Below are 72,089 nucleotides of genomic sequence, written 5' to 3'. Positions count from 1 at the left end.
AACAAAACCGCTCCCCGGCAGCGGCGCCAAAAAGTTGATGTGTCAAGACGTAACCTTTAAAATGTAGAAAATATGCTCAATAATTAACACATAATACAGGCAACTAAACCCGATCATGTAGTAACTAGTAAGTAAATTGACCAGTTCGATCCACAGGGAGAAGTTTGTTTTAATGACTTTACCACGATTAATTATTCTAAAAGGGAGGTATGTATTTGAAGTTGTATTTTTGTTTAACGAAACAGTAAATAAATATAATGAATAACAAGAATGATAATACGGTGTTTACTTCTATGCTTGATAAACGACAAGGATTGTTCTTTTATAATTAAAACCATTATGTGATAGTTACAATAGAGGAGTTTATATTAATTTCACAATTTCTATAAACTTAAGAACTATGTTTAATCAACAGGATTCTTTCTTGGTTAAATTCACATAAAACCTAGTTTACTAGGATCACTCTAAGTTGACTACACGATTGTAAAACCTAAATATCATTCAATTATCATCCTATACTCACATATAGGTGACTAGATCACTAGGTGTTGAAGTACAAGTTATAGCCAATGATAAACTCACATAAATCAAGTCACAACTCGTATAATTGAACTAGGATATAAAGATGGTTACAACAATGGATTTCTCGAAAGAACATGGTGATTTAGATTGATTTAACTAACTAGACGCAACCCGGTTAAACTCACGTAAAACCTAAACTACAACAATCACTTGAGGTAATTTCATGACTATGTTGCTTTGAAACTTGTTCAATTACCGGATTAAACACATAACGAAATCACTTAAGCTTATGTATCTAACCGTCTAGATTACTAGGTGTATTGAAGAATAAATTGTTCACCAAGTTAACTTACATTAATTGGTTTACTATTTTTAATTGAAGTGAGAAACTAACAATCATAACTATGGTTCTTTTGGTTGGACTAGGTAATTTAATCAATCGAACATATATGTGACTATCATAACATCGAAATATAGAACAATCCCAAGCCATAAATCTTACATTGAAGTAAACACACAAGGCTTTTAGCCAAACATAATCATAGTAGAACAAATGAAACAGTAAATACAATTTGAATTCATGTATAAAAGATATAAAACGATAATACCGATTGCGATGAATAATCCTAGCTTAATCTTGATGCTGAAAGAATGGAGATTGACCCTATAACCTTCCTTGAGCCTTGAAAATTGTACTAGAACTGAGAGAGAATGTAATAGTGAAGGTGTATCAAGTATGTAACCAAAGCCTTCCTTAAATAGGCTCAAAAGTTAGGTATTTTGGCCAGAAAGTGACCAGATGCGCCGCATTTACTTTGGATGCGCCGCATCCCTTTAAGGCTAGTGTAATCCAGCTCGTTTTGGCACTAAGAACTGTCGGCAGGGGGACAGATGCGCCGCATCTGGGTTGGATGCGCCTCATCTGGCTTGGATGCGCCGCATCCATCTCAGATGCGCCGCATCTGCTGCTGTTTTGGTCCAGAATTCCTAATGCTCCGCATCTGAAACTGTCGGGATTTATTTTGTGTATGCGCCGCATTTGGACCTGTTTCAGTAGTTTCGGGCTGTTTTACGCGTTCAATCTTCGTTTTGATGCCTTTTTCGCTGTTGGTCTTCACTTATTCATTCACAATGGACTTTTACAAATATTCATGAATTAAAATACATAAGTACAACAAATACATACAAATAGATACAGAATTAGATTGAAATAACGACAATAAACATATATGATTTTGGTGTTATCAGTAACTTAGTGATAAAATTCATAGTAATGTTTTTCCACTTCCATTGGGGAATCTCTGGCTGTGTCAGCAATCCTGACGGTTTCTGATGCTCAGCCTTGACTTTAGCACAAGTCAAACACTTACCAACATAGGTAGTAATATCCGCTTTCATGTTAGGCCACCAGTACAGTGCCTTAAGATCTTGATACATCTTGTCGGATCCAGGGTGAATAGAATACATTGTCTTGTATGCCTCTTCAAGCACTAGTTCCCTTAATCCTCCACATTTCGGTACCCAAATTCTGTCGATGAAATATCGGGTTCCATCTTCTCTAATAACAAACTTCTTATCAATTCCTTGAAGTGACTCGGTAGCAACGTTCTCTTCTTTCAATGCCTCTAGCTGTGCATCGCGTATCTGAAAAGTAAGGTTCCTTTGAACAGTCAAGTTCAATGCTCTAACTCGGATGGGCTTAACCTTTTCCTTCCTACTCAGGGCATCTGCAACGACATTAGCCTTTCCAGGATGATAGCAATTCTCACAATCATAGTCATTCAATAGTTCTATCCAACGTCTCTGTCTCATATTAAGCTGTTTTTGATTGAAAATATGCTGTAAGCTCTTGTGATCGGTGAAAACGGTAAACTTAGTACCATACAAGTAGTGTCTCCACATCTTCAGTGCAAAGACCACAGCACCAAGTTCTAAATCTTGTGTAGTGTAATTCTGTTCATGTATCTTCAATTGTCATGATCCATATACAATCACTTTCTTACGTTGCATCAACACGCAACCAAAACCCTGTCTTGAAGTGTAACAGTAAACCACAAAATCCTCGGTTCCTTCGGGTAAAGACAATATCGGTGCAGTCATTAATTCCTCTTTTAACAACTGAAATGCAGCTTCATGCAACTCTGTCCATTCATATTTCTTACCGTTGTGAGTCAATGCTGTTAACGGTCGGGCAATAGTAGAAAATCTCTCAATGAATCTTCTATAATAACGACCTAAGAATTGCCGTATCTGCGTTGGTGACTTAGGAGTCTCCCATCTTTTAACCATTTCTATCTTCGCAGGATCAACTTGAATACCATTGACACCTACAATATGACCCAAAAATAGCACTTCTTGCAGCCAAAAATCACACTTTGAAAATTTCGCCTACAACTGCTCCTTCCTAAGCATCTCTAATAGCAAACGGAGATGTTGCTCATGTTTTTCCTCGTTCTTGGAATATACTAGAATATCGTCGATAAACACAATAACAAACTTGTCTAGATATGGCTTACACACACGGTTCATGAGATCCATGAACACAGTCGGTGCGTTCGCCAATCCAAACGGCATTATTGTAAACTCATGATGTCCATAGCATGTTCTAAACGATGTCTTCGGTATATCTGTCTCCTTTACTCTCATCTGATGGTAACCTAACCTCAGATCAATCTTAGAGTAACATACTGATCCTTACAGTTGATCAAACAAATCATCAATCCTCTGTAATGGGTATCTATTATTGATAGTCAGTTTATTCAGTTCTCTGTAATTAATACAAAGTCTTATAGATCCATCCTTCTTCCTAACAAAGAGCACATGTGCTCTCCATGGTGAAGAACTCAGTCGAATGAATCCCTTGTCTAAAGGCTCTTGTAACTGACAAAACAGCTCTTGCAATTCTGAAGGTGCAAGTATATATGGTACGCGCTACAGGTGCCGCTTCCGGCCTTAAGTCAATCTGATATTCTACGTCTCTATGCGGTGGAAGATAGGTAATTCTCTCAGAAGGACCTTAAAGAAAATTTCTAATGGTTGGGACATCTTCGGGTCTCTTAACTGCTAATTCAACTTTGCTCATATGTGCCAGAATTGCGAGACATCCTTATCTCATGTACTTCTGGACCTTCGAGCAATTAATGTAACGCAACGGTGTACTAATCTTCTCTCCGTACACCATCATTGATTCGTCTTCGGTAAAAGGAATTTGAATGGCCTTTTGGTCGCAACAGCCTCGGTTGTGTTGTCAGATAACCAGTCCATTCCAACCACAAGGTCAAGTAAAGAAATAGGGTAGTCCAAGTAAAATAATTTAACTCAGAACATCACTCGAGTGGATTTCTATTGTAATGGCTCGCCAATCATTGGAAAAAGTATTGTTCGGTCCGGAAGGTTGTTATGAGCTTAATGGTATGGGTCTTAGCTTATAATTTGCAAAGGATTAGGAGCAATCATTGATTAAAGTTTGGGGTGAGTTTTGGGCGAGAGACATTTACGATGAAAGTGTACGATCAAACTTCTAAAAGCAGGACAACCTTAAACTAAAATGACATCAATCATGATGCGTTTTATTCCCAGTTGATAGTTCCATAGGGTTCACATTGTCTAAGGCAGATATTGGATTCCAAATGTTGTGATAGAATTCTCTAGCGATAAAGTTTCTATTGGCACCGGTGTTGATAGTATATAAACATTATGAATGATGAGTAAGAACAAACTCGTGACGAACTTCACTGAAGTTGATGTTGATAGCAGGGTGAGTTATCAGACTTGTCCTACGTCGGTGGGGGGAGAAGAACGGAATACCCTTCATGAGGGAAGGTGTGAATACCTCTTCCGGTAAACTAGTATTGAAAAGCAAATTCGTGAAACTGCGGGTGGCGAAATGATAGGTAGGTCGGAAGTCAAGTAGACAATATCTATTACGGTTTGTGTGAGCTGTTACATGGAATTCATCCTTTAAGGATATATCAGAAATGTGCTGTGATTCATAGTGGCTAGTAGAAAATCGTAGAGGTGCTGGTAGTGATGAGTACTACTCAACAGTCTTAAGTAGCAACGAGTAGCATTAAATAGTAACTAGTAATGACAAGCAGTGAGAAAGTAGCGATCAGTCGTTTCTAGCAGTGAGAGGCAACGTCGAGTAGTAGTTAGTAACGATGTGTAGTAAGGAGTAGTGGTATGAGATGACGAGTATGTACCAGGCAGTGTATTTGTAGTGCCAAGTAATGATCGGTGGTGACGGACAGTGTCGAGTAGTGACGAGTTGCGACGTGATTATACGCTTCTTAGTGGTTATATTAGAAATTAATTCGCACAATGTAAATTTCTACTCCTAGTTGAGATTATACGGTTTATGTTCTAAACGGTGCTTATCCAAGTAACCTACTTGACTCGCTCCCCATTCCTTATTTTTCAATGTCGAAACATCTATATGAGTTACTGTAATGTAATCCCAGTCATTACATTACGCTATCTCACATATCCATTCGACATTACTCCATAAGTTCAAGATAGCGTAGTCAACTTAATGCTCTTAAGTGTCGCGTCGTGTGTACGTATGTGATTCATGATATCATATATCTAGTCCAAGTCCATATCATTATGGGTATAGATGTGTATATGCATGTGATATATAATATGTAGCCCTACGGGTAGCATAGTAGAGCAAACAGTGCAAGCATGGCGTATAACATTCATTCTAAGTACACGGCTATAGACTAGACCCACTAATGCGCCCTACGGTTAGATACACTAATGTATCCTAGTTCCCTATAGCCAAAGCTCTGATACCAAATGTATTACCCCGTCAGAATCCACTAACGGCGTGTTAACTCTGGTCCCAATGCTTAGCTTGACTTCTACGTAACAGCAATGTTTTACAGCGGAAGCAACTAATACCTGAGAACATGGAAAACGGATCAACATAAAGTTGAGTGAATCTACAGGTTTGAGTAAATAGTTCTCGTATGTTTCATAAAACAGTTTCCATAAATCGTTTGTCGAAAATCAGTTCTCAAAATCATTTATCATAATAAACCACTAAGGTTTAATCTCAAAAGTTTGCATATAGCAAATGCTAAGTAATAAACTGTTTGTAAGATGACAAGTTTCAACTGTGAGTAACATCAAAAAGTTCTTTTTGTTCAGATATTACTATGTCTAGTTTCAAGTTTGTAAACATCAAGTTTAAGTAACATTCATCGTAAGTTAGGCCACGAGATTTCTGAAGAGCTTCGTAAAAGTATACATAAGCATGAGCACTTGATTATAAAACTTTAACCCTGCGGATAGCTAAAGCGCTACACGTCTTCCCTTTACCCTTTCTAAGGGATACACCGATTAAGTGTACGAGTAACAACAGAATATATGCCTATTATGTTTAGGCGAGGTTTGTCAAACCTAACGGTACCGTCCCTATAAGTCGAGCTTACATAAAGTAATTAATATAATCAAGCTAAGGGATTTTTGATCTGAACTCATATGTATATTCTGGTAAGTTACTCGTGCCTAATATGTAAAACATTCGTAAAAACAGTTTAAGAAATAGTTTCAAAAGCAGCATGTATCTCATCCCAAAAATGTTGCTGAAAAAGGGACTGTAGACTCACCTTAGCAAAAGCACTTGAAATATCTTAGTAAAATGTACTGTAGTCGAACAATCTCGACCGAACAATGCAACCTAGTCAATTAGATCATCTTAAGTATACATATATATAGGTCATACTATGTCAACCCATAGTGTACACAAAGTCATAGTGCTCAGACTGACTCAACAAGTAAGTAAAAGTCAACTAGTCCAAGCAAGTCAACCAAAGTCAACTCAAAAGTCAACTCGGTCAAAGTGGTCGACTAAAGTCAAACATATTAGTAGGTCATGCAAACATGGTCAACATGTCAAACCTAGGTCAAGTAACACTTTACAGTTCACAGTTAAGCAAATTGAACATTCGCAGTTTAACGCATGCCTTCAAAAAACGTACATCGTAGAAAGATACAACTATAAATCATAGCACATAATTCATAAAATTATTACCAACTCCAGATCACAATTAGACTCAAAATAGATTCCAAAAAGTCTGGCCAGAGCCTCATACGATATTTAAAAGTCAGATATCAGAAGGGGTCTAGTTATGGTTTACTAAATCTGTTTCAGCATGCGCGTCCGTTTTGAAACATTTCTCAGAAAATATAGAAAATAGATTTTGATGAACGGCCAATTGGAATCATCTCAAAACATCCCAAAATTTTAGTGATAAAATAATAAAAGACATCTCTTTAGCCAATTTTTACAGTTTAATCAATCTTTACAGACCTTCCAGTTTTAAATAGCAAACAGACATGTCACTTAGATGAGCATATATCTCATGGAAAATTACGTTTTCGTAAGTTGGCATACAAATGAAATACATCAAGTAACATATAATATAACATATTCCAAAATATCAAAGTCTCAATCAACTTCTAGTTAACTCTAGAAATTTTCTTTCACATTTGAAAACAGATTCAGCTCACTTAACAACACGAATCTTCGTTTTGACATAACGGAAGCATTACAAAAGATTTTGACGCAAATCTTAAGTCTAACATGCATGATTTTTCGTAAAGAATACAATAGTACACTTTTCATTAGCCAAATCACAAAGCATTCAAGTCAGAAAATTCGGATTACGAGCATAACCTAGTCAAAACTTCGATTAAGCATATCTTGAGCATACGATAACGAAATCAAGCAAAATCAAAGTCCAAATTTAATAACTTTTCTATATATATCCATCTAAACATAATACAAGATCAGTCCACATATCAATTTTATCAGATATTTAAAATACAAATTCGTTTTTCATGCAAACAACATCAATTGATCGATTAAACGATAAACTACAACGCAAAACATCATTAATTGAGCACTAGACTTGATTACACTATGTAATTGCATAAAAATCTGAATTAGTAAAATTAGGGTTAGTGTGTATACCTCAAACGATCAATTAAACGACAATACTAGACGTAGAACGATGCGTAGAACAACTTTGATGCACAAGGTTTCTTCCAATTTTTGGTTTTTGATGGAGTTATGGTGGTGGTATGGGGCGATGGTCACAAGAGGGAGGAGACGAGAAAGTGTCGACCAAAATAGGGTTATGGGGAAGTCTCTGGTTTAATTTTTCTATTTAAGGCTAGCAACCTGGGCCTAATTTAATTACTACTAGCGACCCACTAAGCAAAGTTAAGTCCAATTATGGGGTGTGGGGTGGCATTCGGCCGAATGGCCCACCAGGGTGGTTCCTGGGCTCGTTTTTCTTATTTACTTGTATGCGTGTGGTCCGTTTTCGGGTGCCGTTAACCGTACCGGGTCTCCGGAACGTTAACTAGTCGTTGAAACATGATCACCGTGTTTAATTCATTAAATAAATAATAAATTAAATTATTTTTTCTTAAAGTCAATAATTATTGAAAATAATTATTTTGTCGTTTTTCTGAGTTCCGTAAACTGAAAAGCTTCCTAGGCGATTAACTTAATCATAACGTTTTCTAGTTATTTCGCTATCCAAAATAAGTTCACAAATTAATATAACATATTAATTCAAGTAATCCACTAGGATCAATTATGCATTTAATTCAGTCAAAACACGGAATCTAAGTAAACACCGTTAAATACTTAACGGAAAAGTAACGATAGTAAACGGAAAAAGTCGGGTTGTTACATATTATGACGGGCGAACCGAGCAGGCTGTCATTCTGTTAGAATCTGGGGGTGATTTGGACCAGATCAGGATTCTTGATCTAAGGTGGATCAGAAACTTATGCAGGGCTGATATAAAGGTGTTGCGACGACACCCGATCTTTCACGAGTTGCAGAACATGGAACAAGCCATCCAGTTCAACATGGCAGTTCGTACTTGTTATGCATATGATCTCTGCACTTAATGTTTTACTTTACATTTTGAACTTGTGAACTTTGGATTTGAACGGTTGTCGTATTTACAATTTGGTTGTAATAGCTAAAAGTGAATGTGTGAACTGTTTGTTATTTGAATTGTTAGAATAAGTGTTTGATTTAATATTGCCGTTTAACGTTGATTTTATTGTTTAGATAATGAACTGGGTCCTAGGGGGAGTTTGTTGGTGCATAACGTTAGTCCCAAGATCATTATACGAGTCATATCATGGTTAATATGTGGTGTGTAATAGTTTACGACTTAATCTACGTTTAACGTTTAAGTTACACACTGGTTGTGCAACCGCACGGATGCAGAATGCATCCGTATGGGTTCAATGAGCAACTGCACGGCTGCATCCTGCAACCGTACGGTTGCATGTGCTGGTAGTATTTAATGTTAATCACGGTTTCATTGTTAGGGTTACGAACTCTAAACCCTTTCAACTCTTGTATCCGACATCCAGAGGTACTAGCACTTGTGTGATTCGATCTAACACATTCTAAAATCATAATAACGAGTTTAGATCTTTGTTTAAAGTGTTTTTTTATATAAAACTCAATATCGAGTTATTCTGCACTCGATATCGAAGTATTGATCGTTTAATCCTGTTTACACGATCCTACGATTTATCTAGTGTTTTAGAATCTATGACTTAAAGAACCAACATCGTGAACATCTTGGTACGTCTTGACGCCGATAATTTGTAACAAATATTTTTTGCCAAGACGGAATCACCTTGGCTCAATTTTTTTTTGTGTATAATAAATATAGAATAGAATTTTTATAATGACAAGCTTAGGGTTTGTCATTAAAAAAACCGGACATGCAAAAAACACTTGTACACATAAAGAAAAGTCGACCTTTAGGATTGTCATTAGAAAAATCCTATTATTATTGGTAAGAGTGAGGTTCAAAATAATCCAGTTAAGATATCAGATGACAAGATTCAGATGACAGTCCAGTTTACTTGTCAATCGGATGAACGTTATTTTTTTAAATTAAACAAAAAAGTTGGTAATCAAAACTTATCTCTAAGAAATATTTTATTTTGATTGAGTAGCGTCCAATCGAATATAATATTTTTGTTATTATGTATGCATCGTACAACTTGGGAGCGGGTGAGGGTGCCATCTTTTTCAGGTGGTTGTATAATAACAGTCAAAATCAATTTATCTAAAAAGTCAAAGTCAAGTTTTTTCATATTTACGGAAAAAGTCGACACTTTGTTCTTGGTAAAGAATATAAGATTAAGAATAAAGACATTTTGACAGCCAATTTGTCATTCGTATCAACTCACAAAATAGATTACACATTGTAAACTATGATTCATGTTTAGATTGCTATTGATAAATATTTTGGTTAAGTGTAACGTAAGAACGATTAGAGAAATTGGAGAAAGTTGTTTATTGCCAAAAGTGGTTTCAAGTGATAAATATAAAACGAGAATTCGTGTTTATGTTGTAAATCATTGATGAATAGATCAATCATCAATGATTTGGCTATGAATATGTGTATGACTTGATCATGTAATAATGGTTATGTAATGAATATGAACAAAATCAAGATCTAAGAAGTAATAGAACAATAGAAAAATGTCGTGGGAAAAGCAATAAAACGATATCTTGGATCGGGTGTTGAATTTGCAAGCTTTGGAATGGGTGTGTACGTACTTAATTTGGAGGAACCGAAACCTTGAAGTATTCTCAAACAAAAGTTGAAATGGTCCTACCGCTTTAATGGAAATTCAACTCAAGTCGTTTGAATGGATCTCCTCGCGTGTGAAGACCTTGAAGATCGAATGGAATCAATGGCTTTCTGACCCCATTGTCTACGCTGTTTAAGCTCATATTCTGTTTCTTGTTCGTTTGTGTAATAATCGTGTAGTGTCTGTTTATATTAAACTGGAATGCTCGTGTATATCGGCTCTGTAAGTTGCATACTCTGCAACTAGTTGTCTTGTGTTGTGGCCTCCTGGATCGACATGTTGACCCTATCGTGTTGTATTGGGCTGGGCTCAAAGCTTGGCCTTTTCGTGTTTTATGAAATATTCTGACTTTTCTAAAGAAAATCTAAGAAACAATGGTTGAATATATTCAATTAGTCATATGAGTTAGTTACAAGATGTAAGGGAATTTGTTAATAAGGATGAGAGGGATTGGTTCCATGTGTATATCACGGTGTTACTGTGTATATTTGGGATCCAAAGGCTTTTTGAAGCTAAGATTAGATCAGAAGTGGTATTAATACTATCTATACCAGTTCCTCACTATATATGTGTTGTGCACAATTCACACCATATTTTGTACTCCTAACACATAGTCTCTTCCTTCTAATTTAATCGTGTTCAAACAAAAAACACACGGTTTAAGAAAAAAATAACTGTCACATATATATATCTTTTGTTAACTTTTTAGTTTTACACTTTACATTTTACTTACCATTTTGTCTTATATAATAGAAGTAAAGTTTTCACTAGAAAGACCCATAATATATGGCTAAGTGCTTGTTTAGTTGTTTTCCATTAATCAATTGTATAAATATAGAGATGACTGTATGGGTAATGAAAGATTATATGTTGTAAGAAGATAATGTGAATTGTTGTTTACTTTTGTACTTAATGAATTGAGTGAATGACTATAAATAACTATTTTAATCTTAAATATGCATTCAAATGTATGATTTTACATATTCATTAGTAAAATGAAAGAGCTAATACTACAAAGTATCTTTTAATCTTCACATTTTGTTAACTAAAATTAGAAAGTGCATTTCCATTGTCTCAAAATACCGACCAATATACTCCATGAAAGTTAATAAATCACCCATTCTTATAAAACATGATCCATTCTAATAAACATCACATATAAACCATCCATTCTTATAGATAATGACCCCAATATACAGCATTCAATAAAAATACAAGCTTGCAATTCTTTTAGATTCTACCCGCTCAAAATATACTAGTGTTAACAAAATGAAGTCAATCTACTACATGTTCTAATTGATGCGATGCCTTCATTAAACCAACTTTACCCAAAATAGCAATACACCATTATGATATATTTAACTTACAACGATAGTCCTTCAATACGTGCAATATTCTTCACCCAATTCTTGCGTCTTTTCGCTTTTAGCTTCATCCAAATTGTCCTATTTGCTGGGTTATCCTCACTATGGCAAGTGTTGCATCATACAACAAACTATCAGTTTCCCATCCCAGCTCATCCAATGAGCTAAACAACCATCAATGGTAGATTGATCGGGTTTAGCATATTTTGAAGCCACCAAACAGAGAACACTCGAAATTTGTGCTTCAAAAGTAGACACATGTTCATTGTCATTTCTTTTCCTTTTCTTAACTTTTTCCTTTTCTTAACTTGAGTACGAGACGTAGTTGACATTTGTTGTACACCTTCCTCTTCACCTTGTTCAAATGTCACTGGATCAACAACTTGCACTTCTGTCATAAAAATAGGAGTAGTTGAATGTGGTCCATAACTTTAAACACCGATAGATGGTATAATGCTTGAGTAGTCCTATGTGACTTATTTGTTTGCCCGCAGTGTAAATAGATTAAGTATCAAGTAAATAAAGTATATCAGGTAGTACACCACACACTAAAGCACAAGCAGTAAACCACATTCATATTAACTCATAAACCAAGTAAAAGTAATTTTCATAAACCAAGTATGAGTAATGAACTTGCACTCTATCTCCCATTCTTCCTATGTCAGGTTAAATGCGTTAGTGGATGAATCGTGAACATTTCCAGTTTTGTTTTTAAATTTCAACCACGCTTGATATTTTTCCTTCAAGTAGCTTAAATGATTTGTCATTTTTTTATAATCAACATCAAATTTATGGGTTTCTTTTAGGACTTGACCAACATTCTTCCATTAAAGTGCCTTCAAACCACCTCCTTCTCGCCCGCTACGTGCAATTTCTTGAAGACATGCTTCAATAAATGTTTTTTCCATGTTTACATCCTTCTAACTAATTCTAATTCTGTTTGGTTTGTTGCTTACTTCCTTGATCCGTGTGGATTGGGCAGCCCGTGTGCACTGGTCGTGTGATTTGGGTAGCCCGGGTGCACTGGTCGTGTGTCTTGGTATGGCAGCCCGTGTGGCTTGAGTTGGACAGCTCGTGTAAGGGTTCTCGTGTGGCTCTGGAGCTGGGTCGTTTCTTATGTTTTCGGGATCATGACTTGGAGGTCGTAACTTGTCTTTCACCGTTTTCGCTATAGATTCTTAGTTTTTAGTTCGTTTTCTCCAATTCTTCTTGCATTGTCTTCGTAATCACTTGATCTATCTAATAAAGAAAATAAACGCTTAATCTTTCTATAAAGTCAATTACTTTATGATTTTTTGGCTTAATATCGGGGGGTAGAAACGTGACTTTTTGGCCGATATCAACGATCAATAAACTTCGTTTTTGATGTGGAAGATCAAACAAAGGCCCGGTAACGGAGCATACTCTGACTTTCTATAACCAAAACCCCCGCCAAACCTGATGCTCTGATACCAATTGTTCGAAAAAATGGCCTCACTAATACCCAACACAACCAATGAAAAACAGTAAAAAAATAAATACATATAAGAACTTCACTCCTCATTTCTTCCATCCACTAATGTGGGATAAGCAAGCATATATATTTATTGTTCTAATCAAAATATAATCAACAAATAAAGCATATTTGAAATTTGAATACTAAAAGAGAGGTTCAGATTCACGTATATTATGATAAACTTTAATAGGAGTTCATGTTTACTTTGCACTTGAAAACTTATGATGGATGTATCTTGTGTGTTATGTTAGTAAATTTGTGTTTACATTGTTGTATGTAGGAAGAAAAATGCAATTGTTACTGGCTTGCAATTTTTGAGACAGGTGTAAGGATTTGAGTTTGGTTGGGTAGTATCTAGAGCTTCTAAAGATGAGAATAAATATCATATTTAAAGAGGTATTTTTGATCACTCTATCACTTACCATGATTTGTATGTTGTACTTTTGTATAATCAAATGGTGCTTTTCAATTTGATTATTTGGTTTTCAATGTATAACAAATGTTTGTAAGTTGTGATTTGTAACCCATAAAGATCGTGGCTTTTTGTTCCAGGTTTATTGGGAGTACCATGTGTTCGATGAAATGCTTAAATGAAGAATGTGTAAACCATAAATGCTTTACACTAGAGTTGATGTTGTTTTATACACTTTGAAAACATCCTCTCCGTTTTCTCTAAAATTATGAATCTACATGATAATTGCAATTTTGGTTTGCATGTTGATGCATCTCTTATCACATAATTGCCTCATACTATTTTATAATTTGGTTAATTGAACTATTTGGAATGGTACTCATAAATTAAATTTGACCTTCATCAATGGCTTAACTTTTTCATATAGATGCATTTTTGTGCAATGCTTGAAGGAAGTTGCCTCATCCTTACCAATAGCTTTATGTTGACATGCTTAATGATTTTGTAGGCAGCTTAGGTATGTGTGATTGGATAATTGAGTGTGTCTCACAAAGATAGTTATTTGAAATTTAGTAGTGTGTTAATAAGGGATCACGTGCTATTAAATTTATTTGAACAAGAGATCAAGTTTCTTGAACTTGGTGTGTTCGAAAGTGCTATTAGATTTACTATGAACATTATATAAAGTGCTATTAGATTAGTAAAAGCTAAAGGAAATTAGTGTTATTTTTAGGTAAAGGGTTACCCCGATGAATATTATAAAAATAATAAAGAATCGTTACAATGAGCACAAATGTTAAAAGAGATTCTTGCAAACCCCAAACCTAGCCAAACTAAACATATATTTGACAAGCAAAACAAATGACCCTTAAATAAGTCACGTAGTCTTCATTCTTTCCACCTGCCTAGAGTCCCTAAACCGCAACTAGAGCAACTTTAACCGAGCCGTATATAAGATTAAATCTACCAAACATTGATCCGATCTAATCTTCCCTTTAAACAACCGATAATTCCTTTCCCGCCACACAAAATAAACCGTAGCGGCTAACAAGAGCTTGGAGACCATCACTTCCACTTTATTACGAGCTGCAACCGGTCGAAGCATCACCATAATATCCTTATTTGAAATAGGTTATTTGAAATTTAGTGTTAATTGAAATAGATTATGTTTAAATGACATGACACCAATTGTAAAAGTTTGGTAATTAAGTTCCCCGTATCCACAAAACAATCACTCTAACTATATACCAATAAATCGCAGGAGTTCAAAAAAAAATAGCCGTTAAAAAAATCGCAGGAGTTCAATACACGCACGTAGGCCTGTTTTATTTTCAGCAGAACACACTCAACTTAAAATTTCATAACTCAATAACCGTTTTTTTCTAATATTAAAGATAATGCAAGTTTTTTATGATCAGTTTTATTTTATACTTTTTTTATAACAACCTGCGATTTCACGGGTCATTCAACTAGTATTTTTGCGGAAACTAGTATGTAATACAAAGTACAATATGCCTAACTTCATTTTATGTTTAAGGTTAATTGTAAGACCATTTCCAACCCTGCCTGTGATATCACGGGCAGAGGGTGCACTTTTTGACTAAAAAATGGTTATTTGACTGTGACTGTATTTGACCTTGTTAACTCAAAAGGTCAAATTTTGTGTCAAATATTTGTAGGATGACGTGATAAAATCATATTCGAAATTGAGTAGAAAAAATAAAGTAATAACAAAAATATAATTTATATTAAAATTTGATTGGTTGAAATTATTCCAACGCTTCCATCCTTTTCGTCGATATCGTGACAGACGCATGTAACTGACGCTGCGTTACATCCTTCAATCGGCGTCAGCTGCTTTCCAGCTCGTCTCACGAATGAGTTTGAGCTCATCTCACGGATGAGTTTGACGTTGGGATAGAATTGGTCTAATGTGAATCACATTTTAATTTTAATAACTTTAAACCTAAACAACTTTGATGACAACAATGAAAACATGCCAATTTACCGCTAAGCATTATATACACGCATGCCATATTCACAGTGGCGGATCCAGGATTTGATTTTGACGGGGTCAAAAAAATTTGCTAAAAAAAGTAGAATAAAATAACAAAAAGGTTAATATTACCAATATATTCAAAATGTGTTTTTTGTTGTTAGATAAAAACAAATACGGGTTAAATAGTTAATTTTAGATTATTAAAGGTTAAGTTGATTATATTTCTTATAAATGAAGGGTTAAAACGAATATATCCATAAAAAGTACAACTGAGCCACTAGAGTATTTAATACTCATCTTCAATTGCTTCTCTCTGCAACCTAGAGTACCCAAACAACAACTATCACAATATTCTTCATATACTACGTATAAGTTATTATCTTTTTTTGAATCTAGTCACAGAAAATTCAAGAATACACGAGTTATGAGCTGTTACGAGCTTCTTGGACTGGGGTCAATATAAAATATCCAAAATTTTAACATTAAAACCCCCTTTGCCCCTTAACAAAACCGCCCCTGCATATTCATCATCTCCTTTTATACAATTTTATATTTAATATGACATACATGGAAGTTATTACACGCAACATACTACTCGTATAAGCCAACATTCATTTAAGTAACTCATTTTCTGGTAAACGAAGAAATCTCACTCGAGTTAACTTTGTTGAACTGACAAGCAAATCTAAGACTCCGTAAACATCCTATAAAAACCCCATCGGCATTCACACACAACTCATAAGAATTATCAAGCCGAAACGGTGTGCGACAATGAGGTGCAGCTTATAACTAGTACATTTCTATCCTACGTAATATAATGGAATTGCTAACCATAAAATATTAAGAATGATCTGAAACATGGTGGCATAAAGTTCACAATGTGTAAGGATCCCTTCTCATTATAAAATGACTCTTAACATTGGATCGTAATCTAGGTATTTAACCCAAAGGTTTTGAACATCTTCTCGGACTAACAAAACTTATAAAGTTACTGAAGTAGCCACAAAAGTCTTAAGAAAAGTATACTATTCCTTTAAGATCTAAGCTTACATTGGTTACAAAAGCTTCAACATATATGGTATCTTCTTCGTAACCATAATATTCATAAAGCCACCACCATACAATATGATTCAGATTCTGGTTTCTAAGACGATTTCTGGTAGGAAAATAAGTACACATAAAAACAGAGGGTTTTGCTAATGTTTGACCAGTGGCACACGTTAAGGTGCCTTAACAAGAAAAAAATTATTAGATTGAAGTAATGAATATTGAAAGCAGATGTTAATATCAAGGAAATGTTGACATAATTGAATAAGCCTAATGTATGCCATAAGGACACGCGTTAGCAAAATCCAAAAAAACACAGAACGCAGGGTAACACCCTTGCCTTCAATCTTATACCATAACCCAAAGATTATACTGAAACATAATTCCCAGGATTTGTTTTTTGTTGTGTCAAAGTAAAGATAACATCAGCATCCACTTATTTTTCTTTTTTAAGCCGTTGTCCTTAACAAAACCTGTTCCTTTAGCTTTAATGCTTACAACCCTAAAAGCAAATCATCTACACAGTAGACCTAAGACGTGAACACTAATTGAATATGACTACATATAAGAGTATAGACCCCATCATCTACCTTTCCTCAACGCCATATTTTCTATGAAATTTAATTTCCAAGGCCATCTGGATACAAACATCTAATAAGTAATAATGCAACACTAATTGCTATATATTTACGTCGAAGGAACCCATGAATTCCACATAACACCGAGCAGAAGTTTCACTGCAGATGCAGCTTTAAGTGATCGATTTTCAGATGCGACAGATATTCTCTATAGAAAAATATATATGTTTGCTAACATTTATAACTAGTGGATAAGAAGATATCTTAATACATACATTGTTGTTGGGTGGAGGTTGTGTGTAGGGTACGGTACCTCTTTGAGAAACAACGAAATCTCCTCTTAACAAAATCTTGCAACGTGTTATCGATGCTTACTCTGGCAGTCTTAAACGGTTGAATAACACGAGGAAACTTTGCTCAGGGACTACATAGAGAAAACCAAGGTCGGCGCCTTTGACATATGGTCCCATGCCCTGTAACAAATTATACAATCAGAGTATTGTTGTTTTGTAATGCGTAAATCTGTTTCATTTTCATTAGAGATGGCCATTATGATCCACTTAACAATGAATAGGTCGATTCAGGTTATATTCTATCTCTAACAAGTAAAAGAACAGCTCAAACGAAAACACGTCAAAAAAGTTAAAAGTCATCCAAAGTGTACTCTCAAGTCTCAACGGATACCATTTATGTTTTATAAAATAGACCATTATTATTTCAATATAATTTTAGTGATCGCATTTGACGCACTATAATGAAGTACAAAACTTAAATTTTAAAAGAGCTGGAAAAGTGATTGCTTTGGGCTGGGCCGTCTTGAACAAAACAAATACCTCCTTTTGACGAAGACGAAAAAATGCCCGTTTGACCAGAACCAGTTTTGGCTGGTTATCCAACATGCCTGACCCAACCATTTGCCACCTCTAATGTTCCTCATTGCAGATAGTAACATAAGGACAATATATTCAAATATAAATTACCTTGCCATTGAGTTGGAGAAGCTCTCCCTCGACCCATTTTGGATTTTTGAAACCAAATTCAGCGATTCTACCTTGACCTTTGTAACTAGCAACCTAAATGAATAAATCAAAATCAATAAAATCATAAACACACATCTATAGTACCAACTATATCACGTCTAACAGTACAAATATGCAAGCAAAAAAGGAATCGACATATGCAAAATTACCACTCCCAATTCATCTGGATACATTCCACGGTTTGAAAAGTAGCCTCCTTTTGCAATTCTAGCACGGAACGTTACCTAAAAAATATAAACGAAATTTAGACTTGCCATATGATGAGCAATAACCAACAAAAGTGAAAGAGCAATGCAAAGTAAAAAGCCACTAACCTGGCCAGCAGGTACATTCATATCGCCTGTAACCTTCACAGCTTCAACATACTCAAAGAATTCGACATCATTTGCACCATTCCAGTTGCCATACTTACGTTTCAATTGTACAACCTCAGTACCATATGGGCCAAATGCACCAACATAAAGACCTGTATGGATATCAAATGATCATCTTGATTGTATGTACTAGATTAACGTTTGGATGAAAAGAAAATACAAATTACGTTCCGCTTATCTAGGGGTTAGGATGTCTAATAATCAAATTTGAATAACAAGTTTGTACTTTGTACTTGCGGCAAAAGAACTGACTTAAGGCCAACAATAAAACTTAATTGTCACTTTCGTTCAGCCAAAAGTTAAGGAAGTTTATTTCCATTTCACTCTGTCTCCAATTTTTTAAAGAAAAAAAAAAAAAGTCATTTTCCTACAGCTTATAAATTTATTTGCAGAAAACATTTATCAAACAGCAGAAGCACATCCAAACACTATTTTCAAGCAGTCTATTTAAGTTTAGCTGATTATCTTATAAGTATCCATTATCAATATCATATAATAGCTTTCAAAACTTAAATTTAATCACACCAAAGAAAATAGAAACTCACCATCAAATGGATCTAAATCCCCTCTAGATGTGGTTATCCGAGTAAAATTTGTATACTCTGATAATTTTTCCCGCTTCTTTGCCTGACTAACTGCAAACTTGACAATTTCACGAACATCCCTTGAAACCTAAAGAACATAATATTGATATCAATACAATGTACCACCACTCCAAAATTCCGAGAACGTATTCTCTATTTATAAACAATCAAGTGTCTTAGAAACAGCACAAAAAAAACCAGGATAAAGAATCAAGGTGGCAATTTTGACCCAATTTATATGAGTCAATTTGGGATAAGTTTTACTTATAACGGGGTAAAATAAAACAAACAACCTAGCACAAAATGGTTTAAAAGAAGCCAAAAGTGACCCGCTTAATAGAACACAACCAAAAATGAGCAATTAATGGTAGATGAATGAAAATTATCCGTTCTTAATCAAAGTAACAAATCCAATGAAAGAACTCTAAATTAGTCATACCTTTCGAGAAACTTTATCAGAACTCCACAATGCCTTAGCAACATCAGGAGGCATCAATTCAGAAACACCTTGAGTAGAAATAGCAGCCATTTTGACTTTAGACGCGATGCTTTCCTCAGTACTTTTAACAGGAACATGAAGAACAAAAGAATCTTTCTCCATTTCTTCTATTTCAGCAGGAACACGTACAAATTCATCTTTTGAGGGTGTATCATCTCTTGTGTGTAAAACTCCACCAACGAAAAGCTTCATTTCTAAATTTTTCCCATCTTCTGTTTCATCACTGTTTGCTCCCATGACAATCCGATCGGGCTGTGGGTCATCCAAATCATTATTCTCTTCTTCAGAATCTTCATCTGAAGTTGTTTTATCATCATCTTCTGACAGTATTTGATTCACAGTATCATTCTCCATTACTCCTTCAACATCAACTTTCATAACCTTCAAATCTTTAATTTTTAGTTCGGGGATTTTGTCTTTAAGAAAATTAATCACACTTCTTATCCCATCCTCGGTGGCTCCCTCAAAACTTATGCTTTTCTCATCATTTTTACCAGGTTTATCTTCATTCACTTTCACATCGATTACAGATGAATTCTCAATATCATTCATTGATGTCCCTTTTGTGGATGAAGAACTTGATGGAGATGCAGATTTTGAGTTGCTTGTTTTAGCTCGCTGCATGAAAACTACCTATCAACATAGATCAACGATCAATTTAATGTGTTAGTCCCCAAATGATAACGTTGTGCAACAGGCCGTCACGTGTATATAAAACATAACCAATTCGACCAGTTAGAGATAAGACATAGCCACAATTGGCATAGTGATATCAGTTTAAAACACCGATAAACTATAACGGACATGATCAATCGCGTATATAAGTTTGAGTAATCCCTACGTTATGAAATAAGTATACTGATACAATACAAGAACATCTTTCCAATCACGATGAAAAAATTATTTGTAATACCTGCATAGTATACGTCTCGTCATTCTCTTTGACCACAAATATTTCAAACAGAGGAGTTCCAGGAGATGCAGACACTAATTGTCTGCAATAAAGAAATATTAACATTGTTATGGTAAATATTATGTGAACAAAAAGAACACCAACGCCAAATCCCGATTATGCGAGGGAAGAAAGACTGCTTCGGGAAGACCCTCCGCCCAACACGTAAATATTATGTGAACCAATTGCTTAAATAAACATAGTATTAGTATTTTACTTTCTTATCCTTGTATTCATACCTTGGGTTGTAACTTTTGCCAATGAATCTTCCTACACCTGGAGTTATGCGTATAAGTCTTCCAAATGGATCATCGGAATCTTTTGAGTACCCTACCCACCAACCAACCTACAAGTATTAGTGTGATCACTCATAAATGATGACAACAACTCATCCCTTGAAATCAAAGTGGTAAGAAATATAATCAAGGAGGCATAAATGGTTCTTGTTAACGTAATCGGATACGAGTGTTTGTGAGCCAACCGGTACCATTCCAAACTACACAGAAGATGACAAATTACCCAAACCGCCAGTTTTGCCACCCGTAGAGTATAGCAAGTAGAACAACAAACAAACATTCTAGCTAATCCAAATGTATATTACCAGACCACTTCCGGTATCTTTACACAATTTTGAAGCATCATGATAACGCTCTTCACGTATTGCATTCTGCAAATAAACAAACATATGAGCATCAGGTTTCATAGACATTAATAATCTTCTAACTCTTCAACTTTTATCTGACCTTCAACTCAGACATAACCTCGGCAACACAATCCTTTGACGTTGCTTCTGCTATAGCTGTTTTTAACTTTGAAGCTTCCTGGAAATCTTCTTTCTCTATCGCTTCTTCTAATTGAAACTGCAAAGCACGGCGTTGTAACAAATATAGAATATGCCAAATTTTTAAACATGTTTATTCTTGTATCATACATATATTAATAGGTGATGTTTTGTGAATCTGTAGCTAATCATCTTAATATTTCATTGAGTGAAAAGTCAAGTAGTTCTAATTATAAAGAATATCATATCCAATAAAAGAATTTATATCCGAACAACAAGCTATCATTCCAAATTCAAAGAATGCACCTTTTTTACACTTATAAAACATTACTAACTATATAAAGCTTCACACTAACTATATACTAATAGAAACTGATATAATATGTCACACACAAAGACACAATAGCTTCAATACTATTAGGCTTAATTAGTGAATAAGCATGGGCAGCTAAAATCACAATAAACTGTAAACTACCATTCCCCAAATCCTAGCCATGTGAGATAATAATCGCATAGTCAAACTAAGTCAACCACAAATAAATCAAATATCCAAAAAATTAACAACAAAAAATTACCTGAAGTAAGGAAACAGAACGTTCAGCGAGTTCAATTTCAGAAAAATGGCGAGTCCACGTATTCCAATCCCAATCCGATGACGTGGCATGATCGGAATACGTACACCGGCAACCGGAATCAACCGGTGACGATGATTTCATAACATTATTCGAACCCGAGACGAATTTCAAATTGAACGACTTTTTAGAGATTGATACATCGGAAGATGAAGATAACGGAGGTCTAATTTTGGGGAAATTTGTGATTGAGGTTCCTGTAGCCCAATAAACATTTGCAACTGCCATACTTTAACTTGTAATCGTAACTATCTGAGTGTTTGTTGAATCAACGAGTCTGCGTGTGTTTATTTGGGGGAGAATGATTTCTAGGGTTCGTAGGGAGTGATAAAGTGGTATAATTGGTGTGGATAAAATCGCCGGATAATATACATACAGATTATATGTATATGTAACATCAAGGTGCACACCGTGGGGTCCTTTGTATAATTTAATTTATTTTATTTAATAATTTACATTTATTTACATTATACCTTACCTATATTCTAAAAGAGACAGTGGAAATGAATAGTATAGTCATTTTTTTCTTTTCAATATTTTTTGTCATTTGCACAACAAAGTCCTCACACTTTTTCCGAAACACCTAATCGACACCCAGAGGGTTCAAGTGTCAAATTATCATTTTCTTAAAAGTTCTTAAATAAACTCCACCCAAATATTCAAAGAGCCATACCTTCTCGCTCGCATTGAGTCAAATTTTTCCGACACCATCGTTCAACTCGAAATAATTCCAAGAACACAATTTCACTAGCTACACGCAAAACGGACGTTTTTTAAAAAATGCTAAATATTTGGGGTACTTTTCATACATATTTATTTTGCGTTATATTTTTAAAAATCGACAATTCCATAGCGAAACGCGGAGATGCACATATATTGTTATTGTTAATATCAACTATAACAGACAAAAGTTATGAATAGTAATCAAGGGCATTTTCGACTTTTCACCTTTTTATTTTTAATTTTAACTAAATTTCATTTTACGCCCCCACACTTTTTTGAAAAATTCAAATCGACCCCCCAAACAGGGGGGTAAAGTGTCAAATAACCATTTTCATAAAAAAATCTTAAATAAACTTCACCCAAATATTCAACGGGTCATATTTTCTCGCTCGCAACGAGTTAAATTTTTCCGACACCATCGTTAAACTCGAAATAATTTTAGGAACACAATGTCACTAGCTATACGCAAAACGGACGCTTTTTAAAAAACGCTAAATATTTGGGGTACTTTTCATACACGTTGATTTTGCGTTAAATTTTTAAAAGTCGACAATTCCATAGCGAAACGCGGAGATGCACATATATTGTTAATTTAAATCTCTCACGGGTTATACCTTTTAGTTCGACTCGAGTTGCGCTTCAACGACATCATCGTTAGCCACAAAATAATTTTACTAAACGCAATAAAATACATTGAAAACCGAACCCCCGACGCGAAGCGAGGGTTCGATAACTAGTTAATACTATAATTAGCGGTGTTTTTTATGCTATAAAGTTTACACATCACTTTTTGATTCATGTGCATCTAATTATCAATTATATTCTTAATTACAGTTAATAATAACATACGTTCAATTAACTAAATTGTTCTAGAGTAGACCTGGCAATTGTGACCTATACACTCAAATTCGGGTCAAATGGGTCAAGCTTCCAGGTCAATTGGATCTTGATAAAAATTAAGCCTAACAATGTAAATCAAAACTTAAAAAAAGATCCAAATAGGTTTCTCTCCAACCTATTGAGTCCTATAAAATAAATGAAGGAACGAGTCTAATTGGTATCAATACTCGAAGATTAATAAATAGAAATGGGTCTAATATGTTTTGTGAATGGGTCAAATGGGTCGAGCACAAAAAGTTTCATCCGTCAAAAATTTATGAAAGCATTCATGGTTATATCATTTATTATGTATATTAACATTTCTTATGTATATATAATATATAATAATAACTAAAATAATGTAATAACTGTAAAAAAACAATGTAACCCATTTGACCCATTTGACCCAACTGACCTGTGACCCGTTTTGACCCGTTACCCAAACCGACCCAACCTGAACCATTTTGACCCGTTTAAAAAATTGACTCGTTTGACCTATGACCCATTTCAACCCAAAACCATTTTGACCTGTTACCCAAACCGACCCAACCTGACCCGTTTTCCAGGCATATTCTAGAGGTATAATTGTGAATTTATAAAATAAAAGTGTACATGGGTAAAAAAATTGATGTGTTAGAATCACCTCCTTTTTATATTTTATTAATAATTAATAATTTAATTTAGTAAAAATTATGTGGATAGTTGGTTCCTACAGGTTGTATCAAATTCGGATTGCTGTTATGGAGTTGTCGGATAGTTGGTCTCTGTACTTTTTTTACTCTGATTGTTATGGGGTTGTGGTTTTCACTTGTGTCAGCTTTCACAAGAAGTATGTCGTTAAAAATTTTCGTTAAATTATGATCATGCATATGAGGATTGTTAAGAAATGTGTACGTACCAGATTTGACATTTCATGTTGTTGATGACTTGGAGTTTGATTTATCTTCATAAAAGTAGGTTTGGGACATGATTTTCAGTTAATTAATTTGAATCAGACCGGGTATTGAGACATACAAAGTGAGCAACATCACTCAATATTCAAAATGTCTAAAAATATAGTCTAATATTACATAGCTACGTCCATTTGATTTGATATTACGTTTTCCTCATTGTTATTTTGATTGATGCTATTACTTTTGACTTTGTTTTAGTATTATCGAAATTATTATTATTATATATGAAAAAATTGTATATAAAAGGTTCATTTTTATTTATTGAACAGGATCCATAAAAATGACATGACCTCCCTGAATTTGATTTATATGAGTTTTGATTTGTATAGTAGAGTTTATTTTGTAGCTAGGTGGGGAGGGAAAAGAGATTGAGACAAAGTATATGGGAATAAAAGAGATGGATAAATGAAAAGACAAAAATTATGAATGAAAAGATAAAAAAATTTCCAATGAAGCACATCAATGGGTTTCAATTTCTGGTTATGTCAAATCGTTCAGAAAAAGAGTGTAATCAAAGGGTGTGCATAATGCGCAATTCACCTAGTACCAGATCTCGCGTTCGACGGACTTGATTACCCGAGGTTTACTTTCTATGGGTGAGCCAATGTACTCGTTCATAGAGGAATTTCTTCACCAATCAAAAAACAAAAAAGATAAAATAAAAATTGCGCAAAAAATATAAATAAAAGCTAGCCAACAAAACAAATAGATGACTAGACCCATTACAATACAAGGCTCCAATAAATCTTAATACCCCAAATAGATCAGAGGACCCGATACTGAAATACAAAGGGACAACCCCTATTACAATCTTGAAGATGTACGGAAACAAACACGTAAACACTGCAACAATTAGACAATCATTACAATAATATCCAAAATTTGTACATAGGGGTAGAACTTAACCAATTAGGTTTAATTTTATGGTAGGAGAGCTATAAAGTGAGGGATATCTTTAGTACATAGGGGTAGAACTTAACCAAACATTATGCCAAAAATCAATCGAAAAGATAAAAATGAATAGACATAATTATACTGGGTCCATGTGGTATGTTCATAAATACAACTAGAGTCCAAAAGAATTTTTTTGACTTGAGGAGTCACCGTGGTATGCACTTGTTTCATGGGGGGTCCAATTCGCTAACTGGTGTTATCTTTTCCATTAAATTATGCCATGTGCAATGCACATGAGGGTAAAATGGCCATTCTAAATATCCCTACATTTTTTCCGAACAGATGTTCTTCGAGGAGGTGGTTCGTTCAGAGGTACAGACAGAAAGCTTCTTATCTACTACAAAAAAGGATTAATTAGAGCTCAATTCTTCTTACAAGGTATTGTATTTAAATTCATAATTCATTTAATACCGCAATATTAACCCTCGCTTACATGCCAAACACCTAACTATAATTGTCTCTTCAATTTTTGTAATCAACAACAAAATAAACTCATGGCCACAATCGCTATATTTCCTCTTTCATATGGTACCATCGAATTCACAGTAAGTTGTTTTCATTTTCTTTTAGGGGTTTGAATTGGAATAAATTTGGGGAATACTGATCCATCCGACATTCGCAGATCTGGTTTCATATGAAAAAATAATGAATTCAGAATCGTTGGTTGTGGGTTGAGTTTGAGTTTCAAATTTGCAATTAATCGGAAGCGATGAAGTCGGAGTCGTTGGTTGTGTGTGTATATGGTGATGATATATGATATAAATTGATATACGTGAACTACATGATAACATATGCGGGCATGAAATAACTTAATTTTGGGAGATATTGTGATGTAAGTTGTGATGTTGAATACGAGTATATTAATTAATACTCGAATATGAAAAGAAAAGTTTCAAAGAATGGTTAGTTGAAATAGAGAAGAAGATGAAATTAGTAATTACAAGATAAAGGTGAAATGAGTAATAAAATGAAAAAGAAGATAAGATGACGATTTTACCCTCACATGCAAAGCATGTGAGTGTATTTAACCGAAAAGATAACACCGGTTAACGAATTAGACCCCCATGAAACAAGTGCATACCACGGTGACCCCTAAAGTCAAAAATATTCTTTTGGACTCCGGTTGTATTTCTGAACATACCATAGGGACCCTCGGTGTAATTTTGTCAAATGAATAAGTAGGTAACTATGCCATAATGTACTTTTGACACATACATCATTCCAAATCATTATATGCAAAATTTAGTGTGTTGTTAGAGCATTCTCAACTATGACATCTTTTTTTTTTTTAAATTAACATATTGTCACATCAGCACTACATAACCAATTTCTTCTAATTTCCTTTCTATCATGTGACGATCGCTCCAAATCCATATGGACGAACAGGTCATTTATCGATTTTATTGCGAGGTATTTGACCTCTATAGGATACGTTTTGTAAACATTGCATTCTTTTGAAAAGGCACACCATAAATGAATATTTAAATCAAAGGTTTTCGACATCTGATGATTTCCACATATAGACAATGTGACGATCGCTCCAAATCCATATGGACAATACGTCATTCATTGATTTCATTGCGATGTATTTGACCTCTATATGATACGTTTTGTAAACATTGCATTCTTTTGAAAAGGCACACCATAAATGAATATTTAAATCAAAGGTTTTCGACATCTGATGATTTCTACATATAGACAATCACCGTAAATAATAGTTTACAATAGTACTTCCGTTGACAATGCAGTCAAAATAAGATACATGGTGATGATTTGGTGAATGCAACGTTTCCTTGAAAAATATGCCATGTACGACTCCATGCACATAGCTTGTCTAACATATAAGCAAACAGCGGAAGACTTCTAGGGAACCTGAGAATAAACATGCTAACAAGTGTCAACACAAAGGTTGGTGAGTTCATAGTTTTAGTGTTTCGCGTAATCTGTATATAAAAGTGGATCACAAGATTTCAGTTGTTTAATCAAGAAATGTTTATCAATAGATTCTACGTAACAGAGCACCCTGGTAACTAAGCTTTAACGTTATAATGATAAATACCCCATTCGTTTTAATACACGCAAACCAACGTGTCCTAAACTCAAATAACACACGTCCGTTAAAAGGCTAGCGCTCTAGCTCGGACGGGGATGTCAAGCCCTATGGATCCATATACTGTTATTCGCGCCCACCAGTCCATATCCTATGTACTGGCAGCTACTAGTTACCAAAGATAAGGGATTTTCGGTTCAAACTCAGTGTAGAATTAAATATGTACTTGTATCCATTGCGTTTAAAATAAATTGCATGTATTCTCAGCCCAAAAATATATATTGCAAAAGCAATTAAAAAGGGAGTAATGAAACTCACCTTAGCAGCACATAAAGTTGTTCATCGTAATGTGACCAAAACTCAAAATATCAAATAATCGTAGATCTCAACCTAGAGAACATATGTTGGTCAATAAATGTCTATCAAGCTAGGTCAGGTCATAGTATATCACAATCCTAATGCTCGAGATCGACATACAAAAGTTATCCAAAGTCGTTTCAAAAAGTCAATTTTGACAGTTGTTTAACAAAATGAGACGTACCTTATATAAGGATTCATTTACTCGGTTGGTAATATTCAAAAATCCAATTTATCAGTCTTACAGACAAGTTGTTTAAATATTAATTGCATATTCAAAAGCAATTCCAATTAACATCAATTATAATTCAGTTGATCATATCTTTTAATCCGTTCATCGAAACTATTCGATATCTAAATGAAAAGTCATTGATTTTTCGCCAGCTTTCCAAAAACATGCATATCATATACCTTTTACCAGTAAAATATGTATTTAATTCGTGATTCATCATAAACGGTTTAACGACGAAATTTAGCATACAAGCATGTATAAATATATATACTCGAGCACTAGACATGGATACACAATTAATATATAAAAGATAAAATATGAGTGCTTACGTATCAATATTGAGATTCAATATTGTAGGAAAGTACGTAGACGCAACGGAGATGATAAACACTAGGTTTGATTCACAAATATACCCCCGAACATTACCCATAACCTCCTTGGCAATAACTCATAATTTTCTTAGCTCTATCTCGCTTGAAAACCATTTTGAAAGTGACATGCTCAAGACCTCGTCGTAGTATTTTATGTATAATATTAATACTACTACTAATAATAAGATTAATAATAATATTAATCTTAATAATAATAATTAATAATAATAATAATAATAATAATAATAATAATAATAATAATAATATAAATATAATAAATAAATACGGAGTAATATATGATGTGTGAAAACTAAGCCAAAAATCGAGCAATTTATATAACCTTTTCTGAAAAAGTACCCCATGCGATCGCATGAGATTTGTGCTTCAAGGCCATGCGATCGCATGGCCCTCTGATCCAGCTCACCAACTTTTGTTTTCTTGTTTGTCGACATATTTATTTATTAATATATAATATATATAATTTATATTAATTAATTATATATTATATTATATTCTCGTACATAGTTGACTTGAAATTTTCGTTCCGAGGTCTCGTACGTTGTCACTCGACTTATGCCCCGGTTTCGGTTTCTCGAACGCATTTTCGTATGCTTAGAAAACTATCACTTTACGTTTCGTGACTCGTACCTTTGTCAAAATATAGTCTTAAATTATCAACAAACTATACCACTCAAAGTATATCTTAATCTTTCGAGTGTTTTGGTCATTTACTTCTATAAATCATTGTCTCTTTATTTATTAATATAATAGTATTTATCAAACGTTTCATAACCAAGTTAATATCTATTTTCAATATTTATAAACACGTCTTAAAATACATATCGCAATTTATTCATATATCTAATTCTAACAGTTAATATTCCTTATGATTGTATGTGTCCAAATTACGTTATTTAAACAAACACTTTACCATTTATTCCGAATACCGTTAAGCATGAATGATTTCCCAAATCAACGTGGACCTCACAACAGAAACTCGTAATAATATTATAATTCTTAAGGGACTTAATAAATATCTTTTAATTCAATCGTTTGGCATAATCTTTTAATTCTGTAGTTAAATATATCAATCAGATAATCAAACCAATAAATTTAATGCACGGTATTATTTTCTTAACACTTTGTTATGTTTTCAAGTTATAGTGTATATATATATATATATATATATATATATATATATATATATATATATATATATATATATATATATATATATATATATGTATCTATTTACATATAATTGTTCGCGAATTATTGAGAACAATCGAAGGGTATTTGAATAGTTTAAAATTTTGAGATTCAACTTCATAGACTTTGCTTATCGTGTCGAAAACGTTAAAGATTAAGTTTAAATTTGGTCAGAAATTTCCGGGTCATCACAGTACCTCCCCGTTAAAGAAATTTCGTCCCGAAATTTGAGTGAGGTCGTCATGGCTAACAATAAAAATGTTTTCATGACGTACATGAGTTGATAAATAGAGTTTTATTACCGTTGAATAATATGGATAAAACAATCCAATTACTCTAAGCATATGAGAGAAGTTATCGTAATAGAGTGAAATGGAGACTAGAGATTCGTCTTATCTCTTGACGTAGTAACGATTGATTTCCGGAATTTAAGTAATAGAAAATCTTCATAATTTAAATAAGATTTGATTCTTCAGAATTTAAGGAAATTAGGATTTCCTTGATTAAATGCGTAATCTGCCTCGATTGCTATGTCTGATATTTCGCTATAAATTGACCTCTTCCGTTTCATTTATTTTCACCACTCCTATAATCTTCTTCCTTATTTCATACTTCCAAAAGATTGTGAAAATGCTTCATCCAGTTCTGATTCTTGATATACTCCTAACTTTCATATCTGTCATTCTTCTTTTTCATCTACCACCAGAGGAAGTTATTTTCTTCTATCACTACCTTGGGGTTATAGTGTTTTTCATTCTCCCGTGTCTTTATATTGCTATACGCATTGATATACACGGTTTGTAAATTTCGGGTTTGTTATCGGGCTTATATTCTCCTTTATATTTCAGAGCTCCATGTTTTCGATTTCTCTTCCCGACTTTAAGTCAAGCGAATAATGGTCCAGAATTCGTAGCTATACATTTCGGAATGAACATAGTTAATGTTCTAAGAAAGAAATTGTAATGACACGATCTTGATTTGTCAAATTACCAGAATATCTGAAAAAGACCGAATCATCAAGAAAAGTATTTTCTTGATATATTTAGAGATTAAATGGAATGAAAGAGTTATGTAACATGGTTCATGATGAGGGTGTGATCTGTGAACCTTTATCACGTTCCATTAGAAACTCAGCATGACTTACTGTAATATAATCACGTTGATCAAGTGTCATTATATTATACTAACTCATGCTTCAGTTCCCAACATTACTTCAAAACATCCATTTTTTCGAATTTTTCAGATTTTAGAAACTAAAATAGTTTCTTTTATGATGTAACACGGATAGTGCGAAGAGATGAATGATTTCCGATAAGAATAGGTATGAAGATATCTCCAGAAATATCGAGGATATTTATAATGAAAGATACGATGATATCTTAGAATTTCTAATATCAGAGGATGATGCAGAAAATCTGTCTGTGAAGGTTTAGAATAAGAAGTAAGGTTCTTACTAATGGTTTCAGCAGTCACTGAATCATTTGGATTCTTTGAAGGCAAGTTCAGTCTTTGTGATTTATCCACAGCCTCTTTCATACTTTACTCAATCTGTTTTTCAGTTCCAAACCTTCTCTTTTTCTCAGCTTTACCACCATACTATTCTTTATCATCAAACTTTTGACTGTTAAGGTCATTTACAGTTTTTGCTGCTTCATCAGCATTTTTCCAATTTCAGAGAACTAGTTCATAGTTTGGGATGTTTTTCAGAAACTTCACATTCGAAGTATGTAAGTCTAGAAGTTGGATGTTATCTATATATAACTGTTGTCGTAGAAAATGCTGCGAGATTCAAAATACTGATTGCTAATTCCCGGTGGTTGGTATGGCAATTATTGTTACAAGATATGGATGAGTACATGATAGGGTTTCAATGAGTATAAGGATTTTTCGAAAGGTCAAGGATTAATAAAGTTGTTGGTAAATTTACTGCTAATGTGGTGGAACATGAAAGGTTCCCCAGTAATAAGAACGTATATGTCAAGGTTATAATAAGGTTAATCTGAAAAGTCGAAGTTAACTGGTTGAAAGTGTGGTAAAACTGGATACTTTGAAAAGGAATTGCAATATTATTTTCAGTAATAACAATGCTAAAGGATCTTTCACATTTTTGAAGTCAAAGTATAGCTTTGAAAGATGTAGAGATCTAAGAATGATGTCACCCGTTAAATCTTGACTTGGATTCTGATCCGTCAATATCAGAATACGTAATTGAATTTGTATGGAAACGATTGTATATCGCTGTGAACATAGTTAATAATTTTTTTTTCAAAGTTGAAGAATGTACAGTATAACATATTAATTGTGAACTTATATATTTCCCGGGAATTACCTACCCGTTAAAGATTTCACAAGTAATATTTTGTACAAAAGAATTTTCATTACAGTCTTTATGAAAATATATGTATGTATATTTCTTCAGATGTAATACGGATTTAATGAGTTAATATCATATTAAGCTCATTTGATTTTCGGCTTGACTTAGAAATGATTAATCTCTAAAACACTAAAGATTACATAATCTTTGCGGAGTTTTTCACTAATGAAATCAACACTTCATTATTTATTCTTATTGATATTCCTCGGTGAAGGATGTTGGTGCTCGTGGAATTTTTGTGAACCTTACAAGGCACAGATGATGTTTTCTGGAAAGTTTAGAGTATATCGAAATTGAAAATGTAAAATCAATTACGTAATTGATTAATACACTTGGTTTATTATGAAATGGAATTCATTGGGTTGAAACAGAGATTGTAGTTAACAATGGTTAAGTTGTTAAGGAAGGATGTACATCATTGCATATTAGTAATATGAACTAACCGAGTAGTACCTACCAGTTAAGATTCACATGTAATAGCTTAGGACGAAAAGATTTATTTTGATTTCAAAATTCATATATATTAAATATACATAAAATTTCTTCAGGGGAAATGAGTTAATACTTCATCGGTTATTGTTGCTGGTATTTCTTGGTAACTACGGTGCGTATGAAAGGACCCGTTCATATACATTATAAACGATTCACAATAGTTGATTACATCGCGAGGTATTTGACCTCTATATGATACGTTTTACAAACATTGCATTCGTTTTTAAAAGACAAACTTTCTTTACATCAAAAATTGACGGCATGCATACCATTTCATATTACATCCAACTATAATTGACTTAATGTTAATCTTGATGAACTCAACGACTCGAATGCAACGTCTTTCAAAGTATGTCATGAATGACTCCAGGTAATATCCTTAAAATGAGCTAATGCACAGCGGAAGATTTCTTTAATACCTGAGAATAAACATGCTTTAAAGTGTCAACCAAAAGGTTGGTGAGTTCATTAGTTTATCATAATCAATCATTTCCGTAATAGTAATAGACCACAAGATTTCAGTTTCCATAAATATCCATACACTCGCAAGTGTTTAAAAATATTCTATAAGTTGTAGGCACCCGGTAACAAGCCTTAACGTTCATGTTTTACCCTCTGAAGTACACCAGATCAGGTGTGTTTAAAATAACCTCGAAGTACTAAAGCATCCCATAGTCAGGATGGGGTTTGTCAGGCCCAATAGATCTATCTTTAGGATTCGCGCCTACCGTACATAGACAAGTAGTTTAATGTTACCAAGCTAAGGGTATATTTCTGGTTTAAACCCACATAGAATTAGTTTTAGTACTTGTGCCTACTTCGTAAAACATTTATAAAACAGCGCATGTATTCTCAGCCCAAAAATATATATTGCAAAAGCAATTAAAAAGAGAGCAAATGAAACTCACAATACTGTATTTCATAGCAATTATGTATATGACGGCACTGAACAAGTGCAGTGTTTGTCTCGAATTCACGAACGTATCAATATTGTGATTCAATATTGCAGGAAAGTACGTAGACGCAACGAAAATGATAAACGTTAGGTTGACCTCACGAGCAATACCCTCGATCAATTCCCATAACCTTCATAGCTATAACCCATATTTTCCTTAGCTCTATCCCGTTTGAAAACTTATTTTGAAATCGTCCGAGTATAACTCCGTCGTAGTATTTTATGTATACTAATAATATCTTGAAATAATACAAGAAAATATATATATATATATATATATATATATATATATATATATATATATATATATATATATATATATGTAATTCGATTGAGAGAGTTTAGAGAAATATATTTTCAAGTTTCTATGAAATAATGAAACCTATTGAATTATATTTATAATAGATTTTTAAATTATTAAAGTGAATTATTAAAGTATGAATTATTAAAGTGAATTATTAAAGTATGAATTATTAAAGTGAATTATTAAAGTATGAATTATTAAAGTGAATTATTAAAGTATGAATTATTAAAGTGAATTATTAAAGTATGAATTATTAAAGTGAATTATTAAAGTATAAATTATTAAAGTTAAAGTAAAATAAAAGTAAAGTAAAGGTAAAGTTAAAGTATAGTAAAAGTATAAAACTATATACGTATAATACGCGTATAAATATATATAATATTAATTTAAATCGTTATATATATATTTAATAAAATAAAATATAAATATCGTTATCTTTATCATACTGGTTAAGTAATGAGTTGTCAAAAGTGGTTCTAGATATTTATAAAAGATATATACGTTTTAATAATAAAGTTCTTTTTAAACTGAAAACGTTTTTTTTTTTACTTTTGAAACTAAATCAAATAAATATGATAATTTTGTTTTTCAAAACTAAATATATTTAAGAATCATTTTGTTAAAAGGTTAAAATAATGGAAATCGTTATATCACAAAACATTTTAAAAAAGTAGAATTATATATATTCATAATAGGTTTCAAGTTTTTAAATTACAGTCTGTTGGTGAAGCATGGGATAAAGTCCAAAGGTTAAATAAACGTATGAAATCATCTTAATGAAAAATGTCGAGTTACTTAACTTGTCGATATCCAACATCTAAGTTATTTACACTCCACGTTCTTATTTTCATATTAAATAAAATGAAAGTTAACATAGTTATCTTATCAAGGTCACGAGGAAAATATTATAAAACATGCCTTGGAAATTAAACAGGAATTTCCACTAACCCTTGTCTAGTTCCCATTAATTGACACATTTATTCTTATTTATAAATCACTTTACCATTTTCCGAATGTTGTCAAAAAGAATAGATTTCTTAAATCACAGTGGACCTCATAACATAGGCCCGTAATCATATCATAATGTATCCGATAATTCAATCATTTGATATTATCTCTTAATTCTGTATAAATATATCGAAACAAATACGTTCATGTAAAGTATCATATATCTAATACTTTGTTAATGCTTTCAGTTAATATTATATATTATATATACATATCTATATACTCATAACTGTTTGTGAATCGTCGAACACGGTCAAAGGGTAATTGATTACATGAATGTAGTTCCAAAATTTTTGAGATTCAACATTACAAATTCTGCTTATCGTGTCGGAAACATATAAAGGTTAAGTTTAAATTTGGTCGGAAATTCCCGGGTCGTCACAGTACCTACCCGTTAAAGAAATTTCGTCCCGAAATTTGATCGAGGTCGTCATGGCTAACAATAAGAATATTATTATGACGAATATAAGTTGATTCATAGGGTTTTATCATGATTGAGAAATATGGATAAAATAATTCGATTACTCGAAACGTATGAGTGAAACTATCGTAAAAGAGTGAAATGAGAAAATAGGGATTCGTCTTATCTTTTGACGTCATCACGGTTGATCTCCGGATTAAAGAAAATCTTTGTAATCTATATAGGATTTGATTCTTCGGTGATTAAGGAAATTATTATCCTCTTCGATTTAATGCGATGATTCATCTCGATTTTTCTGTCGGATATTTCACTATAAATCCACCTCCTTCGTTTCCTTTTAATTCACACCTTCTATTCTTTCTCCCTCAATTCTTACTTTAAAATTATTCGTCAATATGCTTCATCCAGTGCTGATTCTCGATATACTCCTCACTTTCATATCTGTCGTTCTTCTTTTTCATCTACCTCCGGAAGAATCTATTTACTTCTACTATACTCTTGGTTTTATAGTGTTTTTAGTTCTCCCGTGTCTTTATATTGCTATATGCATCGATATATACGGTTTATAGTTTCTGGGTTGTTGTTGGGTTTTATATCTTCCCTTATATTTCGATGTCCCTGCTTCTGTCTTCTATAATCATTGTCATCCCCAATTAATGCTCTCTTTTATTTGCTGCGATTTATACCCCAATTTCTATTTCGGAGTTTTGTCCTTTCGTTTCTTCTTCTTGCGATTAAGCACCGCTTGTAATGGTCCAGAATTCGCATATATGAATTTCGGAATGAACATTGTTAATGTTCTAAGAAGGAAATTGTAATGGCACGATCTTGACTTGTCAAATTACCAGAATACCTCGAAAAAGGCCGAATCATCAAGAAATATTTTCTTGATATTTTAGAGGTTAAAGAGAATACAAGAGTCGTGTAACATAGCACATGATGACGTTATGATCTGTGAATCATCACGTTCCATTTAGAAACTCAGTATGACTTACTGTAATATAATCACGTTGATCAAGTGTCATTATATTATACTAGTTCATGCTTCAGTTCCCAACACTACTTCAAAAATATTCCTATTTTAAATTCGAAAGTTTCAGAATTTAGAAACTAAAATAGTTTCTTTTATGATGTAATACAGACAGCACGAAGAGGTAAATGATTTCAGATAAGAATAATTATGGAAATATCTTCAGAAATATGGAGGATATTTATAATGAAAGATACGATGATATCTTAAAATTTCTAATATCAGAGGATGATGAAGAATATTATCCATAAGGGTTTAGAGTCAGGAGCAAGGTATTCGATAATGACTTCAGCAGACATGGAATCATTTGGATTCTTTGAAGGTAGATTTCGTCCTTGTGATTTATCCACAGCCTTCTTCATGGTTTGCTCAATCCGTATTTTTCAGTACCAAAGCTTCTCTTTTTCTGAGCTTTTCCAACACACTATTCTTTATCATCAAACTTTTTACTGTTAAGGTCGTTTATAGTTTTTGCTGCTTCATCAGTATTTCGAGAACTAGTTCGCAGTTTAGGGTGTTTTTCAGAAACTTCACATTTAAAGTATATAAGTCCAGAAGATAGACACATATAATTGTTGGCGTAGACATGCTGCGAGATTTCAAAATACTGATTGCTAATTTCCGATGATTCGTATGGCAATTCTCGTTACAAGATGCAGATGAGTAAATGATGGGGTTTTGATAAATATAAAGATTTTTCGGAAAGTTAAAGATTAATGAAGTTGTTAATAAGTTTACTGCTAATGTGGCGAGATATGAAAGGTTCACCGATAATAATGATGAAGGGGTAATCATTATAATAAGGCTTATTCAATTGAACAATTAAAGTTGGTTTGCTGGAGCTGTGACAAAACCGTCTATTTTTAGAAGGGATTGAAAAGTTATTTTAGCTAGTAAATGCCAAAAGGTCTGACATGGATACATGTTAAATTATGACTTTGGTTTCAAGAGTTTTTCAGGTACGTAACTGTGGATAACATGTGGTTGGATCATCATCTCGATTGTTCATTATTTGAAGTGTCTTCAGGTATTTTGAAGGGCTTGAACACAGATTATAATCGTTAATATACATACGATGTTCTAACACCGTTTTGAAGTTAAAGTATAGCTTTGAAAGATGTAAGAATCTAAGAGTGATGATACCGGTTATAACTTGAATTGAATTCGGCGATTTCAAAATCAGAATATGTAATTAGATTTTTGAATGAGTATGGTTGTTTTGATTTCTATAAAAGAATGTATATTGTTGTGAAAGTAGGGAGTATAATGGATGATTTGCTGAATCAGATTCGAAGAATGTAACATATTAATTGTGAATTTATATATCTCTCGGGTATTACCTACCCGTTAAAAAAATATCACAATTAATATTTTGTACAAAAGAATTTTATTACTGTCTTTATGGAAATATATGTGTATATTTCTTCAGATGTAATATAGATTTAATGAGTTAATATTAAATTAAACTCACTTGATTTATGGTTAAGGCTAGGATAGATAATTTCTAAACTTTAGAAATTACATAATCGTCGTAGAATGTTTTCCCAATGAAGTTATGAATCAATACTTCATCGTTGTGGTATTCCTTAGTATTTACAGGGCGTATGACGTTGATGCTCATGGGACAGATTGTGAAGTTGAGGTTTGCGATGCGGTTGTTGTTGGTGGTGGTAATGGTACTGTTGATGTTGTTGATGGTGGTACTGGTTATGTTGTTGGTGCTGCTGCTGGTGTTTGTAACCTTTGCACCATATTCTCCAAAGCCACTACCCGAGCGCGAAGCTCGTTGACTTCTTCTATTACACCGGGGTGATTATCGGTTCGGACGAGCGGATAAATAAGATCTAGAATTTGGTGTAGTATATAATCATGACGAGATACTCTGGAAATGAGAGAGAAAATGGTGTTTCGAACAGGTTCGCCGGTAAGTGCTTCTGGTTCATTGCCAAGAGGGTAATGTGGTGGATGGAAAGGATCGCCTACTTCTTGTCTCCAATGATTAAGGAGGCTACGAACCCATCCCCAATTCATCCAGAATAGATGATGGCTGATTGGTTGATCCATTCCAGTCACACTGCTTTCGGAGCTTGAGTGGGATTCCATTTCGGAATCCGAGGAACTTGAACTGATGACGAATTCCATTTCGTACGATTTGATAAAGGATTTTTCGATACGAAATGATTTTCCGGCTATCGGGTGGTATTCTAACTACATAGAATATCTATATATATAGATCAAAAGATTTCATAGATTACGGAGGAATTTACGGAATATGTCAGGCAAAGTTTACGGTAATAGATACGATAAGATATGATTTAGCAGATACGCTAAGATATGAATTTTGTCTATACATTATTCATGCAATCAATGCAGCAAGACGTGTCTAGACTAAGAATGATAAGCAGGTAATTTCCTAAGGATGGTAAGTAGATGATTTTCGACTAAAAATGATAAACAAAACTTTTGACATGCAGACACGGTCAAAGTCCAGACTCACTAATGCATCTTAACAACTATCAGTTAGACACACTAATGCAAGACCTGGTTCGCTAAGACCACCGCTCTGATACCAACTGAAAGGACCCGTTCATATACATTATAAACGATTCACAATAGTTGATTACATCGCGAGGTATTTGACCTCTATATGATACGTTTTACAAATATTGCATTCGTTTTTAAAAGACAAACTTTCTTTACATCAAAAATTGACGGCATGCATACCATTTCATATTACATCCAACTATAATTGACTTAATGTTAATCTTGATGAACTCAACGACTCGAATGCAACGTCTTTCAAAGTATGTCATGAATGACTCCAGGTAATATCCTTAAAATGAGCTAATGCACAGCGGAAGATTTCTTTAATACCTAAGAATAAACATGCTTTAAAGTGTCAACCAAAAGGTTGGTGAGTTCATTAGTTTATCATAATCAATCATTTCCGTAATAGTAATAGACCACAAGATTTCAGTTTCCATAAATATCCATACACTCGCAAGTGTTTAAAAATATTCTATAAGTTGTAGGCACCCGGTAACAAGCCTTAACGTTCATGTTTTACCCTCTGAAGTACACCAGATCAGGTGTGTTTAAAATAACCTCGAAGTACTAAAGCATCCCATAGTCAGGATGGGGTTTGTCAGGCCCAATAGATCTATCTTTAGGATTCGCGCCTACCGTACATAGACAAGTAGTTTAATGTTACCAAGCTAAGGGTATATTTCTGGTTTAAACCCACATAGAATTAGTTTTAGTACTTGTGCCTACTTCGTAAAACATTTATAAAACAGCGCATGTATTCTCAGCCCAAAAATATATATTGCAAAAGCAATTAAAAAGGGAGCAAATGAAACTCACAATACTGTATTTCATAGCAATTATGTATATGACGGCACTGAACAAGTGCAGGGTTTGTCTCGGATTCACGAACGTATCAATATTGTGATTCAATATTGCAGGAAAGTACGTAGACGCAACGAAAATGATAAACGTTAGGTTGACCTCACGAGCAATACCCTCGATCAATTCCCATAACCTTCATAGCTATAACCCATATTTTCCTTAGCTCTATCCCGTTTGAAAACTTATTTTGAAATCGTCCGAGTATAACTCCGTCGTAGTATTTTATATATACTAATAATATCTTGAAATAATACAAAGAAATATATATATATATATATATATATATATATATATATATATATATATATATATATATATATATATATATATATATATGTAATTCGATTGAAAGAGTTTAGAGAAATATATTTTCAAGTTTCTATGAAATAATGAAACCTATTGAATTATATTTATAATAGATTTTTAAATTATTAAAGTGAATTATTAAAGTGAATTATTAAAGTATGAATTATTAAAGTGAATTATTAAAGTATGAATTATTAAAGTGAATTATTAAAGTATGAATTATTAAAGTGAATTATTAAAGTATGAATTATTAAAGTTAAAGTAAAATAAAAGTAAAGTAAAGGTAAAGTTAAAGTATAGTAAAAGTATAAAACTATATACGTATAATAAGCGTATAAATATATATAATATTAATTTAAATCGTTATATATATATATATTTAATAAAATAAAATATAAATATCGTTATCTTTATCATACTGGTTAAGTAATGAGTTGTCAAAAGTGGTTCTAGATATTTATAAAAGATATATACGTTTTAATAATAAAGTTCTTTTTAAACTGAAAACGTTTTTTTTTTTTACTTTTGAAACTAAATCAAATAAATATGATAATTTTGTTTTCCAAAACTAAATATATTTAAGAATCATTTTGTTAAAAGGTTAAAATAATGGAAATCGTTATATCACAAAACATTTTAAAAAAGTAGAATTATATATATTCATAATAGGTTTCAAGTTTTTAAATTACAGTCTGTTGGTGAAGCATGGGATAAAGTCCAAAGGTTAAATAAACGTATGAAATCATCTTAATGAAAAATGTCGAGTTACTTAACTTGTCGATATCCAACATCTAAGTTATTTACACTCCACGTTCTTATTTTCATATTAAATAAAATGAAAGTTAACATAGTTATCTTATCAAGGTCACGAGGAAAATATTATAAAACATGTCTTGGAAATTAAACAGGAATTTCCACTAACCCTTGTCTAGTTCCCGTTAATTGACACATTTATTCTTATTTATAAATCACTTTACCATTTTCCGAATGTTGTCAAAAAGAATAGATTTCTTAAATCACAGTGGACCTCATAACATAGGCCCGTAATCATATCATAATGTATCCGATAATTCAATCATTTGATATTATCTCTTAATTCTGTCGATAAATATATCGAAACAAATACGTTCATGTAAAGTATCATATATCTAATACTTTGTTAATGCTTTCAGTTAATATTATATATTATATATACATATCTATATACTCATAATTGTTCGTGAATCGTCGAACACGGTCAAAGGGTAATTGATTACATGAATGTAGTTCCAAAATTTTTGAGATTCAATATTACAAATTCTGCTTATCGTGTCGGAAACATATAAAGGTTAAGTTTAAATTTGGTCGGAAATTCCCGGGTCGTCACAGCGTATGACGTTGATGCTCGTGGAACAGATTGTGAAGTTGAGGTTTGCGATGCGAATGTTGTTGGTGGTGGTAATGGTACTGTTGGTGTTGTTGTCGTTGGTACTGTTGATGCCGGTGATGCTGCTGGTGCTTGTAACCTTTGCACCATATTCTCCAAAGCCACTACTCGAGCGCGAAGCTCGTTGACTTCTTCTACTACACCAGGATGATTGGCGGTTCGGACGAGCGGATGAATAAGATCCAGAATTTGAGATAGTATATTATCGTGATGAGATACTCTGGAAATGAGAGGGAAAATGGTGTCTCGAACAGGTTCGCCGGTAAGTGCTTCAGGTTCTTCGCCAAGAGGGCAATGTGGTGGATGGAAGGGATCGCCTTCTTCTTGTCTCCAATAATTAAGTAGGCTACGAACCCATCCCCAATTCATCCAGAATAGGTGATGGCTGATTTGTTGATCCATTCCGGTTACACTGTCTTCGGAATTCAGGTGAATATCCATATCGGAATAGCTGTCGGAGTTTAAGGAATTTGAACTAGATACGGGATCCATCTTGTATAATTAGAGAGATGGTTTTTGATATGAAATAGATTATAAAATTTAGATTGGTACTCTTCAATACATAATTTACATATGTATATATAATACCAAAATTCCATAAATCACGGAGGAATTTTCGGAAGATGTCAGGAAAAGTTTACAGTAACAGATACGCTAAGATATGAATTTTGTCTATACACTATCTATGCAATCAATGCAATAAGACGCGTTTAGACTTAAGATGATAAACATGTAATTTTCGACAAGAAATGATAAGCAAAACTTTTAACATGCAGACATGGTCGAAGTCCAGACTTACTAATGCATCCTAACCACTATCAGTTAGACACACTCATGCAAGACCTGGTTCGCTAGGACCAATGCTCTGATACCAACTGTGACGATCACTCCAAATCCATATGGACAATACGTCATTCATTGATTTCATTGCGATGTATTTGACCTCTATATGATACGTTTTGAAAACATTGCATTCTTTTGAAAAGGCACACCATAAATGAATATTTAAATCAAAGGTTTTCGACATCTGATGATTTCTACATATAGACAATCATCGTAAATAATAGTTTACAATAGTACTTCCGTTGACAATGCAGTCAAAATAAGATACATGGTGATGATTTGGTGAATGCAACGTTTCCTTGAAAAATATGCCATGTACGACTCCATGCACATAGCTTGTCTAACATATAAGCAAACAGCGGAAGACTTCTAGGGAACCTGAGAATAAACATGCTAAAAAGTGTCAACACAAAGGTTGGTGAGTTCATAGTTTTAGTGTTTCGCGTAATCTGTATATAAAAGTGGATCACAAGATTTCAGTTGTTTAATCAAGAAATGTTTATCAATAGATTCTACGTAACAGAGCACCCTGGTAACTAAGCTTTAACGTTATAATGATAAATACCCCATTCGTTTTAATACACGCAAACCAACGTGTCCTAAACTCAAATAACACACGTCCGTTAAAAGGCTAGCGCTCTAGTTCGGACGGGGATGTCAAGCCCTATGGATCCATATACTGTTATTCGCGCCCACCAGTCCATATCCTATGTACTGGCAGCTACTAGTTACCAAAGATAAGGGATTTTCGGTTCAAACTCAGTGTAGAATTAAGTATGTACTTGTATCCATTGCGTTTAAAATAAATTGCATGTATTCTCAGCCCAAAAATATATATTGCAAAAGCAATTAAAAAGGGAGCAATGAAACTCACCTTAGCAGCACATAAAGTTGTTCATCGTAATGTGACCAAAACTCAAAATATCAAATAATCGTAGATCTCAACCTAGAGAACATATGTTGGTCAATAAATGTCTATCAAGCTAGGTCAGGTCATAGTGTATCACAATCCTAATGCTCGAGATCGACATACAAAAGTTATCCAAAGTCGTTTCAAAAAGTCAATTTTGACAGTTGTTTAACAAAATGAGACGTACCTTATATAAGGATTCATTTACTCGGTTGGTAATATTCAAAAATCCAATTTATCAGTCTTACAGACAAGTTGTTTAAATATTAATTGCATATTCAAAAGCAATTCCAATTAACGTCAATTATAATTCAGTTGATCATATCTTTTAATCCGTTCATCGAAACTATTCGATATCTAAATGAAAAGTCATTGATTTTTCGCCAGCTTTCCAAAAACATGCATATCATATACCTTTTACCAGTAATATATGTATTTAATTCGTGATTCATCATAAACGGTTTAATGACGAAATTTAGCATACAAGCATGTATACATATATATACTCGAGCACTAGACATGGATACACAATTAATATATAAAAGATAAAATATGAGTGCTTACGTATCAATATTGAGATTCAATATTGTAGGAAAGTACGTAGACGCAACGGAGATGATAAACACTAGGTTTGATTCACAAATATACCCCCGAACATTACCCATAACCTCCTTGGCAATAACTCATAATTTTCTTAGCTCTATCTCGCTTGAAAACCATTTTGAAAGTGACATGCTCAAGACCTCGTCGTAGTATTTTATGTATAATATTAATACTACTACTAATAATAAGATTAATAATAATATTAATCTTAATAATAATTAATAATAATAATAATAATAATAATAATAATAATAATAATAATAATAATAATATAAATATAATAAATAAATACGGAGTAATATATGATGTGTGAAAACTAAGCCAAAAATCGAGCAATTTATATAACCTTTTCTGAAAAAGTACCCCATGCGATCGCATGAGATTTGTGCTTCAAGGCCATGCGATCGCATGGCCCTCTGATCCAGCTCACCAACTTTTGTTTTCTTATTTGTCGACATATTTATTTATTAATATATAATTTATATTAATTAATTATATATTATATTATATTCTCGTACATAGTTGACTTGAAATTTTCGTTCCGAGGTCTCGTACGTTGTCACTCGACTTATGCCCCGGTTCCGGTTTCTCGAACGCATTTTCGTATGCTTAGAAAACTATCACTTTACGTTTCGTGACTCGTACCTTTGTCAAAATATAGTCTTAAATTATCAACAAACTATACCACTCAAAGTATATCTTAATCTTTCGAGTGTTTTGGTCATTTACTTCTATAAATCATTGTCTCTTTATTTATTAATATAATAGTATTTATCAAACATTTCATAACCAAGTTAATATCTATTTTCAATATTTATAAACACGTCTTAAAATACATATCGCAATTTATTCATATATCTAATTCTAACAGTTAATATTCCTTATTATTGTATGTGTCCAAATTACGTTATTTAAACAAACACTTTACCATTTATTCCGAATACCGTTAAGCATGAATGATTTCCCAAATCAACGTGGACCTCACAACAGAAACTCGTAATAATATTATAATTCTTAAGGGACTTAATAAATATCTTTTAATTCAATCGTTTGGCATAATCTTTTAATTCTGTAGTTAAATATATCAATCAGATAATCAAACCAATAAATTTAATGCACAGTATCATTTTCTTAACACTTTGTTATGTTTTCAAGTTATAGTGTATATATATATATATATATATATATATATATATATATATATATATATATATATATATATATGTATCTATTTACATATAATTGTTCGCGAATTGTTGAGAACAATCGAAGGGTATTTGAATAGTTTAAAATTTTGAAATTCAACTTCATAGACTTTGCTTATCGTGTCGAAAACGTTAAAGATTAAGTTTAAATTTGGTCAGAAATTTCCGGGTCATCACAGACAATCACCGTAAATAATAGTTTACAATAGTAATTTCGTTGACAATGCAGTCAAAATAAGATACATGGTGATGATTTGGTGAATGCAACGTTTCCTTGATAAATATGCCATGTAAGACTCCATGCTCATAGCTTGTCTAACATATAAGCAAACAGCAGAAAACTTCTAGGGAACCTGAGAATAAACATGCTAACAAGTGTCAACACAAAGGTTGGTGAGTTCATAGTTTTAATGTTTCGCATAATCTGTATATAAACGTGGATCACAAGATTTCAGTTGTTCAATCCAGAAACGTTTATCAAAATATTCTACGAAATTGAGCACCCTGGTAACTAAACTTAACGTATATATAATTTGTACCCTTTGTATAATCATCTTAATAATACACACAAACCAACATGTACGCTTCTCAAATAGCATACGTCCGTTAAAAGGCTAGTGCTCTAGCTCGGACGGGGATATCAAGCCCTATGGATCCATATACTACTACTCGCGCCCACCAGTTCTTATAACTGACAGTTACTAGTTACCAAAGCTAAGGAATTTTCGGTTCAAACTCAGTGTAGAATTTAGTATGTACTTGTATCCATTGCGTTTAAAATAAAGTGCATGTATTCTCAGCCCAAAAATATATTGCAAAAGCAATTAAAAAGGGATCAATGAAACTCACCTTAGCAGCATATAAAGTCGTTCACCAAAATGTGATCGAAACTCGGATTACCAAATAACCGTAGATCTCAACCTAGAGAACATATGTTGGTCAATAAATGTTTATCAAGCTAGGTCAGGTCATAGTGTATCACAATCCTAATGCTCGAGATCGACATACAAAAGTTATTCAAAGTCGTTTCAAAAAGTCAATTTTGACAATAGTTCAAAAACAAAACGAGACGTACCTTATATAAGGATTCATTTATTCGGTTGGTAATATTCAAAAATCCAATTTATCAATCTTACAAACAAATTGTTTAAATATTAATTGCAGATTCAAAAGCAATTTCAATTAACGTCAATTATAATTCAGTTGATCATATCTTTTAATCCGTTCATCGAAACTATTCGATATCTAAATGAAAAGTTATTGATTTTTCGCCAGCTTTCCAAAAACATGCATATCATATACCTTTTATAAGTAATATATGTATTTACTTCGTGATTCATCATAACTGTTTAACGACAAAATTTAGCATACAAGCATGCATAAATATATATACTCGAGCACTAGACATGGATACACAATTAATGTATAAAAGATAAAATATGAGTGCTTACGTATCAATATTGAGATTCAATATTGTAGAAAAGTATGTAGACGCAACAGAGATGATAAACACTAGATTTGATTCACAAATATACCCTCGAACATTACCCATAACCTCCTTGGCAATAACCCATAATTTCCTTAGCTCTATCCCGCTCAAAAACCCATTTTGAAGGTGACACGCTCATAACCTCGTCGTAGTATTTTAGGTATATATACAACTAATAATAATATTATAATAATAATAATAATAATAATAATAATAATAATAATAATAATAATAATAATAATAATAATAATAATACGGAGGAATGAATCGAGCTTTTATAGTATGTGGCCTGCTACAGTACCTCATGCGATCGCATGAGGTACTGTAGCATTGCCATGCGATCGCATGGCCGCCTTATCCGTTTTTGTTTGCTAGTTCGTCGACATCAAATAGTGTTTACTGTAGCAAAGTCATTTTACTGTAGCAAATAGTGTTTTACTGTAGGAAAGTCGTTTTTACTTGTACACATATATATATATATATATATATATATATATATATATACATACATATAATTGTTCATGAATCGTCGAGAGCAGTCAAATGTAATGAAAAAGTTCTAAAATTTTGAGATTCAACTTCATAGACTTTGCTTATCGTGTCGGAAACGTTAAATTATTTAAAAATAAAGTTTAACTTTGGTCAAAAAATTTCGGGTTGTCACATATCATTAACCCATCATATATTACTCCCAGTCATCACAACCTTACTCAACCATAAAAAATTAATTAATTATATCAAGTACAAATGTAAAGCAAAATGCAACTAAAATGCATTATGCTTGAAGGAGACGAAATGGTTTGCAAGACAATATTGGCAACACACGGTGTTACCAATGTTGTCAATATTTGCAAGTGAGATTGACAGTGTATTAACGAAACTATTGAGAATGCTCTTAGCTTATATTGTATTATAATACTCACTTTAAGAAATTATCATATTTTATTGTCAGCAGACAAAAAACACACTTTAAGAAATATCATTTTGTCAGCTTTGCAGTTTTACTCTTTACCTATCTTTTTGTCTTAATGCATACATTAACGACATTAAAAAACTTCACCTAATTATTTTTATTTATTTATGAAAGTGAATTAATTTGAATTCCAAATTGAAATATTGAACGATAAATTATGGATGGAGTAACTTGATATGCGTAACCATATTTTTTTTACTCATCGTTTTGTTAATAACTTTTTAACACAAACTGTAACGGGTCAATATGACCCAAGCTGAACAAGATCTTACACATATTGACACGAACTTGTTTTACATTCTACTCCACCTGTTGATCATTCAACCTCTATGAGTTAATATATCCTTTAGTTCTTGCTCAACTACTAACATATTGGTGCATCACTGTGCAGTTAAATACGCGAACCACATCACCAACATATGCATTATTAGATCTTCAAGGGATGAGCATCATAAAGTTTGGGCGGCAATTACTCTTGTCAAAAGTGTAGGGAATTTGCCCGTGCTTTTCAACTTACTGGACCTTAGTGGCAAGTCAGTTTATTTTTAGAGGTGGAAAATCTGACGGGTTGGGTAACATGTCAACCCAGCTTAATGCGTTGTAGTTGACACGAAACACTATTTGTTCATAATAGATAAGTCGCCATATCATACTAATTGTGACAATAAAAAATAGAATGCTGATAACAGAAACTGCAAATGTTTTTAGCAGTTTGAAGGTAATTTTCTTCTTTCGGACTTGTATTTGGTGACGAACCATATAACTGTTCAAGTTGCACCAAAGAAACAAAACACTTAACGACAACTTACATAAACAATAAAACTTTGATCAGTTACTAATCCTCCCGAAACTTGTAAGATAACTTAAAAGCTACAACCTTGTTTATGACTGCCAAAAAATAGTCATACTCTCTCTGTACTAGTGTGTTGACCATGATTCTCAGATGGTTGACCTCCATTTTCTGCCATATCCAAAGCATGATCAGAATTATTATTACTGTTAGGGTTGGAATCGGAGCTCGAACTGGAGTTAGAGGGTGTTGAATTTTCTGATCGGATTGGCATGAGAAAACTTTGCATTCTCGAAAGGTAACTTTGACTAATAGGTTGACTTTGGACTTGTTGAGATGCTGTGTGAGTTGACGAATGGTTGGTATCAGGTGGGATATTAGGGAGATCATTCAATTCAAGAGTGGGGAAGACTGAACACCGACATCGAGGGCACTTTATGTTTAAACGAAGCCATTTATCAATGCACGCCACGTGAAAGTTATGAGCACAAGGCAGCCCACGAACCTGAAAATGATGTTCGAAACAAAGGTGTCCGTGTTAATCATATTATTCACTCATATGTTATGGTGCTTAGATGTGTAAAAAAAAAAAAAAAAAAAAAAAAAAGAACTGTTACCTCATTTCCGACATGAAATTCCTCCAAACAAATTGGGCAGTCGCTACAGTCTGTCGGAACTGCTTTAAGCGAGAATAATGGAAGTTCCCGAATTAATATCTCCACCGCTTGCCTCTACATGCCAGCATTAGCGCACATTAAAATTATAATAATTTTTAAAGAAGAAAAAACTTACTATAATTTAAAGATGGAAAGCAAACACAAATGAGTAGGGGTAGCGTTATTTGCTACTTGGGTCAAAATGCTTTATTTTATTTTTCATATTTGCTCATTTTACCCATCTGAGTCAAATACAAACCAAATGACCCGTGCACGAATCATAAGTAAATGGATCAAAACACCTCTTCGTGTTTCAAGCGTGTAATTTATTCGCCACATGAATGCATACCAATAACTTCATTTCAAAATAGAGTAACTGTTTATAAACGTATTAACTATGCCCATAACTTTGTTGGTACATACCCAACTTTCAATTATTATTATTATTGTATGTAAATGACCTCTTATAACTTGTAAACTGGTGATGTGGCACATGGTTTGACGATATGAAATTATATGACTGCCACATCCTGCAAAAAATCCCAGGAGACGTACAATACCAATAACTCAAATTTGGTACATGTAATGTATAAACTTTTGATGTTTGATACATTCCATAAGAACTCGGGAGTATTTGATACATTTTCAGACACTTTATCCTTTACATAATATTCTCATTCTCATGTTTACCTGGTTTTCGGATAAGTAAAGTCCCGGATGATGAGGATTGGCGCCATGTTCCATCATTCTCATCTCTTGAGCAGCACTTTCAAATACCCAATCCGGCAGACGAATCATGTCGACCAATACCTGAAAGAAATAAAAACAAAAGATAGTATATAAAAGGCTTTATTTTTCAAACCTTGTGTTAAGCGGTAGTGGCCTGATACTCTTTTCTTTGTTAGAGGTCAGGAGTTCGACTCTCGGGGACTACAACATTGCACACAAGGTTATTGACTTTGAAATCCACCCAAGGTCGCCTTTCGCACATTGCGTTGCGGGAGCAGCGGGGAGGGGGTTTTACCGGCCGTGCCCTCGGATTGGTCTGGGTTTCCTCGAGGGCAGCAGTTGGGGGCGGGTTATGCAAGATGATCGCGTGGGTGGTTTAGTCTCTCCGGGTGATCCCAAACTGATGTTAAAAAAGGCTTTATTTTTCAATAGTAGGAGATAATCAAGCGAACATAGTAAATAATCAAGGCCACAATGTGACATTTCAACGATATGACGGCCCCAGATATATTAGTCAAAATAAGATTCAACATGTCAGATACGTTATCTCAATTGCAATAAGCGACTTTTGCAGATTAGACCATTCCTAATGGTGCCCGTGGGCAGTTTATGCACTTTTTGGCCAAAAAGTGCAAACTACCTGTGACTAGGCAGTGTCATTTTCTGACATTTTATAAACGTTGTGTCAGTTTTTTGTATCAAATATTGGGTAGGGTGATGTGGTAAAATCTGATTGGAAATTGGGTGAGAAAAATAAATTAATTATAAAAAATATATATTTATTAAATCGGAAAAAAATCTGATTGGTTGAAGGCAAAACTGATGTTTGTTTTGCGTCAATGGCCCAACTAACGCCCCCTACTGACGAAAACTGGCGCCCCGTTAAAATCCGTCAGCTTTTGTCAGTTTTGACACGTAATCTGACGGAGGGTGTTTGACGCACGGTTAGAATAGGTCTTATATGTTGTTCATGCATCAGTATAAGACACACATACAAACAGACAGAATATCAGTAGAAGGTACCCCATATTCTGAAATACCGGACACAGGGATCCCAGCCCGTTCCAAATGAGCTTTCCTTCTTCTTAACCACTGCATAAGACATCCAATAATTAAACAAGATTGTAAACTATAGATAAATGAATAAAATCTGTGTCATCAAACACATAACGGAATCAGAAACAACGAAACAATCATAACAAGATCGTTTTTTGGAAAAAAGATGCAGATCATACGGCACCTTTTTCACTAAATATACGGCAAGACATGAGAGTCCACAGTAACTGAAAACCAACCAGACAACAAAACCCCATTTCTGATTTCTTTCAGGCAACTACAAGAATTAAAAAACAACCATTAAATGTTTAATTTACAGCAAGACATTCATAAATCATCATGCTAGTTAATGGCCAGAAACCAAAATAATACACATACACATTTATGTGCACTAGTAAACCATATAGATCCTATAATACTCCATGCCCATAAAAATGGATAGAGCACCACATAAAGAATCGATAGAACCAATACTCTCCCGATAAAATAAGCATCTCTTTGCTGCCGACCAAAATCCCTACACAATTTAATAAGATAAGTTTTCAGTATCCATTATGAGACTAATAAATAATAATAAAAAAAAAAAAAAAAAAAAAAAAAAAAAACTGTGTTTATCAACTACATAGATGAAGACATCAATTACAATGTAATATATTTAAATAAATGAATCAGAATGTAAGTTAATGTATTAAACTTTACTCGAAATCCTCTGTTTTGAGTGGTTATGTACAAACTTCCAATTACTGATATTCTTTGTATTTTGACCAGTTATAACTTGTAAACTGGTTAGATAACAGTTTTGATGATGTGCTAACTTATATGGTTGCCATGTCAGTAGAAAAGTAAAAAAGACTGTACATGTTATATATAGGTCATGAAGTGCATATTAAAGGTATACGTAGAATACAAACTTTTGGAGTTAGGTGCATACAGGTATATGGTAAACGGATGACGCGTTTTTTAAGTCACGTGTATGTGGTCTAACCGAGTTATCCCATGAACGTTTCCGACCTTTTCCCTAGTCACCAAAAAGTTTGATGCTAGTGAGGTTTGAACAGGAGGAGACCTCTTACGAGGATCTTACGAGGATATCAGGACGCAAACCACTAACCCATCTTATGATTATTTATATGTTGACTACATAAGGATAAAGAGTCTCTATATATAATGATATAACAGGAAAATAATTTTACATCTACATGAGTTACAACACTACTACGTAATTATATATGATAGATTGCATATATCAATCGCAACTTAAAACAGCAATAACTTTTGGGCTCCACAAAGGCCTTAACAGAATACCCACCATGTTAACTCTTTATAATGTAACCAACCATGAACATAATTATATTTTCAATTACTGTAACTGCAAGATTCAGATATAATGTTTTTGATGATAAGGAGAAGGACTTACAAGCCCATTTTAGCTGCAAGACCATTGTCTACAAACATCAAGAGGCGAAAAACAAAGATAGTACCGTAATCAATCTAGTTCAAGACAGAAAAACAAATATATATATGAAGCTGTAAAGATGAGATAAGTAAAAACGAACAAGATTTAACATTTTAACCAAACAAAAGTCAAGTTTACCCACCACTATCCATAGATGCAACGGGTATGTACAAATAGAGTACCGCCTCCAACTCAACAGAACCATAACTCTGTTTTTGTTACAATCTTAAAGATAACAATACCCCATACTTGGACACATAGAATTAACAATAACAAATATTCACAAAAAACTAATTAAGTGCAGTGATTCTAGGTATAAAAAATAATACATTTTTATTGGAGCTACATAGACACACACCTATTAAAAGCATTTTTAAAAAAAACATGATGCTTTAACAAAAAAAAAAAATTTGAACCTTCAACCGCTCGGTTGATGGACCATCTAAATGAAATTTCCAAATACCCATCAATAATGGTGGTATATATTGACCCTATAGGGAGGTTTTACCGGATTCGTTTACGGACCTCTACCCAGGAACACTGCCCGAATGGATGTGTTCCCGGGTACCGTCGTTCGGGTTCAGGTTTCCGCCCGAACGTGTGTGATACGTGCAAATGATGAGGGTCGTTGAAATGATCTACTGATGCCAAAAATTGCTGTTCAAAAAAAAAAAAAAAAAAAAAAAAAAGTAACCACATTTTGTTCTAAAAGTGATGAATAAAACCTGGTATAGAAGGTCACATACATACATTGACAATGGAATACTAAAACTTTGCTATAGCAAAATGTTAAAAGCAGTTTGCTTTAATCAAAATGTGTTACATTTTGGTGCAAACTGATTACTCAAATACTGTCACTCAACCTAAATAAATAAAATTGAAAATAAATGACAACAATTATTATTATTTTCGAGTCTGAAATTAAATTAAACAAGGATACATACTAAACGCAAGCATCGACAGAAAGAATCCATCGTACCTGAAAATTGTTATAGTCAATTGATCAGATTCATCTTCAATTAACAAAACTAAAACACGTATAATTATAATTATAATTATATGCATATATATAATTAAGATTGACGAACCACTTGAAGTGAATGCCTCTGATCGCCATAGAAGATAAGATATGATAATTTAGCGGCAAAACCTAGAACTCAGTTCCAATAATCGATCGAAGACACTCATTTTATTGTAAGATTTATGGAAGTGAATCTTATAAATGATTCAGTGAAATAAGTTGAGATAAAAGAAATGAGATGGTTATAAATAAATATAAATTAAATATAAAAATAAAATAAAAATAAAATGGTTATAAATATGATAATATGATCGTGAGTGAAATCCCCAGGAAGTGATGACGATCAAAGCTAAGTATGTAAAGCGGTGGAATATGCGGAATTGGTTCCTGAAAAAAAAAAAAAAAATTACATTAATAATTTTGGAAAGGGTTAAACACTTAACTATCTAATTTACTCTTAATTATTATACTTACAATAATAATATAATTTCAACTTTCTAGAAGCATAACTATAAATTTATAAGATAAAAGTGTACATGAATCAAAAAGTGTTACGTGACAATCACCTCCCTTTCAGAAAAATATTCCAATGTAGATTATTGATAAACAATTATATGTTGAATTGATTTGATAAAATTAATTATATGACATTTTTTAACAAAAAAATTACACAAATTGTCCCTTTGATTTATGGTAAAGTAGAAAATCTCAATTTAATACAACTTATTTGCAATCTTGACTAAATTATTATTATTATTATTATTATTATTATTATTATTATTATTATTATTATTATTATTATTATTATTATTATTATTATTATTATTATTATTATTATTATTATTATTATTATTATTATTATTATTATTATTATTATTATTATTATGTACATTAATTAATAATAAAAGGAGATATTACACTTTGCGACACATGGAACACTTTTCTTCTACCTGCTATGTTAAAATCTAAAACACTTGTAAATTAAGTTGTTAAGTGTTTAGACAATCTAAACTACATATAGATGTTCTAAAATATTTGAGTTTGTCTAACCAAGGGTCCAAGGCACATATACTTTGTTCATAATGGTTTATTATAGGATTTGTTTGCTATTACTCTCATTATGTATGATTCTTAGGTTTTTTTTCATGTATATTGTTTACCAATGTTTTTAACTAAAATATTCATACACGAAATGTCTTTTGAAAATGATCAACATATGCTTGGTACACAATTTCTCCCAATTGATGTTGATGCCCTTCATGAACCAAAATCTGAAAACAATGATAACGCATTCAAAATGTTATTGCCCGATTCTGTAAATGTACCACTGATGGTGCATACGCATATGTTTGGTTTACAATCTCGAAGGCTCATGATTAGGTACAGTTCTCACTTATTAGTTATTCCTAATTAATATACTTTAAATTATTAAATAAATTTAATATACATTATCTACTGTTATGCATATAAAAACAATACTTTCTTTTTTTAACTTTATGTTTGCTATTTTAATTTAGCGCCTTTCAGATGAATTTAACTTAGTTCCAGAACTAAAGCATGGAATGAAAGTTACTTGCATTGATCAAGAAGGAAACCATTTGGAGCTGGGGGACCGATAAATGAGGGTAACAAAAGGCAAAAAAAAAAAAAAAAAAGTTGAGTGTGTCTGGTGGATGGGGAAGTTATCTGAAAGCTCATGGATTGAAAGATGGCGATCGGTGTGTTCTCGCGTACGTACTTGGCGAAGGTGAATTCCTTCAGCTAGAAGTTCCTAATTGATGAACTTACGTTTTGATTTAAATACCAAGCTTTTTGGAGTCTGTTATTTTTCCTCTTAATGCAGTCTTTAATATCAATGTCTATATTTCAATTATTAAAATTGTGAGCAAATCTTTTGGTAAATAGTTGACCTTTCAAATATTTTGTGTATGAAAGTGGTCATCAATTTAGCTTCACAATTTATAAATCAATGTAATCGACGTATAAACATTATGTAATGATCGTATGATGCAATATTAGGATCTTTTGCAAGTAAGTTGTTCATTTTGATTGTTAACAATATTTATATTGCAATTCACAACTTTCGTTAACTATCCTTCACATACAAAGTTATGTAAGTTGTTAGCACTACAAATTCGTGCAAAAACACCATGATACCACTTTCAACGACAGGACTACATGATAGCACTACATAAAAATAATATAACATTCACTTTCAATGATCTACAAGTTGTGTCACCGACAATAATATTATCTATTGATACAGATATTAAACGCCATACCATGATAGTACTACAAGTTCGTGCATGTACACCATTGTTACATTTCATCAATGCAGTTTGTGTTGTAGATTTAGAATTGTGTATGAATAAATTAATCATAATCTTCTATCTCACTAAATCGGTAGTGTCCATCCTACACGTTACACTCACATTCATCCTCACATTTTTCTAATTTTCTAATTAATCTTGATTTATTATCCCTAATTACCTTATAACTGCACGTGTCCACTGCCCCATCCCAACCTAATTACAATTAACACATGGATACCGCATCGTTTCATTCACGCAAATGAAAAAAATCCTCAATCATTCAACCACCGATCAATAATTCGTCATTCACCAATCGTTTCATTCACAAATAAAACCGATCGTTTCCTTCACCGATCGAATGAACTCTGAAATTCATCAATCAATCACACCGAAGATGAAAAAATAAACCTTGAAAATAAAAAATTCGTCAATTTTATCAACCGATTAGGTTTGCCGGCATAACGTTGAATGATATTCCCTCAAATTGGTTTGAATCACGTTATTTGAATCAGGTTATTTGAATCATGTTTGAATCAGGTTATTTGAATCATGTTTGAATCAGATTATTTGAATCGGTTTGATTCAGGTTCTTCTATTCAATTGAATCTATTTAAATCGGGTTCCTATTTCCTTTACTCCAATTTGTATTGCTTATGTGTTCATCCTAATTTGAACTATTTAAATGCCACACAGAAATTGACTCCATTTGTATATTATGTATGATTAGTGTACATGTTTCGGTGCCGTAAGTATCGAATGATTCACTTAATTTATAAATCAATTTATATTGTTTTCAAAATCATTATTCTTATTGTATTCGAATTTATGTTTTATACATCTTCATCGAAAGTAAATTGTAATACGCCATGTTCCAAAGCATAATGATGATAATGACGTTTAAACCAGAAACAAATATGTGTCTGTGTGTTAATGTAAATTTTTTTCCAATCAGTTTTTTATATGTGGGAATATAATTAGCATTTTTGAAATTATAATTCCAATCACCGTTGACAAGTTGTGTTTACGTGTTATGCATATCTCAATATCCCGAAAATTTGTCATGATGGCGAGTGGATAGATGCGTATATTCTTCAGTGAGATTCTATACCGAATTGTCAGTTCTGGAATAGTAAATGGGCAACTATTATGGTTCGTGTTATTGAGAATTATCAATCTAATGACTGGGAGGATCTTTTACATGAGATATTTAGTCGATTTACGAACATGTTTGAGGTACTTGCAACATATACTAATGTAACAAAAATGTAGTAATGTTTCAGTGACAGTATAGGCAAAATGATATTATGTTATATTACTTATGCAGGTACCTGTGGTAAGTGGAGGTGGATCATACCCGTTCTCTATTAATGTCCCAAGAAATACAAGATTTTTACTAATTCTAGAGGCGAAAAGATGGACGGGTCGGGTACTCGGGTAATAGGTCATGATAGGTAAAGTTCCAAATGAATCTGTTCAGAGCAGTTTTTGGCCCCCAAACACCTACTTATGTGTTCGTTTATGTTTTATTTTTATAAAGAAATGATTTTTTTAATTACAAATAACAAGATGCAATAATGATCTAAATTTTGATGATTTGGGAGGTTGTATGCGGCGGATCTTTGGGAGGGCATGGGTGGGCCATGGCCCTCCCAAAAAAATCGGTTCTTAATACTAGTTTTTGTTTAATAATACACAAATGTTAAGCTGGTTCAATGGCTTTACTAGCATCCAATTTCAAAATGTGCATTTCAGAATTTGGCTCAAATCCTGCAGCCAATGTCTTTTTATATTTGAGTTTTCCTTTTCATTTTTTACAATACTGATTTACTAGCTATTTGATTTACTACTGTATATTACTAACTAAAATTATGATTATTTAACTATAATATATACATGGAAACTGAAAAATAATTTCAAATTAAATATTTGTTCTCATGATATCTAATACTAGCTATTTGATTTATATAAAAATATTTATCGTATATTATGTTCAAGATTAACCTTTTGAAATTATGTTCAAAATTGGCCCCCTCAACAATTGTGTTCAAGATCCGCCACTGTGTATGCATTAATAATAGACTTTGGACAACTTCCAACCCATTTTATCTGCTTGAGATATAGCGAAGTTCATATTTACCCGTTTATAAGCAACTGAGTTTTGGTTTCCACCTCTAATTAATCAATATTTGGTCCCAAATGTAGGTTTATCTATTAAATCCTGGTAGCTCGACTCAAAAATACTTTGAGAAATTGGTCAACCTTTTAGAACAATTTTTGTTCTAGATTCTGTTATTTTCATTTTTATGAGTTGTGTTGTTAAGATGTGTATCGTTTACATGTTGGATATTTTGTGCAGATATTAACAATTTTGACTGGTGATTATGTAGGGCATAAAGTGCTTACATACATTGTTACACCCGGAGACATGTTCGGCTAAGTGTGAGCATTCTTTGTACTTTCGTAGTATGGTCTCTTTTACTACTTTTTTGATAATATGATAACTTCAATGTGTGCTATATAGAAGAGTACTTTGTATAATAGTTAAATTATACAGCATAGGGTTAGTGGTAGTAGGGTGAGAACAAATGTTTGTACGCTTTCATTTAAGAAATATCTTGCTAACATTTTTATAATTGATTTGTTAAGTGTTCACTTTTGTTGTTATTTTCAAGTGATTTAATGTTTTTTAGTTGGATTGTTTTAAAGTAATTTATGTTTTGTGAAATATGGTTCTTCAACTAAATGTATTTAATGATGCATTTTACTTACATATTAATCGTTGTTTTTATCTTTGTGTTTCTGACATTTTATTGTTTGAAAATTAGGAATTTTGATTTGAAGATTGTGGACGTAAACTTGTTTCAATTCACATATACCACTCAAAGCAATTTCATCCAGAAGATATGGCAAGGTGAAAAGATCAAAAGAATTGCATAATAACTGGAGCTAATTCTGGGATCGGTTATGCCACATTGCGACTGCACATGGCCTTGCATCGAGGTGCTTTCACTTTTCAACGATTCATGATTTTATGTGGTTTGTAGTCAAGTTTAACTTTTAAGAGTACAATCTACGTAAATGAGATTATAACCTTTAAGGTTTGGTTAATCATATGGTGTTCTATGTTCTGAAGAATCCTATGCTAATGACATGTTAGTTTTTTCACAGGCTCTTTTGAAAATATCTTATCTTATAATTTTTGATGTAAACATCTTTAATTGTATCATATTTTTAGTCCTTTTGTTTTTCAAGTCAACTGTAACTCAATATAAAGGTATTGAAATTTTCAAAAGCCAAACTCAAGCTTGCATCCTGAAGTCTCACACAGCTTAAGAACAGGGCTTGAACTTAAAGTTGATTGCAATTTGATGATATTTATAAAATTTCATATGAAATTTGTAAAGACAACAGAGGCTGGGTAAATCCTTAGTGAGTTAGTGGTGCTTTGGATGGGGCTATGACAGAATTTGTTCTTGCTCCTCTTGAAACCATTATGTCATTCATATTTACTTACACTTATATGTGTATATTTTGATGTATATGGACTCTTATAATAGTTGTCTAATATATCTTACTTTCAATTGCCCTTGGAGATGCAGCTCATAAGACCTTTTTAGGATGTTAAGGATGGTTAATCATTAAATGCTCCATCATATACATCCAAGGCACGTTACATTTGGGTAATTGATAGCTAACAACACTAATTATGAGAAATGAGCACGTCCATCTTTTTTTTTTTTTTTTTTTTTTTTTTTTTTTTTTGAAGTTGTAGTTGAAGACCAATAATTAATTGGATAGTAATGTACCAAGTCCAAATCCAAGAACAATACTTTTACTATGTTGTTGGAAGGCTTTGTTTATGTAATTCTATGCATTTGATTTGGGGATTTTTAAATTTAGGGACAGAGTGAATCATATGCTAATGATGGAAATGGTATGATGAGCAAAATCATATGGAAATGGTTTACATACATGTGTATTGCAAACTCATGTCTGCTAATAGCTTTTTTAATTGGTGCACGTAATAGTTTAACAATATTATTCATTCGATGTAATCCGAACTAATAGCTTTCGTCAGCGCTTGTGCAACTCACAAACTCCCAACCATGATCAATTTCCTATTATATTAGATTTGTCATTCGATCAAATATTTTGTTGTAGTTAGAAGTTGAAATTTTGACAGTGATAAAATAGTTAGTAGATTAAGGCTATTCCAAAATGATATGGTACTCCGTATTATTGTATTAAAAATTATTGGGTTAAGGCTACTCAAGGGTCATATATTTTTTTTTGTCTATTAAAAATTATTGGGTTAAGGCTACTCAAGGGTCATATATATATATTTTTTTGCCTCGATGTAGGCTATATACCCAGAAAAATACTATTGTAGGCTATGTGCTTTGGAAAAGTGTGCTAATGTAAACAAAAGATGACTGATTACCTGCTAAACTGGTCATCTTCATCTTCATCACCGACAGCAAAATCCGACAGAATCCATGGCAGTTTATGGTGGTGCAAATCGACATCACCTCCAAACTTGACCAAAACTCATCAAAATTTGTAGTTAGCTGCGGTAGATCATTCTAAACATAAACACATTGATGAATTTCACAAACACAACCAAATATGAGAAATGGGTTGATTTTAGTAACGATGTTTTGAAAAAAAATGCTCATAACTCGATTTTGTTGATGTTTTGGATCCAAAATCTTCCAAAATTTATATATCGCTGCTCAAGGATCGTGTTTCAATCAATTTAGAGGATCAGTTTTATCAAATTTCACTTTGAAAAATTTTGTTCATCATGTTCTTTTAACAGCAGGTTAACAAGTTAAGTGTGTTTACATTAACACACTTTTTCAAAGTTTATGGCCTACAATAGTATTTTTTTGGTATATGACCTACATCGGGACAAAAAAAAAAATATGACCATTGAGTAGCCTTAACCCAAAATTATGTTGTTGAATTACCTTCACAAAATATGTTGTAGATGGGTTGATTGATTGCCTAATATGACATCACAAGTGGGTCAAAATCAAATCTCAAGTGGGTCAAAATCTACTCGATGTGTGTCATATATATTTATGCCTTTTATCAGTCCTTTATTTCATAAGTTCACGTATGTCATAACAAAGTTGTTTTACATTGGACAAAGATGACCCGACTCAATTCAAGTATGTTTTAGTGATCATGTTGAGAAAAGCGACATCGAATTATAGCAAACCGCTAGTAATAATTGAAATAACGATAATAAAGAGACACCAAGATTTAACTTGGAAAACCCCAATAGAGTAAAAAAAAAAACCCACGGGCAAGGAAAGAAACGTTTCACTAATAAGAATAATAGGAATTACACTTCTCTCTAATTACAAGGATAAGTAATAATCTTTATATCTCTTGTAATTAGGAGACTAACACTCACTAACTCTCTATTTAATCTTTTAGTACAAGATTGAATAATGAATATGGGATATATAAATGAGCATGTATGATGCTCTATTTGTACTACTTGAAAATGAAAGAAGTTGTAAACAAATTGACAACCATGTACTAGTTGTAAACAAATTGACAACAATGTGATAGTTGTAAAAGAATTTTCGACTACTTGATTTTCAACATTGGTTTCCATAATATAATCTGACTACTTGATTTTCATCGTGCTCTGGTACTGCTTCAGAAGAATTTCTATGAAATTCATTTCCCACCTGTATCCGTGTAGTTTCTTTTGAAGTGCTAATATCTTCAAAATCTTTGTCTTCTGTAAAGACAACATCTCGGTTGACGATTACTTTGTGGGCAGTGGGGTCCCACAAGCGATACCCCTTAACTCCGTCAGCATACCCCAAGAACAAACATTTTCTGGACTTCGGATCCAACTTTGTCATTTCTTGAGAGTTGTACATTGCGTACACAGGACTTCTGAATACATGAAGGTCTGAATAATCAACCGGTTTTCCAGTCCACATCTCCATCGACGATTTTAACTCAATCGCACTTGACGGTGCAGATTTATTACATAACAGGCAGTACTGACTGCATCTGCCAAGAATGATTTCTCCAAGCTTGCAGTTGCCAACATCGCCCTTGTTCTATCTAACAAGGTTCTGTTCATCCGCTCTGCCACTCCATTTTGTTGAGGAGTGTATGCCGTCGTGAATTGTCTTTTGATACCTTCTTGTTTGCAGAACTTATCAAATTCATCACCAGTGTATTCTCCTCTATTATCTGTCCTCAAACACTTGATCTTTCTACCAGATTCAAGTTCGACCCGCGCTTTGTAAACTTTGAAAACTTCAAACACATCTACCTTCCTCTTGATTGGGTACACCCAACATCTCCTAGTGTAATCATCAATAAATGATACAAAATACTTTGCTCCTCCCAGGGATTGAACTGGTGCTTGCCACACATCATAGTGAACTAATTCTAGAACCAATTTACTTCTAGAATTTGATGTGTTAAACTTCAGGAGATGCTGCTTGCTGATTACACAATGCTCAGAGAAAGGTAGCGATACCTTTGTAAGACCAGGAATAAGATTTTTATCAACAAGAATCTTCATACCTTGTTCAGACATGTGTCCAAGCTTTTGATGCCATGTTATAGCAACTTTATCACTTAAACTATTCAAAGCAACAGATGCTTCCGCTTCCCGTACCGTCTCGCCTTTCAGAATGTATTGATTATCACCCACCTTTTCTCCTTTCATAAGTACAACTGCGCCTTTCATGATTTTCATTATCTTGTCTTTTATCTCCATCTTACAACCAAGATCATCTAATTGTCCTAAAGACAATAAGTTCTTCTTCAAACCCTCCACGTGTCGTACTCCTTGAATAGTACGAACAGTACCATCATGCATCTTCAGAATGATATCTCTAATTCCAATGATCTTTAGTTTATGATCACTGCAACTGTATACAGATCCTCCTGAGATACGTTCATATTGTTTGAACCATTCTCTTCTAGGGGTCATGTGAAAAGTAGCTCCTGAGTCAAATAACCAGACATCAACAAATGTCTTTCTGCCTTTATTTGCTACCACTGCTCACTAACCAAAGCAGTCCCATCTTCTGAAGTGTTTGCAATATTTCCTTAAGGATTAGAGTTATTTAAACTCCGACAATCCTTCTTCAGGTGACCTTTCTTGCCACAATTGTAGCATGTGTAAGTCTTCTTTTTCTTAGACTTCAGTTTACCATGATTGTGACTCCCACTTGGGCCACGTTCTGTTGATCTACCTCCTGTCACCACCAAGGCCTCCACTTGTCGTGAACTGACCTGTCTATCCTCCTTTGTATTGTGCCGACCCTCTTCTTCTAGAACAGCAGCAGCAACATCATCATAGACTAGATATTCTGAGAGAATATTATTGGTTAGGTTGATAATGAGTTGATCATACAAGTCAGGTAGACTCTGAAGTAAAAGTTCAGCACGTTCTTATACCTCTATATTGAAACTCAATGAAGCGAGTTGAGAGAATAGAGTATTTAAGCTATTAATGTGCTCATTCACTGAAGTGGATTCACTCATGCATAAAGCGTAGAGTTTCCTTTTTAGGAATATCTTGTTGTGGAGTGATTTGGTCTTGTACAATTTTACGAGGTGATCCCAAATCTGTTTCGTCATTTTTTTCTTCTATGCTATACAAAACGCCATCTGCTAGTGCCAGATGAAGATTTGCGATAGCTTGACCGTCTATCTCTTCCCACTTTTCATCAGTGAACTCGGATGACCGTTCACCGATAGCCGCTAAACACTTATCCTTTCTGAGGATAGCTTTCATCTTTAGTTTCCATAACGAGAAATTACTCCCGTTGAACTTTTCAATTTCAAATTTCGTAGACATTGCTATAATTACAATCTTCTTTTCGACAATACTATTTTTTGAGAAATAGTACCCGAGAACTTTTATCGAGTGAAAGTAATCTTACTTATTTTCTGATGTGAAAGGTCCACTATCGTAGTGACCACAGAGCATACGATAAGTAGATTAATACACACTAGATATAAGAACCTTAGCTCTTGATACCACTTGTTGAGAAAAACGACACCGAATTATAGCAAACCGCTAGTAATAATTGAAATAGCGACAATAAAGAGACACCAAGATTTAAAGTGGAAAACCCCAATAGGGTAAAAAAAAAAAAAAAACCACGGCAAGGAAAGAAACGTTTCACTAATAAGAATAATAGGAATTACACTTCTCTCTAATTACAAGGATAAGTACTAACCTTTATATCTCTTGCAATTAGGAGATTAAAACTCACTAACTCTCTATTTAATATTTTAGTACAAGATTGAAGAATGAATATAGGATATATAAATGAGCATGTATGATGCTCTATTTATACTACTTGGAAATGGAAGAAGTTGTAAACAAATTGACAACCATGTACTAGTTGTAAACAAACTGACAACTATGTGATAGTTGTAAACAACTTGATTTAACGACCCGTCCTAATCTATCTGGACGAATACATTACATTTGGTTACATCGCGAGGTATTTGACCTCTATATGATACATTTTACAAACATTGCATTCGTTTTTAAAAGACAAACTTTCATCACATCGAAAGTTGACGGCATGCATACCATTTTATAATATATCCAACTATAATTGATTTAATAATAATCTTGATGAAATCAACGACTCGAATGCAACGTCTTTTGAAATATGTCATGAATGACTCCAAGTAATATCTCTAAAATGAGCAAATGCACAGCAAAAGATTTCTTTCATACCTGAGAATAAACATGCTTTAAAGTGTCAACTAAAAGGTTGGTGAGTTCATTAGTTTATCATCAATATTCATTTTCATCATTTATAATAGACCACAAGATTTCATATTTTCATTTCTCATAAACATCATGCATGCATATAGCCATCTGCATAAAAATCATTCATATGGATTGAACACCTGATAATCGACATTAACCATAATGCATAGAATATCCCCACAGACATCGACGTCTGTATAATAATAATCTCGAAGTACTAATGCCATCCATAGACATGAATGGGGGTTGTTAGGCCCAATAGATATATCTTTAGGATTCGCGTCAATTAGGGGCCATTTCCCTAATTCTTAGGTTACCAGACTTGAAGGGCGATATTCGATTTCGATAATCCAACCATAGAATGTAATTTTCGAGTACTTGTGTCTATTTCGTCAAACATTTATAAAACAGCGCATGTATTCTCAGTCCCAAAAATATATATTGCAAAAGCATTTAAAAAGGAAGCAAATGAATCTCACAATACGATATTTTGTAGTAAAAATATGCATACGACTGAACTGAACAATTGCAGGGTTGGCCTCGGATTCACGAACCTATATCATTTGTATATATATTAACACACATAATTGTAATCGAACAAATTTCTATATTATTTTAGTAATTTATATGTTATATGTATTAAATATAGTTTTATGTAACTAATTGTTATTTGATAAAATAATATTGATAATAATAAATAAAAAGTTGTTTCATCCTATAATAATAATAATAATAGTTGTAATAATAAAAATGATAGTTTTTATAAAAATGATATTTTTAATAATAGTAACTATAAAACTAATGATTTTACTAATATTAATACTAATATTTATATTAATAACTATAATAATAATAATACTACTAATAACAATAACTATAAAAATAATAATTTTACTAATAATAATACTAGTACTTATGATAATAATAATAATAATAATAATAATAATAATAATAATAATAATAATAATAATGATAATAATAATAAGAATAATAGTAAATAATAATACTACCTTAAAAAGCTTTTCCAAAAAAAAAACAAATGCCCAGACCGAGCTCGAACCCGCGACCTCTCGGTTAACTGCAAACACCCTAACCATTCATCCGTTACCTATTTCTTGTAATATGTCTCGATTTTTAAATACTTAACATACACCAAACTGTTATCTTTTTCCTCCCAACTTCATCACTCTTTTCATTCTCATCATATATCATTGTCACCATATTTCCATCATCATCGTATTCGTTTATTATTTATTATCATCTAATATCGCTATCATAATATGTATCCTCATAATCCTAATATAATCATAAGCATAATCATAATTATCATCGGTTCTAAATTGATTCAAGAACGAAACCCATTACCTATCATCATCTTCATGATCATCATCGCTGCTACACCTCATCGTCACTCATCATCATTTGGCATCATATCATACGATCATATCATCATCTTATCATTATCATTACTATACAGCGAACATCACAGAATCATCATCATTCTCTCATACCCGTCGGTCACGAAAGCAAACAGGTACAACAACAACTTAACCTTCGCTGTTGTTCTCGACAGAAACCAGAAATTGCAGTTCTTCGTTGGTGTGGGTGTCGAAAGGAAAACAGGAACAAAAATAGAAACCATATGATGGTTATCGTGGTTTATATTGTGGTCGAGGGTGACGGTTCTAATGGTGGTTGTTAGTGTTAATCGGGTAGCAGCAGCCCCATCATTTTGTAGCTGCATTAGTAGCAAACAATAGCTGCAACAACGAAGGAATATTGCAGGTTATGGTGGCTATAACCAGGGCTCGAGCAGCAGCAAAGGGTTGATGATTGGGTGGTGGTTTGAGCTGTAAATACGAGCAGGAAGCAGGAAACAGTAAGTGTTATTCGAACAGCAGGTGATGTTGGTGTGTGGTGATCTTGGAGGTTGTTCGATGGTTCAAGAATTTGATGAAGGTGGTGGTTCGATGTGGAAAAGATGATGGAGGCGGTTTGTCACGAAGAAGGAGATCAGAGATGATGGTAGTTGATGAGGAAGAAGAGTGGCCGTGAATGGTGAAGGTAGCACGATGGTTTACAAAAGAAAATGAATTGGGTGTCATTTGAACTCGTTAACGATTCAGTTTTTGAAGGTGTAGTTGATTAATAATTTATTGATGGTGTTGGGAGTTGACAGCAAAAATATGGCAGACAAGTAAAGTTGTTATGATCATTAATATGTCCTCTATCTATCTATATATATATAATATACTTATATAATATAATATTGAAATCAAAACAGTAATGTAAATAAGTGAATGTGATAAAGTACTAAATATATGTCATGTGTCTCCCGAAAAAAAAAACCTGCACTAACTAACAATAGTAAACTTTAAATTCATTAAATAAATATTATTATGGGTTCACGGATATAAGTTTGACAAAAATACATGTAATATAATTATAATAAATTATTATTATTAATAGTATTCTAAACATGTGAAATTTAAAACAGTAACACAAGGAAATGACTCAATTAAGCACAGTTACAATAATATCCTACCGACACTATTAGACTCTAGAATTCACGGACTGAATCTCGTACCTTGTTGTTAATCAGTGACGGATAAAAGTCTTCAGAAAAATTCCAAATTTTTAGATTAATTATCTTTATTTATTCTAGTCATTATGATATAAAATTTGGTCATTAACTATTAAATAAAAATTACATTAATTATTCACTCCTAATCTCAAGTAAAATATAAAAAGTTTTAAAAAAAATCAACAAATAGTTCCTAAATATATTTTTAATAAGCCTATAATTTATAGAACTCAGTTTCGGGTCACCGTTTATTTTAAAATCACATAAGTACCCTTTTTAACTCATTTACTATCAATCCAATGACAATTGAGCGTTACCGTCGTTTACTAAATAACTTTGAAACCACAAAATATATATTCTATATACTTTATATATATATATATATATATATATATATATATATATATACTTTTTAATTAATAATTATTATATATTATTACTATTTTGCATAATTAATTCTAACAATTACAATATATAATATCTCATATTATTATATACTTATATATATATATATATATATATATATGCATATCTATTTACAAATAGTTGTTCGTGAATCGTCAGGAATGGTCGAAGTTAAATGAATGTATGAAACAGTTTGAAATTTTTGAGACTCAACCTTATCAGACTTTGCTTATCATGTTGGAAACATAAAAAGATTAAGTTTAAATTTGATCGGAAATTTTTGGGTCGTCACACTTGACAACCATATACTAGTTGTAAACAAATTGACAACTATGTGATAGTTGTAAACAACTTGACAACCATATGGTAGTGAATGTTTCCAATTCAAATTTGTCTTCAAACAATTGTAGGCAACATTAGTTCCTATGTGTAGTGACCCGAACTTTTCCATGTTTATATATATTAATTGAGATTGATATTTATATGATTAAATGTTTCCAACATGTTAAGCAATCAAACTTGTTAAGACTTGATTAATTGAAATATGTTTCATATAGACAATTGACCAGCCAAGTTGACCGGCGATTCACGAACGTTAAAACTTGTAAAAACGACATGATGATATATATATGGATATACATATGGTTAACATGAGATTATGATAAGTAAGTATCTCCATAAGTATATTAACAATGAGTTATATACATATAAGCAAGACTACTAACTTAGGGATTTCGAAACGAGACATATATGTAACGATTATCGTTGTAACGACATTTAAATGTATATATATCATATTAAGATATATTAATATATCATAATATCATGATAATATAATAATTTAACATCTCATTAGATATAATAAACAATGGGTTAACAACATTAATTGAGATCGTTAACTTAAAGATTTCAAAACAACACTTACATGTAACGACTAACGATGACTTAACGACTCAGTTAAAATGTATATACATGTAGTGTATTTAGATGTATTAAAATACTTTTGGAAGACTTCAAGACATATATCAAAACACTCATACTTAACGAAAATAGTTACAGTTACTTTCCCATTCTTTTCTTTCATCAAGAATTCTAGTCGTATTTTTACCCGTATTATACACAACTTCAAAACGTACTTACTATGGGTATATACCAATAGGAACTAGCATGGGATTCCACTCTTGATTATGTCATGTATGACTAATCAATTTTAACTTCTACCATGAGCTAGTCAACTAACTAGAACTCCTTTTAACCCCACTCACCACTCACCGATTACCACTCATCATTCACTCCATTTCACTTCCAATTCTCTTTCTAATTCTATCTCAACACACCCACACTATTATGAACGTATTTTTCCAGTAGTTAATCATCATCTTCATCAAAAATCAAGCTATAATCATCATAGGAAGAACACTTCAAGAACACTTCAAAAAGCCCTTCAAGTTTACTAATTTACTTCCAAGCTTTCTAATCCATTCCAAGTAATCATATAAGATCAAGAAACCTTTGTTATATACAGTAGGTTATCTTTCTTATTCAAGGTAATATTCATATTCAAACTTTGATTCAATTTCTATAACTATAAACTATCTTAATTCGAGTAAAAATCTTACTTGAACTTGTTTTTGTGTCATGATCCTACTTCAAGAACTTTCAAGCCATCCAAGATCCTTTGAAGCTAGATCATTTCTTGTCACTTCCAGTAGGTTTACCTACTAAACTTGAGGTAGTAATGATGTTCATAACATCATTCGATTCATATATATAAAACTATCTTATTCGAAGGTTTAAACTCGTAATCACTAGAACATAGTTTAGTTAATTCTAAACTTGTTCGCAAACAAAAGTTAATCCTTCTAACTTGACTTTTAAAATTAACTAAACACATGTTCTATATCTATATGATATGCTAACTTAATGATTTAAAACCTGGAAACACGAAAAACACTGTAAAACCGGATTTACGCCGTCGTAGTAACACCGCGGGCTGTTTTGGGTTAGTTAATTAAAAACTATGATAAACTTTGATTTAAAAGTTGTTATTCTGAGAAAATGATTTTTTTTATGAACATGAAACTATATCCAAAAATTATGGTTAAACTCAAAGTGGAAGTATGTTTTCTAAAATGGTTATCTAGACGTCGTTCTTTCGACTGAAATGACTACCTTTACAAAAACGACTTGTAACTTATTCTTCCGACTATAAACCTATACTTTTTCTGTTTAGATTCATAAAATAGAGTTCAATATGAAACCATAGCAATTTGATTCACTCAAAACGGATTTAAAATGAAGAAGTTATGGGTAAAACAAGATTGGATAATTTTTCTCATTTTAGCTACGTGAAAATTGGTAACAAATCTATTCCAACCATAACTTAATCAACTTGTATTATATATTATGTAATCTTGAGATACCATAGACACGTATACAATGTTTCGACCTATCATGTCGACACATCTATATATATTTCGGAACAACCATAGACACTCTATATGTGAATGTTGGAGTTAGCTATACAGGGTTGAGGTTGATTCCAAAATATATATAGTTTGAGTTGTGATCAATACTGAGATACGTATACACTGGGTCGTGGATTGAATCAAGATAATAATTATCGATTTATTTCTGTACATCTAACTGTGGACAACTAGTTGTAGGTTACTAACGAGGACAACTGACTTAATAAACTTAAAACATCAAAATATATTAAAAGTGTTGTAAATATATTTTGAACATACTTTAATATATATGTATATATTGTTATAGGTTCGTGAATCAACAGTGGCCAAGTCTTACTTCTCGACGAAGTAAAAATATGTGAAAGTGAGTTATAGTCCCACTTTTAAAATCTAATATTTTGGGATGAGAATACATGCAGGTTTTATAAATGATTTACAAAATAGACACAAGTACGTGAAACTACATTCTATGGTTGAATTATCGAAATCGAATATGCCCCTTTATATTAAGTCTGGTAATCTAAGAATTAGGGAACAGACACCCTAATTGACGCGAATCCTAAAGATAGATCTATTGGGCCCAACAAGCCCCATCCAAAGTACCGGATGCTTTAGTACTTTGAAATTTATATCATATCCGAAGGGTGTCCCGGAATGATGGGGATATTCTTATATATGCATCTTGTTAATGTCGGTTACCTGGTGTTCACCATATGAATGATTTTTATCTCTATGTATGGGATGTGTATTGAAATATGAAATCTTGTGGTCTATTGTTACGATTTGATATATATAGGTTAAACCTATAACTCACCAACATTTTTGTTGACGTTTAAAGCATGTTTATTCTCAGGTGAATATTAAGAGCTTCCGCTGTTGCATACTAAAATAAGGACAAGATTTGGAGTTCATGTTTGTATGATATTGTGTAAAAAACTGCATTCAAGAAACTGATTTCGATGTAACATATTTGTATTGTAAACCATTATGTAATGGTCGTGTGTAAACAGGATATTTTAGATTATCATTATTTGATAATCTACGTAAAGCTTTTTAAACCTTTATTTATGAAATAAAGGTTATGGTTTGTTTTAAAAATAAATGCAGTCTTTGAAAAACGTCTCATATAGAGGTCAAAACCTCGCAACGAAATCAATTAATATGGAACGTTTTTAATCAATAAGAACGGGACATTTCAGTTGGTATCCGAGCGTTGTTCTTAGAGAACTAGAATTTTGCATTAGTATGTCTTATCGAGTTTGTTAGGATGCATTAGTGAGTCTGGACTTCGACCGTGTTTACTTGAAAAATGATCGCTTAACAAATTTTGTTGGAAACTATATATTTTTAACATGTGAATATTATGTGATATATTAATCTCTTAACGCGTTTGATAATATGTGATAGATGTCTACCTCTAGAACAAGTCCCATTGACTCACCTAATAATAATGAAGAGTCAAATGTAAATTGGAATGATTCGTGGACTGATTCACAAGTTCCCGAAGAGGAACCGGAAGAAGAGTCGGAACCGGAAGAAGAATCAGAACCGGAAGAGGAGGAACCGGATGAAGAAATAGAACCCGTGGGGGAAATAATAAAACGGTTAAGTAAAAGAAAATCCTTAACCAACCGACCAAGGTTAATTATGGTCAATGGTGTTTCCGCCAAGGAAGCAAAATATTGGGAGGATTACCAATTCTCCGTTGAATCGGATTCCGACGAGAATTCCGATGATGTTATAGAAATTACCCCAACTGAATTTAAAAAGGCAAAAGAAAATAATAAGGGAAAGGGCATAAAAATAGAGAAATCTAATTCCAACCCCGATGAACTTTATATGTATCGTCAACCCCCGAAGTCCTTAAGTTGTAATAATGACCCGGGAACCTCTAAACCACCAGGTTTTTCTAAACCAATGTGGATAACGACGGCTCGTATTAGGGGAACATCATATATCCCTAGAAACTTGGCAAAACGAACCAAAACCGAAGAAGAAGAAACAAGCGAGTCGGAATAAGATAGTTGTATTCGTGTGGTGTAATATATGTAATATAGTGTGCTTATGCTTTATGATATATGTAAAAATTGCTTGTATTAATAAGTATTTTTTTTATGAATCTAACTCTTGTCTATTTTACAGTATAAAAACACAAAATGGATAGATAACCCAATATTTTAAGAGACCTACCCGGAGACATGATTGATGAAATCTTGTCTAGAGTTGGTCAGAATTCTTCGGCACAACTATTTAAGGCGAGATCAGTTTGTAAGACATTCGAAGAACGTTCCAAGAATGCCTTGGTTTATAAAAGGCTTTCGTTTGAAAGATGGGGGATATCACATTGGGAAATCCATAAGTTACGATGTGTTTACTTTGACGCATATATTGCGGGGAACCCAAATGCTATTTTACGCAATGGGTT

General features: G+C 32.8%; 2 protein-coding genes and 1 long non-coding RNA gene across 3 annotated transcripts; 1 reads left to right on the top strand and 2 right to left on the bottom strand.

Annotated features, from left to right (window-relative positions):
• Window positions 1-17,142: 17,142 nt before the first annotated feature.
• On the bottom strand, window positions 17,143-22,274 carry LOC139894038 (protein EXECUTER 2, chloroplastic). Its single transcript, XM_071877238.1, has 11 exons — window positions 21,874-22,274; window positions 21,261-21,377; window positions 21,119-21,184; window positions 20,757-20,863; window positions 20,479-20,560; window positions 19,506-20,198; window positions 19,028-19,154; window positions 18,423-18,574; window positions 18,258-18,332; window positions 18,049-18,141; window positions 17,143-17,541 (listed from the first exon to the last, which is right to left on the bottom strand). The coding sequence occupies exons 1-11, from the start codon at window positions 22,156-22,158 to the stop codon at window positions 17,440-17,442; spliced, it is 1,899 nt and encodes a 632-aa protein (XP_071733339.1). The 5' UTR covers window positions 22,159-22,274; the 3' UTR covers window positions 17,143-17,439.
• A 25,827-nt stretch (window positions 22,275-48,101) lies between these two features.
• Window positions 48,102-53,309, bottom strand: LOC139894037 (E3 ubiquitin-protein ligase SIS3-like). The gene is made up of 10 exons (XM_071877237.1): window positions 53,181-53,309; window positions 53,033-53,071; window positions 52,235-52,301; window positions 52,054-52,127; window positions 51,015-51,153; window positions 50,821-50,913; window positions 50,604-50,672; window positions 49,542-49,661; window positions 48,813-48,926; window positions 48,102-48,700 (listed from the first exon to the last, which is right to left on the bottom strand). The coding sequence occupies exons 1-10, from the start codon at window positions 53,207-53,209 to the stop codon at window positions 48,308-48,310; spliced, it is 1,137 nt and encodes a 378-aa protein (XP_071733338.1). The 5' UTR covers window positions 53,210-53,309; the 3' UTR covers window positions 48,102-48,307.
• Window positions 53,310-55,962: 2,653 nt separating this feature from the next.
• On the top strand, window positions 55,963-58,590 carry LOC139894036 (uncharacterized). Its single transcript, XR_011774784.1, has 4 exons — window positions 55,963-56,658; window positions 56,750-56,876; window positions 57,813-57,864; window positions 58,251-58,590. It is a non-coding gene; the product is annotated as an uncharacterized lncRNA (long non-coding RNA).
• Window positions 58,591-72,089: the final 13,499 nt, after the last annotated feature.

This window comes from Rutidosis leptorrhynchoides, chromosome 2 (genome assembly GCF_046630445.1).
Source record: "Rutidosis leptorrhynchoides isolate AG116_Rl617_1_P2 chromosome 2, CSIRO_AGI_Rlap_v1, whole genome shotgun sequence".
Taxonomy (NCBI): Eukaryota; Viridiplantae; Streptophyta; class Magnoliopsida; order Asterales; family Asteraceae; genus Rutidosis; species Rutidosis leptorrhynchoides.
Note: the sequence above shows the minus strand (reverse complement) of the source record. Positions and strands in the feature narration are given on the sequence as shown.

What these genes read in the sequence shown, in the direction of transcription:
- LOC139894037 (XM_071877237.1), bottom strand. Translation starts at nt 53,209, where the DNA reads ATGGCGATCAGAGGCATTCACTTCAAGTG. An exon ending in CTTGCAGCTAAAATGGGCTT is followed by an intron (nt 51,154 to 52,053) that starts GTAAGTCCTTCT and finishes TAAATTGTGTAG; the next exon opens with GGATTTTGGTCGGCAGCAAA. An exon ending in AATTTCATGTCGGAAATGAG is followed by an intron (nt 48,701 to 48,812) that starts GTAACAGTTCTT and finishes CATCATTTTCAG; the next exon opens with GTTCGTGGGCTGCCTTGTGC.
- LOC139894038 (XM_071877238.1), bottom strand. Translation starts at nt 22,158, where the DNA reads ATGGCAGTTGCAAATGTTTATTGGGCTACAGGAACCTCAATCACAAAT. An exon ending in AGGTTATGTCTGAGTTGAAG is followed by an intron (nt 21,185 to 21,260) that starts GTCAGATAAAAG and finishes GTTTATTTGCAG; the next exon opens with AATGCAATACGTGAAGAGCG. An exon ending in TGAATGTACCTGCTGGCCAG is followed by an intron (nt 18,333 to 18,422) that starts GTTAGTGGCTTT and finishes TATATTTTTTAG; the next exon opens with GTAACGTTCCGTGCTAGAAT.